Here is a 72,089-nt window from a genome sequence, read left to right on the forward strand (position 1 = left end):
GTGATCTTATGCTATGCTTAATTGGGTATGTCCATTACATCATTCATATAATGATATAACCTAGTTATTAATAATATCCAATGTTCATGATTATGAAACTAATCATCCATTAATCAACAAGCTAGTTAAGAGGCATACTAGGGACTCTTTGTTGTTTACATATCACACATGTATCAATGTTTCGGTTAATACAATTATAGCATGGTATATAAACATTTATCATAAACATAAAGATATATAATAACCACTTTTATTATTGCCTCTTGGGCATATCTCCAACAACATCACCTGAGGAAGAGGGTGCCTTCAACCCTTATGACGACGCAGGCTTCGTTAGCTCGTAAGTTTCTTTCCCATCATTATTTGTTCCCGTCCTCTCTTTTTTTATTTACGCACTCGCTTTTCTCTGTTGATAGCGGCGACGACGAAGAAAAAGAAGAAACCGAGGTTCTTCGTGCGGTTCTTACGAGTACCTCCCAGACCTTGGTTCTTTCCGAAGATCATCGTGCTGATGAGGAATCCTCGCCTCCCCCTCAACGGGGCATGGAAAACTCGCCTCCTACAGCCAGCCCCCGAGCCCCTTCACCAAAGAGGACAAGGATCGAGGCTGGTGATGGCCATGCGATTGTTGCGGGAGGTCCCTTGACTTCCATTTTGGAAGATGTAAGTTTGCCTGTTAGTCTCGATTTAGTATTTTGCTTTGACAATCTCTTTTTTGATCATCTGCCGAGTTTTTCCTCTTCTAACCTTTTACCCGACACTATATATAGCCTTTGATGAAGCGCCTCATCACAATTGTACCCAATTTATTGGGCTTCGCGATGCCGTCGAGGATCTGAGAGGTAATACCTTCTTTACTTTGCGTGCTCCACCTTTTCCTCGGCAGAGTTATTATGTATCTGAACTGATTTTTTCTTTTGGTTCCACTTTAGAGGACCTCGAGCGAGCCGAAAAACGTGTTGAAGATCTTGCTGCTAAGCTGGAGCGAAGCGAAAAAGCTCGCAAAAAGGCTGAGCGAGAAGCCGCTACTGTTGAAGATCTTTGACAAAGGCATCACAAGGCTAAAGAAGCTCTAAGTGATAAGGTCTCTCAGTAGATAGCGCGCGAAAATGCCATCACAACTCGTTTGGAGACTCAGAACCGGCGGTTTGTTAGTAAGTTTTCACCCTTATCTTCCAAGCTTCTGAAATTGGTTTTCCGTATATTTTGATGAACTCGATTTTTGCTCCAGCAGGAAGAATGGGTGAAGATTTCACCCTGCATGCAGCTGAGGAGGATCCCTTCTCGACAACCCCTCAATCCTCAAACTGCATAGGGATCTGGCGCGCACCAATATTTCCGATGCGCGGTCTGCGTTCACGCACCTCTTCCCCCATTACTTCCCCAAGAAGATGCAGCCACAAACTTTCTCCGAGCTTGCCAGGCGCTTCCTTCCTGAAGAAGACCTTGTGATGGCTTATCGACAAGAGAACCTGAAGGTCGGAGTTGAAGGAACCATTGCTCTGGTTGCCGATAGCCACCAAAATGTCGACTAGGCAAAGGTTGGCGACCCCAAGGGAATGAACACGCAAAAGTGGAAGACTTTGGTGAAAGCTACGAAGCCTCACTCGAAGAAGATCCTCACCTTCATGGGGCACAAACCTTCAACATCCACCAGCACTGCCAAGCCGGAGGTCAAGTAGACCATCCTACCTCTTTGTATTTCTTTTCCCTTTTGTAGTTATCTCTATCCTTACGATTTGCGACTACCTTAAGAACTAGCTTTTGTGAGGGGCCCAAATTATGTAATATCTCATATATCAATGAAAAAATGACGACGTTTGCTGAATGATTGATATCGATGTTTTTCCTTTTTCCAGTTTGTATTTGATAACTATTCCGTGGCCGGTGGACCATCCTCTGCTTATCCTGCCCCGTCTCGCTCTCAAAAAACTCCTGGCGATATTTTGCCAGACGATTCTTCGGGCGCTGACTCAGCTCAGCAAGAGATGGCTGAACTTCGACAACAACTTCAGGCCATGAAAAAACAAGCCATCATTATCATGGACCAATCCCGCAAATCCTCCGAATGCGAAAAAATTGCTTTTCGACAAGCTGCAGAAGCTCTAAAATTGAAAGAAACTGCAGTAGCTGAAGCTTTACAGGCTACTGCCCGAGAAAATTGCATGCTTGAGCTGATGACCGACGCAAGTGAAGATATGGCTGGTACATTACACTTCTCCTTACTTTTTCCTCGACATTACTTTTATATCTTTTCATATGTTGCCTCTTCTTTTTCGGTCCTAGGTTCCTTTGTTGATGCTTCTGCTGAAGATCAACGCGTTAACTCGCGAGTTCAAATCCTTCTCCAACTTTCCAGAGAAAACGGTGTTAATTTTTGGGCTAGCGAGGGTCGCTCCCGATAAATTGTCCGGTTTTCAAGATCGTGCTCCCAGGTTCGAGAATTTCTTGAGTTCTGCACAAAAACACTGGCTCTAGTTTATAATGCCATGTTTCCTCGGAATCCTCAACCTAAAACTCTTCCTGAATTGATGGACAAATTCAAGAGTATTCATCGAATCCACGGATTTGTGAAGGCCCAGTTAACGGCTGGTGCTAGGTTTTCTTTGATCATGTTGCAAATCTGTTACCCAAAATTGGATATGTCCAACATTGTTGACCGCTGTCACGCCAGTATAAGAAAAAGAAAAAAGAACGTCGACAAGATCAACGATGTGGTGGCACCCGTAGCTGAAGAAATGATTGAAGATCTTCTCCGGAAGGATGCTGATTTCTTCAAGGAGTATCATTATGCTGATACTATGAGTGCTTCTGCGGAAGATGAAAGAATAAACATAGATAAGCTTATTTTAGCCCTTTCTTTCTCTTGCTGCCGAACTTTATCTGAGAAAAGAGAAATTCGATATATTGCGAGAACCATGTATAGTAAAAATAAGTTTTTTTTTTCTTTTTCTCAAGCCCCCGAGTGTTTTTGGTGTATTATGTTTATTACTCGTGAGGTATTTAAACCAAAGCGAATAATTTTTGGAGTTATATATTGTAAGGATCAAGTATATATTGTTTAAATTTGCGGGTTGTAAGCTCCCGAGCCTTTACGAGTATATATCAACAATACTTTTACTATATTGCAGCATCGCGAGCCCGCCTCATTAAAAACCTTTCAGCCGCACTCGGTGCCCTGAAAGGAAAAGAGTGCGTCTGAAAACTCGCGAGCTTTTTAGTACATCGTATGTTTACATGTATAACTCTATTTTGACTTCTACGTGTAAAACGTTGCGCCATGTTCCAGGGATTTGGTTCTGCGACCCCTGTCTTCTTGTCGATCAATCTGTATGCTCCTCCTCCGATCACCTCGGTGACGATGTATGTTCCTACCCATGGTGACTCGAATTTTTCATGGCTCTCCTATGTAAGCCGAAGAACTAAATCGCCAACTTGGAAAGACCTCGGTCGCAAACGTCGACTATGATAATTTTTCAGGTCCTGCTGATACTTGGTAACTCTTGATAACACCTCGTCTCTGGCTTCATCGAGTGCATCAACATCATCCTCCAGCGCCTTTCGCGAGGTTTCTTCATCATATTCCGCCACTCTCGGAGAGTTGTGTTCTATTTCTATCGGGAGCACCGCCTCAGCTCCATGGACCAAGAAGAACAGAGTTTCCTGTGTTGCTTTATTGGGTGTTGTCTATATGCTCCATAACACGCTAGGCAACTCATCTGGCTAAGTATGTCGAGCTTTATCCAGTGATGTTAACAACCGTTTCTTGATACCGTTGCAGATGATGCCGTTTGCTTTTTTGACTTGGCCATTGGTTTGCGGGTGCGCCACCGACGCGAAGTGTAATTTGATGCCTACCTCTGCGCAATATGCCTTGAATTCCTTGGAGGTAAAATTGCTACCGTTGTCTGTAACAATGTTGTGAGGGACACCAAATCGAAAAGCTATGCCCTTGATGAAGCTTACCAACGATGCTGCATCTGCCAAAGGTTACTGGTAATTCTTCAATCCATTTAGTGAACTTGTCGATAGCCACGAGCATGTATACATATCCTCCTGGCCAAGCCTTATATAATTTCCCCACCATGTCGAGACCCCATTGTGCGAAAGGCCACGACAATGGTATTGGCATCAGCTCTGCTGCCGGAGAATGAGGTTTTGCCGCAAACCTTTGGCACGCATCGCAGGTGCGCACTATGTCTTTTGCGTCTTCTACTGTAGTTAGCCAGTAAAAACCTGCCCTGAAAACCTTGGCTGCTATTGCTCAGCTGCTTCCATGGTGACCACATATTCCCTCGTGTACATCCTTCAGTATGACTATTCCTTCTTCGGGTCTAACGCACCTCTGCAATACTCCCGATATACTCCGTTTGTATTGCTCTCCCTTGACCACGGTAAAAGCTTTAGATCGTCGAATAACTCGTCTTGCTTCTACCGGATCTTCGGGTATATTTTTCCTTACGATATATACTACGTAAATTTACATCCAAGAAACTTGCACCATCATAACCTCGTGTGGTTCTTCTTCATCTTCGGATGTGTTTGCTTCCAGTACTGCTGGAACCCTGCGTTTTTCTCAAGCTTCTCTTTCTTCTTTGACTGCTTCGGTGTTTTCTTCGCCTTAATTGATCTTTCACTTATCTCCTCCCAAAATACGCCAGGTGGTATTGCTAAACACTGTGACCCGATATTTGCCAAAACATCGGCTTCATCATTGCTGAGTCTGCTGATATGATTCACTTCACATCCATCAAAGAGTTTCTCGAGTTCATTGTATACCTCCTTGTATGCTATCATGATGTCATTGATTGCATCGCACTGGTTCATCACCTGTTGAGCTACCAATTGGGAGTCGCCAAAGATTTTCAGTCGAGTTGCTCCACACGCCTTCGCCATCTTCATCCCATGTATAAGTGCTTCATATTCCGCCTCATTATTGGATGCATTCGGGAACATCATCCGCAGTACATACTTCATCTTGTCTCCTTGGGGTGACACTAATATCACGCCAGTTCCAGCTCCTTCCACTCTCTTGGACCCGTCGAAGTTCATGGTCCAAGTACTCGACAAATCTGGGGGTCCTGTGTTTTGCAGCTCCATCCACTTTGCGACGAAGTCTGGCAGAATTTGCGACTTTATTGCTTTTCATTTTTCGTATGTGATGTCCCGAGGGAAAAGCTCTATTCCCCAAAGGGAGACACGGCCTGTAGCTTCTGGATTGTTTAAGATGTTTGATAAAGGCGCCTCATTGACCACTATTATCGGATGTGCCGAAAAATAGTGTCGCAATTTTCTTGCGGTCGTAAACACTCCATATGCCAACTTCTGATAATGTGGGTACCGCTGTTTTGAAGGCGATAAAACTTCACTGATGAAATATACCGGCCTCTGGACTCCATTGATTTTCCCTTCTTCTTCCCTTTGTACCACGAGAACTGTGCTGACTACCTGAGGTGTGGCCGCGATATACAACAGGAGAGGTTCTCTTTCCTTTGGCGCCACCAGTACAGGGGATGTCGAGATTGTGCGCTTGAGGTGCTTGAAAGCCCTATCTCCTTCTTCGTTCCACTCGAACTTTTCTCCTTCTTTGATGAGCACGTAAAAGGGCACCGCTTTTTCTCCTAGCCTGGCGACAAATCTGCTCAGAGCTGCGACACGTCCTGTCAGCTGATGTATTTCCTTAAGCTTTGTCGGCTTTCTCATTGTTACAATGGCTTGTATTTTCTGAGGGTTCGCCTCAATTCCTCTAGCTGACACCAAGTATCCAAGGAGCTCTCCCGCAGGAACGCCAAAGGAACACTTTGTCGGGTTTAGCTTGAGGCGAAACTTGTCGAGGTTGTCGAATGTTTACTTGAGATCATCGATCAGAGATAACCCCTTCTTTGTTGTAATTACGACATCATCGATATATACTTGAATGTTCTTGCCAATCTGCGTGGCGAGACACTTTTGCATCATCCTTTGATAAGTAGCTCCCGTGTTTTTAACCCGAAAGGCATCGTCTGTAGCAGAACACACCATAAGGTGTTATAAAATCTGTTTTGACCTCATCTTCTTCTTTTAGGCAGATCTAGTTGTAACCAGAATACGCATCTAGGAAGGAAAGATGTTCGCATCCCGCTGTGGAGTCGATCATTTGATCGATCCTCGGGAGGGGAAAGTGATCCTTTGGACAATGATTATTGAGACACGTGAAGTCGACGCACATGCGAAGGACGTCAGTGTTTTTCTTTGGGACCAGAACTGGGTTAGCGACCCATGTGGCCTCCGTGTGCAGCTCCTTGATGAAGTTTGCTTCTCAAAGTCGGTTAATATCTGAAAGCATAGCTTTGCGCTTTGGTTCCGAAAAACGCCGCAAAGGTTGTTTAATTGGCCTAGCCCTTGGATCCAGATTAAGAGGATGCTCGGCAAGTTCCCTGGGTACTCCTGGCATGTCAGCTGGACACCATGCGAAGATTTCCCAGCGCTCACGGAGGAACTCGACAAGCGCGCTTTCCTATGCGCTATCCATGTTTGTTGCGATAGCTATGGTCTTCTTATTATCTGTCGGGTGCACATGTACTTCCTTTGAATTCTTGGTGGTATCAAAGGTTTGCTCCTTCAGTGGCCTTCCTCCGTCAGGCAGCACATCATAATTAGTTGTTAACCTTGACGCCATATATTCTGCCTACATCTCGAAAGTTTCTGACAGCCGATGAAAATCCTTGTCACACTTATCTGCCAGAGCGAAACTAGCCTTTACTGTGATTGGGCCCTTGGGTCCAAGGATCCTCCACAACACGTATGTGTAATGTGGTACCGCCATAAATCTGGCATAAGCGGGTCGTCCTAGAGAGCATGATACTGCGACGGAAAATCCACAACTTCAAACTCCAGCTTCTCTCTTCTGTAATTCTCTCGGGTTCCAAACTGAATGTCGAGATTGATCTTTCCCAATGGATATCTTGGCTTCTCGGGAGTGATACCATGGAAGCGCGTGTCATTTCTTGAAGCTCGATCTCCCCCCCAGATGAACCATATAGCCAAGAGAAACCATGAACCAGAATAGAAGAGCTTGCCCCACCCATGAGTAAATATTTCATAGTAGCCTCAGTAGACCGTAGATCTCTCTTGGTATATCCAGACAATAGGTAGGAACATAAACTGAAACATTCTGGAGCTACAAAGATAGTTATTAAATCGTTAGCACCACATAAAAACATTCCCCCTAGAGATAGTAATAAGAATTCTCTTATCCCATTTGGAAGGATACCCGTCCTTATAACTATCCATGACTGTTTTTGTCTCTAGCATGACCACTTGATAAAATGTGGAGGAAAGTAGGGGAGTCTGCGCAGCATGCTACGAAACATAAGAATCATTTTGAATCCCATTTGCACCCGGATTCAGCTTCTTTCGAACTAGCAAATGAACTTTCAGAGCCAACAATGGATCGGCTTGGCCCATTCCCCATCTGGGGAAGAAAGAGTACCTAGATCTGCATCTACTAAGTATGCCCTGAAATTCATGTTATGATCCGGTCTTTCCCAAAGCTAGGGCTTCTGCTCCAACTCTTTCATATCCGACCGATGCTTCCTTCAAAAGGATTTCCGCTTGCTCGGTGAATGTTTTGCTAGAAGATAGAATTTCTTGGAATTGAGGTTTAGTACCCTTGCTTGAATCATAACGACTTACTTCAATTTTGACCCTATCCCCCATCAGTATTCGTATAGAACTAGAACGGATCTTTCCTGAAATATAGCCCAGGATGATGGTATCATTCTCTAGCCGAACGGGAAACATATTAGTACCAGTAGGCATCATAGGGGATAAAAGCACTACACCTAGAAATAGGAAAGGAATCAACAAGAGAAAAACTTTCTTAGAAATTAGCCCTTTCCTGATCGGTATCGGGGCTGGAAAGAATGGCTGGGATAACAAACAACCATCAGGTTTGTACTTTGGATACCCCTATAACCATCAAAGATCGTTGAAGTGGCTAATTCTTCTAAGTAGGGGGCGTTGAGAACAAAGAAATTCTGGTGTTAAATTCGCCAAGGATATGTTCATCTTCCTCAATGTATCTGCATACATAAGGTTTAAGTTGCTGCCTCCATCTATGAACACACGTGAAACATCGAATCCTGCAATCACCGTTGGTAAGATCAGAGCTGATTGCCCTGGTCGTGGAACTTGCTGCGGGTTGTCCGCTATGGTGAAACCGATGTCCTGCCCCGACCAATTCAAGTACTCAATCGTTGGTGGAGGCATCTTCTCTGCCATGTAAACTTGTCGCGAAATCACTTTTTGAGTCCTATTCGAGGGTCTGCCCTTCTGAATCATCGAAACTGCCCCGTTGGTGTCGATATAAGGACCGTTGGTTGGAGCTGCCGCCAATTGCAACTGATGTCGATTTTCGTTTGTAATTGCGGGTGGAGGTGGAAGGTGAATCTCACTCATTGGCCCCTGGGGGTTCCTGTTCGCTGCCTGTGCATTAGTATGCCCTGCGTACCTACGCAATGCTAGGAAAGTTCGGCAGTCCTTGTGCAGGTGACCCGACTGCCTTTTCCCATTATTATCGAGAAAGAAGTGCATTTGGCATGGTCCGTTCAGAAGATCCTCGGGTGATACGTATGGCCTTTGGAACCTCGGTCCATTATTTTGCCTGATGGAACGGGGAGCGTCCCTGTAATCGCTGCGCTGCTCATTACTCCTCGGATAATCATCTCGATTATTACCTCCACTATTAACTCGGAAACCAGACGATATTTGGCCAGGGCCATCGTAGTCTGAGAACTGTCGAGAAAAGCATCGTCTATTTTTATCGTTTCGGTTGCGGTTTTCATCAGGCGACCTATGTCGTTTGTTCTGAACAACATCCTCTCCATCTGCCCAGCGATTCACTACTTCCATGAGCGCTGCTATTGTTTTCGGATTAGTGCTTCCTAAATCCTCGATTAGGTCCTTTCTTTGGATCCCAGCAATGAACGCGGCTATTGCTCTTTCGTCGGATATGTTCTCTGCCGAATTTTTTATAATGTTCCACCTTTGGATGTATGTCCTCATTGGCTCAGCAAACTTCTGCATGCAGACCCTCAGCTGCTCTATTGACGCAGGTTTCTTGCATGTGGATAGGAAGTTTTTCACAAACATATCCTCGAAAGTTTCCCAGCTATCGATGGATCCTGCTGGTAGCTTTTTTATCCATGATCTTGCGGCTCTGATTAGGTGAAATTGGATGCTCTGCATGGTAGTTGCTTTAGTTCCACCTGTCAACTTCACTGTTTCCAAATAGTCGACTAACGAGTCCTCGGGATCTTGCAATCCATCGAACTTCTTGTAGTTGTCGGGTAATTTGAACCCAGACGGGACCCGAGTTATTCGAACTCGTCGAGTAAAGCAAGGGATCCCACACATATCTTCCTCTTCTACTTCTGGTGAATGCCAACGTTCTCTTCTTTCTTGGCGTGCTCTTTCGACTCGTTCCTGCGTCGTAGTATCTCTCGCACCACCTGTTCTTGGAGGATCTTGCACTACCATAGCGGGCCGTGGACTATTTTGCCTTGGAGCACCTTCGGGAGGTGCACTTGTACTTGCAAACGCTGTTCCCATGGCTCCAACTCCTGCCATAGCCATGTTGTACAATGCTTGTCTTGGATCTCCGGGAGGTGGCCTGGATGCCAGTGTATAAGCCTGAGTCGCCATGTATCCAGCTTCCGGTGTTTTGGGGATAATGTTTTCTCTTGTGTCTATCGACATAAAAGACATGTCGAGGTTTTGGACCAGATGCTCCCTCTCGCCCTCAGGTATGTGTTGCAGCCGAGATCTTCCTCTATCGCAAGCTGCTCTATGGTTATCCGAAGTTCCTAATTGTCGACTTTGCTCAGCTCTTCGCCGACTTGACGCGGAAGCTGCATCTTTCCTTTGCTGCAGTATCACCCTCTCCTTCTCCAGCTCTCGGCTAGCACGCGAAAGTCTATATTGGTATGCTTGCAACTCCTCCACCGTAGCCGTAGTGGTCATCGGATCTGTACCGTTCAAGGCTCTTGATGCTCTATCGCGGTGTAGGCCCGACATACTTGCTGCCTAAACCTCGCGTAAGATCAGCGACGTCAATGTATGGATTTCCCAAATCATCGAAACCCTCTAATGTTTCGTCCTCTTGATGACTTTTCTGACCAATCACCACACTTGATGGTATGTTGCCATTGTACATTCACCTTCGGGGACGGTGATACCGTCGTAATGATCGGCGAAGACCTCCCGAAAAAGGGTAGATTTATCGATGAAGCTGAAGCTGTCGACGATTTCCGAGTCGCTGTCCAGATCGGAGTCCGTAAACGACCCGAAAGACATCCCGCCGAACAGATTGGCGAGATTTCCGCCGGCGGCGGGCTTGATGCTACTTGTCAATGAAATTTCACCGTCGCTCTACTTGGTTGACGATGATGATCCCGAGAAATCGGAACCAACCGCTAACGGTCCCGAACAGATCGGTGCCGCTAAACGATGTGATCCTTCTCTCCCGACGCAAAAGTAGAAGCTCCCAAACTTCATCTCCATTGGCTTTTCCAGATAGGAATATGCATGCAAACGGGCGGGAGGGTGAGGAACAAAATCGACGACAGCATTTTTGATCTGTTTACCTCCGTCCATCGCATTACTTGCCACCGAAGATGTCGATGATGTTGAACATGCCATCGAGATCAGCTCCTTGTCGCCTCTAATTCCCACAGACGGCGCCAATTGACAAGGTATTAACTTGTCAATGCCTACAAGTTGTAGGCTAGGGTTTCGTGGAAAGTAGAGGGCAAGTAGATCTTGAAGGTTTCAGCTGGAAAGGTGCTCGACTGCTAGAAAACTAGGGATGTGTTGACAATGAAATCGATCCTTTCTTTCTCCCTCGACTCCCCCTTATATAGGAGGCGGAGCCGAGGGTTTCATGATGCACAAGTTACAAACATTGGGAGACTCTTTGAGTTCGTCCCGTATAGTTAGAACTCTTTATTCCTAATACAACTCTATATTCCATATTGACACCTTATTGGGCTTCCGGGCTTTGTATTCTTCGAGTCATGGGCCTTCAGTAAACCCCGGGTACCTTCTTCGGCAGGCCCATTGGGGATGCCTATGTCACCCGAGGCTACGGGCTTTATCGGTAGCTATGTGGTCTATCTCTCTCTCCCATCGTGTGATCTTTATGTGATCATGAGCTTTATAATCTAGTTGAATAAGTAGATGTTACTCTTCATCTATTATGCTACTCGAGTGGTTTTATTATGTGATCTCCGGATACACCTTGTCCCACGGTGTGAAGGTGACAGTGTGTGCACCGTGTGTGTCTCTTTGGCTAAAGTTTACATAAATACTTATCATGAGTTGGATGTCTCTATGAAATTGTGGTATTTGTTAGTTCTATCTTTGGATGCTCAAAGTGACAGAGTGGGGTACCCCTAGGTTTTGAATCCAAACTTTAAGGAGTGCTTTTGCAGCCCTTGATGGGATTCATTGCATAGAAAACAAAAAAATTCCTACTGCAAGAACGAATAACAAGCCAAGATCCAATCTAGAAGATGGTAGCAACGAGAAGATCATGAGACTAACCCTCGAAGATTTCCAAAGCCTACGAGATTAGATCTCGTTGTTGCTGTAGTCGATCACTTGCCGCATTCGAAAGCGCGTAGAAGATCTTGACGTTGCCACAGTTGGGTAGCACCTCCGTACTCGGTCACACGTTCGGTGTTGATGACGACGTCCTTCTCCCCGTTCCAGCGGGCAGCGGAAGTAGTAGATCCTCCTCGGAATCCCGACAGCACGATGGCGTGGTGTCGGTGGCGGTGGAGATCTCCGGCAGGGCTTCGCCTAAGCGTTGTGGGAGAAGATGGAGGAGGAGAGAGGCTAGGGTTTGGGAGAGGGTGCTGCTTGGGCACCGGCCTGGGGGGGCCTTGGTGGTGCGGCCAACTTGGTGTAGGCTGCCTCCTCCCTTATTCCTTATTATATAGGTGGAACACCCAAGGGTTTGCCCAAAGATCTGAATAAGACTCCAATTAAAAAACTGCCATATGGACGAAACCTAGGGGGACAGGGACTCTCCCTTTCCCCCCTTTCTTGGCCGGCCAAGGAGGTGGAGTCCTCCATGGACTCCACCCTCCCACTTGGTTGGCTGGTTGGGGTTGGTGGTGTCCAACCGGGACTCCACCTTCCATGGTGATTTCTTCCGGAAGGTTCTAGAACATTCTAGCGCCTTCCATAAATGCACCGGATCATTTCCAAACTTGCAAAGTGACTTCCTATATATGAATCTTATTCTCCGGACCATTCTGAACCTCCTCGTGATGTCCTGGATCCCATCCGAGACTCCGAACAAACATTCGAACTCCATTCCATATTCCATTTCTACTTAAAACAACATCAAACCTTAAGTGTGTCACCCTACGGTTCGTGAACTATACAGACATGGTCGAGACTCTTCTCCGACCAATAACCAATAGCGGGATCTGAAGATCCATAATGCCTCCCACACATTCAAAGATAACTTAGTGATCGATTGAACCATTTACATATATACGATACCGATTCCCTTTGTCACGCGATATTTTACTTGTCCGAGGTTTGATCATCGGTATCTCCATACCTTGTTAAACCTTGTCTCCGACAAGTACTCTTTACTCGTACCGTGGCATATCATCTCTTGTGAACTATTCACATGCTTGCAAGCTAATCAGATGACATTCCACCGAGAGGACCTAGAGTATATCTATCCTTCATCAGGATGGACAAATCCCACTCTTGATCCATATGCCTCAACTCATACTTTCTGAATACTTAATCCCACCTTTATGACCACCCATTTACGCAGCGTTTGATGTAATCAAAGTACCCTTCCAGTATAAGTGATTTACATGATCTCTTGGTCGAAGGATTAGGTAACTATGTATCGAAAGATTATAGCAAATTGAACTTAATGACGTGATCTTATGCTACGCTTATTTCGGTGGTTCCATTATATCATTCATCTAATGACATAACCTTGTTATTAATAACATCCAATGTTCATGATCATGAAACTATGATCATCTATTAATCAACAAGCTAGTTATACAAGAGGCCTACTAGGGACTCCTTGTTGTTTACATAACACACATGTATCAATGTTTCGGTTAATACAATTATAGCATGGTATGCAAACATTTATCATAAACACAAAGATATATAATAACCACTTTATTATTGCCTCTTGGGCATATCTCCAATAGTCTCCCACTTGCACTAGAGTCAATAATCTAGTTTACATTTGTAAAGATATAACACCTTGGCCTTCTGGTGCTTATCATGTTTTGCTCACGGGAGAGGTTTCAGTCAACGGATCTAACATGCTCAGAAACATATGTATTTTGCAATTCATTTGCGTCTTCACGCATCACTCATTTTCCAAATGAGTTGGCATTAAATATGTTTGGTCTTCTGGTGGAACCTTAATTCCGTGGTCTGAAATATGTCACTAATATTGTCACACACAATATAGCTTCAAAGTTCTGACACTATTGGAACTACACCAAGTTCTCAAAGAACTTATTGACTTAACATCCTCAGTCATTGTCAAAACAATGACATACTCTGCATTCGTTTGTAGAATCCGTCACAATATTTAGAACTCATCTAAATCTCGCATAGACTTATTCTAGCTCATTGTGCTACCTTTTAATCAACACTTAGCCTAATTGAGATTTTATATGTGACCAAACTAATATCGGTGTAGCACCTTACAGCGATTTGTTTGTCATTACAGCATATAAAACTATGTATATCCTTGGTTGTTCTAAAGCACTCAGGGATATTCTTAGTGTCATCCAATGATAATCACATGAATCATTCTAGTATATGCTCCTAACTTTTTAGAGCACAGGACATCTGATTTTGTACATATTATTCGTGATCTAAAGTCACTCATGTGTTTTTACTCATCGAGTGTCAAATACACTCAAGTCTTGTTAAACCTACACATGGAAAAGAACACCTTCTTAATATTTTTATATTGAACTACTTCAATATTCATTCTATGTATTTCAAACTTACTATATGTTTCAATCTATCTTCATAGATCTTGACACTAAATATGTTTCAGTTCATATCCTTTCATTGAAGTTAATTCTCAATGAAACCTTTTTAATCATGTATATAATTACATCATTTATAACCAACTATATGTCATCTACATAAATTATTATAAATATGTCTCAGCGCTCCCACTTAATTTCTTTCAAATGCAAGCTTCTTCATCATTTCTGATGAAATCAAAAACTCTTTGACTATTTCATCCGGTGAAGATTCCAACTCCTTTTTATGTAGTTGGTTTATCATTGTTCAAAATCAATCCTTTGTCAACAAATCATTTATTTGATCACAAAGTAAAACATGACTACAAGGTTCAATGGGTACTTCGATCTCCATGACTATAACTCTTTGTAGACATGGGAGCTATGATCGTCGTGGCCGCTTCCGGAACCATTTCCGATGCTACGCTACTCTGATCATTATGCTCATGTTCATAAACCTTACCAAGTTCCATTGTCCTCCCACTCAAATACTTCGCTAGAAACAATTTCTTGGAAATAAGTAACATTGACAAACACTTTTGTCTTTGTCTCCATAGTGGAAAGAATTCCCAATCAATTCTCTGGGATAACCAACAAAGACATTCATCCGATTTTGGTTGTAAACTTATTTACTTATGCTATGCATACCAAAATTTAAGAAAGGACTATTAGGGTTTATACCCATGCCATAATTCGTATGGTGTCATTTCAACGGATTATGATGATGCTCTATTTAGTGTAAAAGCGGTAGTCTCTAAAGCATAATCCACAAAATTATAATGGTGTCATATTATTTTATCTCATCATAAACCCAACAAGGTTTGGATACGTCTCTCGGATACTCCAAGAAATGTGAGTTGTAGAACAATTTCATAACTCTCTTAGATGTTCGCTAAACCTCGTAATTCAAATATTTCCACCATGATCCAATCATAGATATTTGACTTTTCTATTATGATGATTTCCACTTCATGCTGAAATTTATTTGAATCTATTCAAATGTTTCAAACTTCTTCCTTATCGAATATATCCACATATATATACTCAATTCATTGTTGGAAGTTTTCATGAAGTAGAAGAATCTCCCGCACACAACTATGCCTAGTGAACCAAATGCATCATCATGTATGTTTCTACTAAGTTAGTTGAGCGTTCAACTCTTGGCCTATGAATGGTATTTTAGTCATTCTCTTTAGAAAAGATTTGCAAGCGCCAAACGATTCAAAAATGAAATGACTCCAAAAATCCATTTGCATGGAGTTCCTTCATGCGTTCCTTTCTAACATGACCTAAATGGCGGTTCCACTAATAAGTGGAATTCAAATCATTTGCCTTATGGCATATTAGCGCCAGTGTTATGTATGTGTGTTTCACCATTAACTTATCCATCGTACATGGAGTAAGGTCATAATTTGAACAACTCATTGTTTTCATTTGACCAGAGAAAAATAACAATTATTAAGTTCTTTATTATAAATCCTAAGGGCTAGGTAGAATGCCAACGATAAACATAATAACACTTTATTATGTTCCAGACGTGCATTATTACCATATTCCTTATCAGTCACTTAGGCCATCGTATTCTTGTATTGCGTTGTATTGTATGACATCGCATACCAACCAATCTGGTACAAATACCCAAGAACTTCATTGTGTGACCAATCAAAGAATACATTCATAACATGTATATCATATATATACACCTGAGCTAGACTTTCTAGTCTTTTATGTCTTTCTGCCAAAATATTTTGTAGTTTCTCTTTTGGTTTTCCTCATTCTCAGAAAACACTTCATCTTCAATAACTTCTAGGTCCATTGGTCAGATACTAATAACCTTGAGGTTCTATCCTTGAAGCTGATCATCACATGACAAGTGTTCCAGATTTCACTATTAGTAACCTTTTAATGTGATGAACAATTTCACTCATAATTTTTATCCATCAAATCATGATGTCTTTCTGAGACCATGTTTGTACGTGCTAGGCTCGTAAAGTTTTAACCTTAGTATTCGCATGTGCAAATCTGGCTTGCACCCGTTGAATGCACACGTAGAATCTATAACACCCGATCATCACGTGATGCTTCGAAACAACGAGTCTTAGCAACGGTGCATCCTAACGACGATCACTTCATGGATATGCGAATATCGTTAGTGCCCAACTAATTGGAGGATTGGGACGCCTGGCATTTTCAACCTTCGTACATTCCCATAAACTTATGAGATTATGTAGTCTCACTAGATTATATTCTATCATCTTGCAATAAGGTCTTAGATATCACATATATCTCATACCTTGCTTATTTCTGAAAACCAAAATTTCCAGCTCCTTACTTTTCAAACGGATTTGAACTTCAAGTTTCACGGAGACAAGATGATTTTAGGTACTAATTGAAACCATTTCTCTTTGAATCAAAGTGAGGTTTACCAAAAATTTGCAGTAGGACTTAATCATTTTTTGATTCTTCAACAATACGGTACCAGTCCGTAAAGTTTCTTATCAGACTTAACAGTGTTTCTATCTCAATTACAAGACTAGCACTTCGTAGATAATGGATGCCAATTTTACAAATTAATTCAAAATACTATTCAGACTATGTTCATGATAATTAGTTCATGTTTTAATCCAATTACTAAAGAACTCCCACTTAATACAACATCCCTCATAGTTGTTAAGTGGTACATGATCCATATCCACTACAACAAAACCGATCATCACGTGAGATGATGTAGCTTCAATGGTGAACATCAACATGTTGATCATATCATCCATATGACTCGTGTTCAACCTTTCGGTTTCCTATGTTCCGAGGCCATGTCTGTACATGCTAGGCTCGTCAAGCAAACCCAAGTATTTCCGCGTGTGCAACATGGCTTACACCCATTGTATGTGAACGTATAATCTATCATATCCGATCATCACGAGATGCTTCAAAACAACGAACTGTAGCAATGGTGCATACGAGGGGAGAACACTTTATTATCTTGATATTAATGTGAGGGGTCATCTTATAATGCTACCGTCGCGGTCTAAGCAAGATAAGATGCATAAAGGATTAACATCACATGCAATTCATATGTGATATGATATGGCCATTTAGTCTTTTTGCGCCTTTGATCTTCATCTCCAAAGCACGGACATGATCTCCATCATCAAAGGGCATGTTCTTCATCATCGTCGGCGTAGCGTCAATGTCCATGGCGCCGTCTTCATGGTTGTTCACCACATGTAGAAACTATTACAACTACTTTGAAATAACACTACTACATGAAATATAAAGACAACCATAAGGCTCCTGCCGGTTGCCACAATACAATAATGATCATCTCATACATATTCATCATCACATCATGGCCATATCACATCACCAAACCCTGCAAAAACAAGTTAGACGACTCTAATTTGGTTTGCATATTTTACGTGGTTTAGGGTTTTCGAGTAAGATCGAATCTACCTACGAACATGAACCACAACGGTGATACTAGTGTTGTCAATAGAAAGAGTAGATTGAATCTTCACTATGGTGAGAGAGACAGACACCCGCAAAGCCACTTATGCAATACAAGTTGCATGTCGAGTGTGGAGCAAGTCTCATGAACGCGGTCATGTAAAGTTAGCCCGGGCCACTTCATCCCACCATCCCACAAGATGCAAAGTACACGAACTAAAGACAAAAAAAAGCATCAACGCCCTCAAAACCATTGCGTTCGACTCGTGTGTCGTGGTATCGTCACGGCATATGCCATAGGGTGGCTAAACGAAGTGGTTCCTGAGGGATCTCACGGCGGTATCCGGAAGCGGGTATGGGCACGAGCGACACGGCGACGTACCCAGGTTCGAGGCCCTCCGGTGGAGGTAAAACCTCTACTCCTGCTATGAGTGTATATGATGATCACACAGTACAGTGGTGCTCCTAGAGCTGTGTCCGGCTGGCCCTGAGAGGCTAAGGAAGACGATGGTCTCTCTCACAGGGCAGCTCTGTAGGTAGGTGAAAGCAATAAAATCGATCGATCCCCTGCATGAGAGGGGGTAGTGCGGCTTATATAGGCACCGGCACTTTACATATAAGACCCTATAGTTTACTGGCCGGCTGGGCCGGCTTCGGGTTCCGCTCCTTCCCGAGGTGGTGACGTCAGGAGTGGTTGAGGCATCGTGGCCTGTCCCATCCGGCTGCCACGGTCAGCGGTATGGAGGAGGTGTCCCTGTCGCCGTCAGCCACTGTAGCCAGTACGGATCGTCGTAAGCCCTGACGGCCTGTCCATCGCGCGGCACTATTGCTCCACAGTGCCCCGCGTTTTACGGAAGATGGAGTCAGCGTGGACTTTAGGAACCCGGATCACCAACCCGGTTCCTTCCAGTGCAAGACTCGCCAGCCTCGAGTCGGTCTGAGGTACAAACCCCAGTCGGATATGGCTTGTAGAAGCCGGCCCAGCTACAGCATTGGTGGCCGCAGCCAGGCCGACTAGGACCTAGAGCCAACCGGCTTCCGGACCAGCCGGCCACGGCGCCAGCCGGCTGCTCCTCAGCCGGCCTTTGCCGCGAGCCGGCCAGCGGCCAGCCGGCTGCTCCGCGTCCATTGCCCTATCCAGGGTCTTCCCCCCGACATTAGCCCCCGAAGCTGGCAAGGTCCTGCGTTTAGAAGGACCTAGGCAGGTTTTCCCGGCTTCTCGAATATATTTGACGGCACTTGGAGGGGCCGACTGAGAATTTCCATTCAGCCGGCTGCGCCCTCATCCGGCTCGTTCCTGCCGGCTGCTTCTAGCCGGCCGCTTTTTACACTTGTGCAGTTTTTTGCTTTCTCGCAAGATCTGATGGCGCCTCCGCCTTGCTGATGAATTTTGGCTTGAATGGAACTTTTGGTCCGGCTCCGGCTTGCGGCGCGCCGGAGTCTCCGCCGCCTCGGGTCCTGCGCCCGACTTGACGGGTCTGACGCCTGGCCCGGTGGTCGGTTCGTCTGGTCACATCAATGTTCCCCCGGATCCGGTGCGGTAGTGGGCGACGTGGTGTGGCCGTTTTCGGTAACCGTCATGGACGTGGGAGGAGTTACGGCGCAGTTACGGCGCAGTAAATCCGGCGACGTGGGAGGAGTTACGGCCCACGACCGCCACTTGGAGGCCAACCGCCCACGTCGGGTGGCTATAAATGCCGCGGGGGGGGCGCCTCGAGGCGGCCACTTGCCATTTCTTCTTCCTCGCACTCTTGCCCCCATCGCTATCCTCTGCGCGCTCGAGCTCGCTGCTGCTCCGGCGAACATCTTCCGCTGGCGAACTCCGGCGGGCGAATCTCCACCGATCCGCCGCCGCCACCCCGCCAATCCGGCGCCACGGGGCCGCGCGTCTCGACGGAGCGTCCTCAGCCGCCGCTGTCGCCGCCGCGATCGCAAGGTTCTTCCTCGCCGTTCAGCCTCTCCTGGTCATCTTCTTCCTCGACCTCGTCAATGGCGTCCCCCAGTGGATCGTGGAGGGGCTCCTACATGCGGGAGGACGACATCGAGCGCCTGGTGCGCCTCCGGCGAGTCCCGCAGTCGGTCATCACGCGGGTGCCCGGCGAGGAGGTGGAGCCCGAGCCGCGGCCCGGCGAGCGCGTCGTCTTCGGCGCGCACCTCGACCGCGGGCTGGGTCTGCCGGCTTCGCCGTTCTTCCGGCAATTCCTCGACCACTTCGGCCTTCAGCCGCACCACCTGCCGGCCAACGCGTGCGTCCTCCTGAGCTGCTTCGTAGCGTTCATGGAGGCTTACGCCGGCTTGTGGCCCGACATCGACTTCTGGAGCCGGCTCTTCTTCTTGAAGGCGCAGACCAACGACGGCCGCCTGCGAGCCTGCGGCGCCGCCTCGATCTACACCCGGCCTGGTACGCCTTTCCCCAAGATCCCCACCGTCGACTCGGTGAAGAAGGCAAATGTCATTCTTCTACGTGCGCAACGAGGGGGAGCTCGTCGACCGGATCAACCTGCCGGAGTTCAATCCGGCTCCTCCGCCGGCCAGATCAACCGGAGCCACAACGCCCGCTCGACGGATCCGGACGCGGAGGTGAACCTTCTCTGGGATCTCCTGGCGACAGCCACCGCTGGCGGGCTGACTGCCGAAGATCTTCTCTGCACCATCGCCGAGCGCCGGGTGCTGCCGCTCCAGATGCGCACCCACAAGATCGGGCACATGTCCGGCCGGTTCGATCCGAACCGGACGTCCAAGGTGCCGCTCACCAAGGCCCAGGTGGCCAGCCGGGTGAACCACATCACCAAGGCGAACCTGGCGGAGGACTGGAGCTACGGGCTGGTGCCCTGCGACAGGAACCATCCACCGGCGCGGGTAAGCTTCGTGTCTTTGCCATTTTCCGGCTTGCGGCTGCGAGGCCGACTTCCTTTTTCTTCTGCCGACTTCCGGCTATGTTCATGTTTTTCTGTCTTTCTAGGTTTTTGAGCGCCAGAACGCCGAGGACGGCGACCTGGCGACGAAGAGGTGGACGCCGGATCTCGTCGATCCGGCCGACCAAGCCGGCGACCATGCCGGCGACGACGACCTGCCGCAGGCGCCTGATCTAGGCGGCCAGGGGGAGCACAATCCGCCCCTTCACCAGAGCACCAGGAGGAGGAGGAGCCGGCGACGTCCGGCACGGGGCCAATCCCCGCCGTGCCTCTGCGCACGAGGCCGCCAAGCGCCACGGTGACTTCGGCGCCCAAGGGCACGAAGAGAGCCGGCTCCACCGCCGCCGCGGAGTCGAGGGCGAAGAAACAGCGCCGGCATCAGCCGAAGAAGGTCCCGGAGCAAGCCGGGTGAGTTCTCTCTCTCTTTCTTGTTTGATTCCTTTTCTTTCCTTACTTTTATGCTTATTATCTTTCTGTTTATCCGGCTAGGGCCCCTATCAAGTTTGCCCAGGGCGGCGGCTCCCGGCAAGCTCCGCGCGTTGTGTCGCCGCTTCCGCGCCAGAGGAGGGAGCAGACGCCGCAGCCTTCCTCGCGCGCACCTACGCCGCCGCCGCTGCGACAGGGGCTTCTTCCTTTGCCGTGCCGCTGGCCTCCGCGCCGATCGCGGCACGCGGGTCGAGCCAACGCGGCAGCCGACGCTGGACGACATGTTCCCGCGCCGGACGCCTCTTCTCGGACCCAGCCGCCGGGGCCGGGCGGGGCATGCCGCCTTCAGCCGGGGCCGGAGCCGGCGGGGCTGCTCCTAGGACTGGCGCCGGCAGGGCCGCGCCGCTGCGGCCGGAGCAGGCAGCAGGCCCACCGTGGTGGAGTTGGACGAGAGTCCGAGGGGCGCCCAGAGCGCCGGAGACAATCGGGCCGGCTGGGCCATCCGCTGCGCCCGGAGCGACGCCGCCGCCGCAGCCCGACGAGGGACGAGCCGACCAGGCAGGAGCCGGCGAGGGACGAGCCGGCGCGCACGGAGGGCGCCGACTCGCGCGCGCTGGTGAGGACGGAGGGCGCAGCGGGCCCGTCTGAGGGCCTTCATGTGGCCAAGGGTGCCCGGCTGGTGGCTGTGCCGTCCGCCTCCGACTCCAGCTTCGGCTCGGCAGGAACCATGGAGAGGGCATGGCATCAGGCGAACTCCTGCGAGGTACTCAGCCGGGAGGGGCAGCCTGGCACGGCGCCCATGAAGATGCTTTTCTCCGGCTATCGCGCCAGCCTCAAGACCAAGGCCGCCGAGACCCTTGCCCAGCTGGCGACGCTGGAGGATGCCGAGAAGGTGTGTTTTCTTTTCTTTTGCAATTTTCTTGTCCTGGTAGCCCTCCGAGACGTGGGCCGGCTGCCTGAAGCCAGTCCAGGTTTCGTCTAAGCAACTGATTCTTTCAGACGGTTGAGGAGCGGCGCACCTTCTTGTACAACCAGGTGGTGACCAGCTACCACAAGGCTAAGATCGAGCGAGCCGGCTTGGCTCGCGAGCTGGAGGCTGTCAAGGGTAAGCTCTATGCTTCTTTCGACTTGATGTCTTGTTTCTTTTTTAATCTTGGTTGGCTGACATTTCTTTCCGGCCGCCCCGCAGCTGAAGCCGCCAAAGTCCCGCAGCTGGAGTCGGATCTCCGAGCCGCTCGCGCGCAGTGCGCCGAGAGCGAGGAGGCGGGCCGATCCGCCGCCGGCAAGCTCAAGCTGGCTGAGCAGGAGCTGACACGGCTGCGCCTGCTGGAGAAGAACCACATCACCGAGCTCAACTCCCTCAGGACGGCGGAGAAGGAGAAGGTGGATGATCTGAGCCGGCGGCTGTCGGAGGTGGAGAAGCAGCGGCTTGCGCTGCAGGAGGAGGTCACTGCCAAGTCCACGGAGCTGACGGCTACCGCCAAGCGTTGGACCGACGATTTCAGCGCGCTTGATCGCGGCTTGGCGGGTGAGTACATCTCTATGTTCCTTCCCTTTGCCGGCTTTCGGCTGTCGACTGCCGGCTTTTGTTGGCAGCCGGCAGCAGAAACTTCTGATTCCTTCGTTATCCTCATCTTTGGGCTGGGGACAGTCGGTTCTTGCCGGCTGCCGCCAGGCTTTTCCTTTTGGCTTAGGACTTCGAAAATTTGCATTTTTCAGCTTATTTCGGCTTTGATGGTTTCTGACTTGCTTCTTCTTCTTGCAGCGGCCTTCCCGGAGACGCAGGACGCGGCTTTGGCAGCCGTTGGCGTTGCGTGCGACTCCAGGAGGCGGGAGACCGGCGAGGGCAGCTCGGAGTACTTCTCCATGGAGGACCACCTGGCGTCCATGGCTGCCCGCATCGAGCCCGTCACCAAGCTCGGCTGGGAGCTCCGGAAGGCGGCTGAAGAGCTGGTGCCCATGCTGTGGCCTGGGGAGGCGGCGCCGCAAGATATCTCCGGCCTCATCTCCGCGATGGAGCGGGCGCCGGACCGCTTCCTCGACTGGAAGGAGTCGGCCACGCGCGCCGGTGCCGACATGGCGCTGTCCTTCGTCCTCTCCTGGTACAACGAGGTGGACCTGGGGCAGCTTGAGTTCCGGCGAGCCGGCGTGGAGGACAAGCTCCCGGCTGAGCTCAAGGCCGCCCGCCTTGCTCGAGCCAGCACCATCGCCGGCTTCGTCGACAAGGCCCTCTTCGTCGCGGACCCGAACCCTCCTCCATCCGATGAAGAATACATGGATGATGAGGAGGCGGAAGACGTGCCTGAGGACGACCCGGCAGCCGGCTCCGCTGATGCCCCTCCGGCTTAGATTTCCTGCTTTTCAGTTGTTCTTTTGCCAAGACAGTTTATTAAATCCCCGGGATGCCGGGTGCAGGTGTAAGACAATATTATCGCCTTTTAATTATGCCACACTTTAATGTGTTTGTTAACCAATTATGTGCCGAGTTGCTTTCTTTCGACTCGTTCGCTTTTTCCCATCCGCCCCACTCTTTGGCTGTGCCCTTGCCGGTCGTACGTCCGACTTGCGGTCCGTCGCCGGATCAAGAGCGGGCCGCTGGGTGAGGCCGATAGTATTTCAGTCGAACGGGCTGAATTCGGCAATCCGGCACTTATAGGAAAAGTTGCAAGTCAACTCGCTTTTACTCTTTCCCTTAGTCGTTTTTCGCGTGCCGGCTCCCTAGGCCTTACTCCCGCCAGCCGGACAGCCGGGTTGCGGTCTGTAGCCGGTCGGAAGCCGGCTGTCGGAAACCGGATCACGTTACTGAGCCGACCGCGTGAGAGGGTTCAAGCCAATTGGCGAAACAGGGTAAAGTATGCGAAAAACTTGTCGGAAACGGCGCTCTTGGCGCAAGCTTTTTCATAACTCACAAAAGGGATACAAGGGATACATACATTCCTGCTCTCATGCGTAAAATGGGCGGAGTAACCTGACATTCCAGGGACGTTTAGTCTCCTCGTCAGCCTTGTCCGGCTTGTTTTTCTTAGCCTCTTGGGCATCTATGAGATAGTAGGAATCATTGCCTACTGCCTTGCTCACGATGAAGGGACCCTCCCATGGGGATGACAGTTTATGCTGTCCGGCTGTCCGCTGGATCAGCCGGAGCACTAGGTCTCCTTCTCGGAATGCTAAGGGCTGGATCTTCCGGCTGTGATAGCGTCGGAGGCTTTGCTGGTAGATGGTAGATCTAGACTCAGCCAGCAGCCGGGCCTCTTCGACCAGGTCGACTCCATCTTCGCGAGCTTCTTTGGCTTCGACTTCTGTGTAGAGCTTGATCCTTGGCGCGTCGTGCTCGATATCAGTCGGCAGGACGGCTTCGGCCCCGTATACGAGGAAAAATGGTGTGAAGCCGACTGAGCGATTTGTCGTTGTGCGCAGGCTCCACAAAGACACCGGGCAATTCTTCAATCCAGCAGCCGGCTGCTCGCTCGAGCGGCTCCACCAGCCGGGGCCGGATGCCGGCTAGGACTAAGCCGTTAGCCTTTTCCGCTTGTCCGTTGGACTCTGGGTGTGCCACAGAAGATAGGGCCATCCGGATTCCCATTTCCCCGCAAAAGCGAGAGAAGATGCCTTGGGAGAAGTTGGTGCCGTTGTCGGTGATGATGGTGTGGGGGTAGCCGAATCTCACAATGATTTCCTTGAGGAATGTGACGGCTGTGGACCCGTCCAGTTTCTTGATTGGCTTGGCTTCGATCCACTTGGTGAATTTATCAATCATCACCAAGAGATGTGTCATGCCGCCTCGCGCTGTTCTGAATGGGCCCACCATATCCAAGCCCCATACGGCAAATGGCCATGTGATGGGGATGGTTTTCAAGGCGGAAGCCGGCTGGTGTCTTTGCTTTGCGAAGCGCTGACAGCCGTTGCACTTCTTCACCAAATCTTCTGCGTCTCTGAGCGCAGTCGGCCAGTAAAAGCCGTGCCGGAAGGCTTTGGCCACTATGGCTCTGGATGAGGCGTGATGTCCGCACTCTCCTTGATGGATTTCCCGTAGGAGTTCAATCCCTTCAGCCGGCTCGACGCACCGCTGGAACACCCCACTTACGCTGCGTTTGTACAGCTGGTGGTTGATGATGGTGTAGGCCTTGGCCCTTCTCTCAATCTGCCTGGCCTGGACTCTATCATCAGGCAGCACACCGTCGGTGAGGTAGGAGAGGAATTCTTGTGCCCATGAAGGTACGCATCTTATCTCGAATACGCTGACCAACAGGGCCTCCTGCGTGGGAGCTTCCGGATTCGACTGCATGGTCGCCGGGTCCGGCTTGCTAGCCGGCGGGTTCGGCTTGCTAGCCCCCGAGTTTGGCGATGAAGCCCCCGGGTTGGACTGAGAAGTCCCCGGGTTCGGCATGCTAGCCGGCGGGTTCGGCTTGTTAGCCCCGCCTTGTGCGATGAAGCCTCCGGGTTGGACTGAGCAGCCCCCGGGTCAGCCGGCACGAATATTGAATCCGAGTCCGGTGACGGTATGATGGACGGCTTCTTGAGAACCGCCAAGGCGACACCCGGCGGGATGGCTTGCCGGGTTGAGCCAATCTTGGATAAGGCATCAGCCGCCTCGTTGTTTGCTCGTGGCACGTGGTGGAATTCGCAGCCGTCGAAGAAGCCGGATAGCTGCTGGACATGGAAGCGGTACGAGGCCATATTGGCGTCCTTCGCGTCCCGCCGCGGATGCTTGCTGTATGACCAAGTCGGAGTCGCCGAAGCAGTATGCGACGCACGCCAATCTCCTTGGCCAGCTTCAGCCCATGAATGAGCGCTTCATATTCCGCCACATTGTTGGATGCGGCGAAGTGGATCTGCAGGACGTAGTCCAGCCGGTCCCCCTTGGGAGAGGTGATGACGATGCCGGCTCCCAAGCCGTTGCGCATCTTCGAGCCGTCGAAGTGCATCTTCCAATGCGTGGAATCCGGCACAGGCGGCAAGTACTGCATCTCAGCCCAGTCGACGAAGAAGTCCGCGAGGATCTGCGACTTGATGGCTGTGCGTGGCTCGTAGAGGATAGTGTGGGCGGCTAGCTCCAGGGCCCACTTGGCAACCCGGCCGTTGGCATCCTTGCTGCCGATGATTTCCGCCAAAGGCGCTGTGGCAACCACCCTGATGGGATGTTCTTGAAAGTAATGCTTGAGCTTCTTGGCCGCCATGTAGACGCCGTAGGTGACCTTCTGGTAGTGGGGGTAATTTTGCTTCGACTGGGAGAGCACTTCGCTAAGGTAATAGACTGGGCGCTGAACCAGCTGCTCCCTGTTGCCGGCTTCTCTGCGCTCCACCACCAGGACAACGCTAACCACCCGGTTGGTGGCTGCGATGTACAACAGCATCGGCTCCATTGAAGCCGGCGTTGCAAGGATTGGCGCGGTTGATAGCACGCGCTTCAAGTCACGGAAGGCCTCATCCGCTCATGCGGTGACCAGACGAACTTGTCCGCCTTCTTCATTAGTTGATACAGTGGGCGGTGCCTTCTCCCCAGCCGGCCGACGAAGCGGCTCAAGGAGGCCAGGCAGCCAGCAAACTTCTCGGACGTCCTTGAGGCACCGCGGCAGTTCCATCTTCTCCAGGGCACCGATCTTGTCCGGGTTGGCTTCGATCCCTCGCTGAGAGACGAGGTAGCCAAGGAGCTGGCCAGACGGCACGCCGAATGTGCACTTGGCCGGGTTGAGCTTCATCCGGAATCTTCTCAGATTGGTGAAGGTTTCTCTCAGGTCATCAAGGAGGGTAGTCGTCTCCTTGGTCTTGACAACGACGTCATCCACGTACGCGTGAACGTTTCTGCCGATTTGATCCTGCAAGCATTTCTGCATGCATCTTTGGTAGGTGGCGCCTGCATTTTTCAAGCCGAACGGCATAGTCGTGTAGCAGTAAGCCCCGTACGGGGTAATGAACGAAGTCTTTATTTGATCAGCCGGATTCAAAGGAATCTGGTGGTAGCCTGAATAGGCGTCTAAGAAAGACAACAGTTCACAGCCGGCAGTCGAGTCTATGACTTGATCTATGCGCGGCAGGGGGAAGGGGTCCTTCGGGCACGCCTTGTTCAGGCTGGTGTAGTCGATACACATGCGCCAGGAGCCGTTCTTCTTCAAAACCAGGACCGGGTTCGCCAACCAGTCCGGGTGCAGCACTTCCATGATGAAGCCGGCAGCTAGGAGCCGGGCGATTTCTTCACCGATGGCCTTCCTTCGTTCTTCGGCGAAGCGCCTGAGAGGCTGCTTCACCGGCTTGGCTTCAGGCCGGACGTGGAGGTGGTGCTCAGCCAACTCCCTCGGCACACCCGGCATGTCTCTTGGAGTCCATGCGAAGATGTCCCGATTCTCACGGAGGAAGCTGGTGAGCTCGCTTTCCTATTTCTTGTTCAAGCCGGCACCGATGGTGACGAACTTGTCCGGCTGCGCCGGGTCCAGGAGGATCTTCTTGGTGTGGTCGGCCGGCTGGAAGTGAGTCGTCCCAGCCGGGCCTGCCCGCAGCCGGCATGTCTGCTCTGCGCGGCTTTGGCGAGGGCAACGGCGTCGTGGATGAGCTGCTTCTCGGTGGCGTAGACCAGCGTCTGGGCCATCTTGGAGCTCTGCGTGGCGCAGTCCATGGAGCGGCGATAGTCGCCGGCTACGGTGATGACCCCCTTGGGGCCAGGCAGCTTCATCTTCAGGTACCCATAGTGGGGCACCACCATGAACTTGGTCAGGGCCGGCCTGCCCAGGAGCGCGTGGTAGGGGCTCACGAGGTCCACCACCTCGAACTCGATTCTTTCGGTGCGGAAGTGATCCGGCTGCCCGAACATCACCTCCAGCGTGATCCGGCCGATCGGCTGGCAGCAATGGCCTGGCACGATGCCGTGGAAGACGGTGGGGGTGGGGCGCAACTCGGCCTCCTGGATGCCCAGCTTGCGGGCGGTGTCGCGGTAGAGGATGTTGATGCTGCTGCCGCCGTCGATGAGGACGCGCGAAAAACGCACGCTGCGCCGGGTTGTGCCGATGGTGGGGTCGAGGACCATGGCGTAGCTGCCCGGCTTCGGCAGGACAGCCGGTGTGTCACGGCGATCGAAAGTGATGGCCTGCTCTGACCAGTTTAGGTACTGGGGGACCGGCGGTATGACCGCGTTGACCTCGAGGGAACAGCGCTCTTGGCTCGTCCTGTCCTCGGGCTCGGAGGTGAAGATGATGTAGGTGGCGTCTTCGGCCAGATATCGGCCGCCATGGTGCACCTGGTTAGCCTCGTGGTGCTCGAGGTTGGCGTTCTCTGCGCCGGCTGGGCCACCCGGCCCGCCGGCTGGTGGAGGCGGGGGTGGAGGCGGTAGAGGTTCACCGCTTGTCAGCCGCTTCATGAAGTGGCAGTCGCGGGTGGTGTGGTTGGAGGGGTTCTTGCCGCTGTGGTACTTGCACGGCGAGTCGAGCATTTGCTCAAAGGTGTACTTCGGCTTCCACCGCCGGTCTTGCTTCGGCGGCGGCTGCCGCCTGCCGCGTTGTCTGCCACGGCGGCTACGTGGGCGGAGCCGTACCGGCGGTCCGGCTGGTCGCTGTGACGCTTGCCGCGGTAGTTGTCCCGCCGGCTGCCATGCGAACCGCCCTCGGCCGGCTTGTGCTCAGCCGGCCTGTTGTTGTCCCGCCTTGCTGGAGCTGGTGAAATATCAGCCGGCGCCTTGCCGGCTTCCTCTGCCAGCGCGTACTTGTCGGCGATGGCCATCAAGGCGGCCATCGACTTGGGGTCACTGCGGCGCAACTTGTGCCACAGCATGGTGTTGGGCCGACAGCCTCCCATGAAGAAGCTGATGGCCTGGATCTCGTGCACGCCCTCGCAGGAGTTGCGCATCTCGCACCAACGCGTCAGGTACGCGCGATCCGTCTCGTCGGGGCCCTGCTTGCACATCTCGAGCTGCTGGGGGCGACCCGGCCGGCGATAGGTGCCGGTGAAGTTGCTGATGAAGGCCGCTTCGAAGTCAAGCCAGCCGTTTATGCTGCCGGCTGGCAGGTTGTTGAGCCATGTGCGGGCGGAGCCGACCAGCATCAGGGGGGAGTAACGCACGGCCCAGCGCTTGTTGCCTTTGGCGATGCCGACTGCGGTGGAGTAGTCCTGCAGCCAGTCCTCCGGCTTGGCGGTGCCGTCATACTTGGGGGTGTCGCGGGGGAGCGTGAAGCCTTCGAGTGTGGGCTCGTTGGCGATGCGGGGCCCGAAGCACTTTGGGCCGGCTGGAGCTTCTTCTTCCGCAATGCGGGATTCGACCAGCCGGTCGAGGCGATCTCGGGCGTCGGCGGGCTCGATGCGCGGGCCCAGCCGGGAGTGTGCCGGCTGGCGCGCGCCGCTTGCTTCTGGAGCCGCTCGGTGATGTCGGCGGGGCCCGGAGTCTTGCTCCTGGTTCCGGCTTGGAGGGGGCCGGCTGCGGCTGCTGCCGCTCGGCTGCTGGCTTGGCCGGCCCGAGCTGTGCGTGGCCCGGGAGTCATGGCGCCGGCTTGGTCCTGGGGAGGCGGACTCGGCCGTGTCCCTGGCGCCTTCCCTGTCGTTGCCTGCAGCTCCACGAGCGTGAGAAGCTCTGGGGGCATTGACATACCTGGGGTCGGCGATCTGCCTGTTGGCTGCGTTAAGCAGCTCGCCACCCGCCGGTCTGACGGCGTAACTCTTCGCCTTCAAGGCGGTTCAGCTCTTCCGCGGCGGCTTCTGCCGCGCGCATGTTCTTGTCGGGCGTGTTGTAGGCGGGGAGCTCCATGGACGGAGCCGGCGAAGGAGCGCCGTCGCGGGCGATCTCAGCGCCAAGGTCGCGGCCCCTGCGGCGGATATGGCCGGCTCGGCTTGGCTCGTCGCCGCCTGGAGTGAGGCCGTGGGCGCGGTTGTACTCGCGCTGGGTGATCTCCATCTGGCGCTTAGCAGCAGCCAGTTCTTCGGTTTGCTTGAGGAGGAGCTGGCGGTGCGCCTCCAAGTCCGCCTCGACGGCGGTGGGATCTCCGCCAGGCGTGAGCGGGGTGCTCAGTTTTGCCCGGACTGCATCCAGCCGGGACGGTGGTGGTGGCGCTTTCGGGCCCGAGCCGGAGGCGTTGGGGTCGATGTTGCGCTCCAAGCCGGGGCCGCGGGTGCGCGGGTTCTTCTCGGGGAGCTCCTCGCCAGCCATCATGACTTGCACGACGGCGGGGCTGGCGGGAGCGCTGCTGCCGGCTCGCGGAGGAGGGCTAGCGCAGCGCAGCACCTGCCGCGGGTAGCGCGGCGGTGCGACGGTGGCGACGTAAACGTCGAAGCCGCCGAAGGAGATGACGCTGCCGCCGGCCGGGAAGGGCCGGTCAGCGAAGCAGCCAGCGTTGTCGCTGACGCAGTTGAGGGAGCCGAATCTCCAGATCAAGCACAGGCGACTCGCTCGCCGGTGGTGATGGTGAGGCCCGTCCGGATGAAGACACCGGCCGAGGATGCTGAAGGCCCCACGGTGGGCGCCAAATGTCGTGGTATCGTCACGGCATATGCCATAGGGTGGCTAAACGAAGTGGTTCCTGAGGGATCTCACGGCGGTATCCGGAAGCGGGTATGGGCACGAGCGACACGGCGACGTACCCAGGTTCGAGGCCCTCCGGTGGAGGTAAAACCTCTACTCCTGCTATGAGTGTATATGATGATCACACAGTACAGTGGTGCTCCTAGAGCTGTGTCCGGCTGGCCCTGAGAGGCTAAGGAAGACGATGGTCTCTCTCACAGGGCAGCTCTGTAGGTAGGTGAAAGCAATAAAATCGATCGATCCCCTGCATGAGAGGGGGTAGTGCGGCTTATATAGGCACCGGCACTTTACATATAAGACACTATAGTTTACTGGCCGGCTGGGCCGGCTTCGGCTTCCGCTCCTTCCCGAGGTGGTGACGTCAGGAGTGGTTGAGGCATCGTGGCCTGTCCCATCCGGCTGCCACGGTCAGCGGTATGGAGGAGGTGTCCCTGTCGCCGTCAGCCACTGTAGCCAGTACGGATCGTCGTAAGCCCTGACGGCCTGTCCATCGCGCGGCACTATTGCTCCACAGTGCCCCGCGTTTTACGGAAGATGGAGTCAGCGTGGACTTTAGGAACCCGGATCACCAACCCGGTTCCTTCCAGTGCAAGACTCGCCAGCCTCGAGTCGGTCTGAGGTACAAACCCCAGTCGGATATGGCTTGTAGAAGCCGGCCCAGCTACAGCATTGGTGGCCGCAGCCAGGCCGACTAGGACCTAGAGCCAACCGGCTTCCGGACCAGCCGGCCACGGCGCCAGCCGGCTGCTCCTCAGCCGGCCTTTGCCGCGAGCCGGCCAGCGGCCAGCCGGCTGCTCCGCGTCCATTGCCCTATCCGGGGTCTTCCCCCCGACATCGTGCAACCAATCTATGCATAGACACGGCTCTGATACCACTGATGGGATTCGTATCATAGAAAACAAAAAATTTCCTACCGCAAGAACGAATAACAAGCCAAGATCCAATCTAGAAGATGGTAGCAACGGGAAGATCATGAGACTAACCATCGAAGATTTCCAAAGCCTACGAGATTAGATCTCTTTGTTGTTGTAGTCGATCACTTGCCGCTTTCGATAGCGCGTAGAAGATCTTGACGGTGCCACAGTCGGCGGCAGCACATTCGTACTCGGTCACACGTTCGGTGTTGATGACGACGTCCTTCTCCCCGTACCAGCGGGCAGCGGAAGTAGTAGATCCTCCTCGGAATCCCGACATGTGGTGACCCTGCATACCACTGCATGTTGTAGTATGCCAGTCGTTGATATAACATTCACGAAGTACCAATCCGCAAATATTACATCCATCAGAGTAGTACAACAGAACATAGCAGGTCCATACTCATTCATTTATTATTACAAGCAACATGTACATATCATCTCGGAGCTCCTCTTGGGTCCTAAGAGGGATACTCCTGGGTTCGAGGCGAACCCGACTTAACTTACAATATAAGAGTCTTACTAAGTTATACATTTTACTCTCCTCGAGCAGCTAAGTACTAAGAGTTCGTACTGCTCGGTTACTACTACTACTCTGTCGGTCTAAGCTTGCTCTCCTCCGGAACCCTCCCCGGTTCCGTAGACTATGAGGTAGTCTACACCTCCAGAGAGGTATGGTTCTTCATAGCCGATGACTTCGGCTCCTTCAGGGTCGTCGTTGTCCTCCTCCAGTCGATTCAGACAATCTACGCAGGGGATTTAAGAGTGGTATGAGTACGAGCGTACTCAACAAGTTCATTATAGAAAAGAGGTGTTTAATGCACTAGCTACGATATCAGACCAGAAAGTCTAAAACCAATGTAGGTTTTGATAAACATTTCTTCAAGAGGTTGCTTTTATTCCAAAGAACTACGTCCGTCAGCCTTCACCGGTTTACTAGAACTTCATGGAGTTCCTTTCCGGCAGCGTTCGCAGTTCCAAATCCCAGAACAGGGAGTGATAGGTCACGATTCATTACACTCTGCAGTGGTGTGTTGCTTTACCCATAAGAGATCTTAACCTTGGTGCCAACCGGGCAGCTTTCCCGTCCACACTCCTTCGGTGTGAGGCCCGGTATAAGGTCTAGCCAATCATGTTCCTCCGCTACCTCGAACACCCACCCTTTGTGGCAATCTCCGACCCTGGGTCCTCGCCGGTCCTCTTACACCAATTAAGGATGGACCCCGACCACGACGTCAATGCAGGGCTCTACCATACATTCCTTCACCGGCAGTTGCAACCCATCATAGACCATGATACGTCTCCAACGTATCGATAATTTCTTATGTTCCATGCCACATTATTGATGTTATCTACATGTTTTATGCACACTTTATGTCATATTCGTGCATTTTCTGGAACTAACCTATTAACAAGATGCCGAAGTGCCAGTTGTTGTTTTCTGCTGTTTTTGGTTTCAGAAATCCTAGTAACGAAATATTCTCGGAATTGGACGAAATAAACGCCCAGGGTCCTATTTTGCCACGAAGCTTCCAGAAGACCGAAGAGGAGACGAAGTGGGGCCACGAGGCGCCCAAACCCTAGGGCGGCACGGCCCAGGCCTTGGCCACGCCGACCTGTGGTGTGGGAACCTCGTGCCCCATCCTGACCTGCCCTTCCGCCTACTTAAAGCCTCCGTCACGAAACCCCCAGTACCGAGAGCCACGATACGGAAAACCTTACTGAGACGCCGCCGCCGCCAATCCCATCTCGGGGGATTCAGGAGATCGCCTCCGGCACCCTGCCGGAGAGGGGATTCATCTCCCGGAGGACTCTACGCCGCCATGGTCGCCTCCGGAGTGATGTGTGAGTAGTCTACCCCTGGACTATGGGTCCATAGCAGTAGCTAGATGGTTGTCTTCTCCTCATTGTGCTTCATTGTCGGATCTTGTGAGCTGCATAACATGATCAAGATCATCTATCTGTAATTCTATATGTTGCGTTTGTTGGGATCCGATGAATAGAGAATACTTGTTATGTTGATTATCAAAGTTATGTCTATGTGTTGTTTATGATCTTGCATGCTCTCCGTTATTAGTAGATGCTCTGGCCAAGTTGATGCTAGTAACTCCAAGAGGGAGTATTTATGCTCGATAGTGGGTTCATGTCTCCGTGAATCTGGAGGGGTGACAAGAACCTCTAAGGTTATGGATGTGCTGTTGCCACTAGGGATAAAACATTGGTGCTATGTTCAAGGAAGTAGTCACTGATTACATTACGCGCAAAACTTAATGCAATTGTCTGTTGTTAGCAACTTAATACTAGAGGGGGTTCGGATGATAACCTGAAGGTCAACTTTTTAGGCATAGATGCATGCTGGATAGCGGTCTATGTACTTTGTCGTAATGCCCAATTAAATCTCACAATACTCATCATAATATGTATGTGCATAGTCATGCCCTCTCTATTTGTCAATTGCCCAACTGTAATTTGTTCACCCAACATGCTGTTTATCTTATGGGAGAGACACCTCTAGTGAACTGTGGACCCCGATCCAATTCTCTATACTGAAATACAATCTACTGCAATACTGTTCTACTATTTTTCTGCAAACAATCATCATCCAAACTATACATCTAATCCTTTGTTACAGCAAGCCGGTGAGATTGACAACCTCACTGTTTCGTTGGGGCAAAGTACTTTGGTTGTGTTGTGCAGGTTCCACGTTGGCGCCGGAATCTCTGGTGTTGCGCCGCACTACATCCCGCCGCCATCAACCTTCAACGTGCTTCTTGGCTCCTACTGGTTCGATAAACCTTGGTTTCATACTGAGGGAAAACTTGCCGCTGTACGCATCACACCTTCCTCTTGGGGTTCCCAACGGACGCGTGTTGTACGCGTATCAAGCTCTTTTTCTGGCGCCGTTGTCGGGGAGATCAAGACACGCTGCAAGGGGAGTCTCCACTTCCCAATCTCTTTACTTTGTTTTTGTCTTGCTTAGTTTTATTTACTACTTTGTTTGCTGCACTAAATCAAAATACAAAAAAATTAGTTGCTAGTTTTACTTTATTTGATATCTTGTTTGCTATATCAAAAATACAAAAAAATTAGTTACTTGCATTTACTTTATCTAGTTTGCTTTATTTACTGTTGCTAAAATGGGCACTCCTGAAAATACTAAGTTGTGTGACTTCACAACCACAAATAACAATGATTTCCTATGCACACGTATTGCTCCACCTGCTACTACAACAGAATTCTTTGAAATTAAACCTGCTTTACTAAATCTTGTTATGCGAGAGCAATTTTCTGGTGTTAGTTCTGATGATGCTGCTGCCCATCTCAATAATTTTGTTGAACTATGTGAAATGCAAAAGTATAAAGATGTAGATGGTGACATTATAAAATTAAAATTGTTCCCTTTCTCGTTAAGAGGAAGAGCTAAAGATTGGTTGCTATCTCTGCCTAAGAATAGTATTGATTCGTGGACTAAATGCAAGGATGCTTTTATTGGTAGATATTATCCCCCTGCTAAAATTATATCTTTGAGGAGTAGCATAATGAATTTTAAACAATTAGATACTAAACATGTTGCTCAAGCTTGGGAAAGAATGAAATCTTTGGTTAAAAATTGCCCAACACATGGACTGACTACTTGGATGATCATCCAAACCTTCTATGCAGGACTAAATTTTTCTTCGCGGAATTTATTGGATTCAGCTGCTGGAGGTACCTTTATGTCCATTACTCTTGGCGAAGCAACAAAGATTCTTGATAATATGATGATCAACTACTCTGAATGGCACACGGAAAGAGCTCCACAAGGTAAGAAGGTAAATTCTGTCGAAGAAACCTCTTCCTTGAGTGATAAGATTGATGCTATTATGTCTATGCTTGTGAATGGTAGGTCTAATGTTAATCCTAATAATGTTCCGTTAGCGTCATTGGTTGCTCAAAAAGAATATGTTGATGTGAATTTCATTAAAAATAACAATTACAATGATCCTAGGCCATATCCTGCTAATGGTAACTCTCATGATAGATATGTTTCACCTAATGAAGAAAAGATGCTAGAAATTGAAAGATCCACTAAAAGCTTTATGCAATCACAATATGAGCAAAATAAATTGTTTACTAAAACAACGAATGAGCAATCTACCTTGTTGAAGAATATAGGGAATCAACTTGAAAATCTAAATAGGGAGATCTCGGGGTTGCAAACTAAACTTGCTAATGCTGAAAATCGAATCTCATACATGTCTGCATCACAATCTTCTTTAATTAATAAAATGGCTGCTAAGCCCGAGGATTTAGATAACAAAATTACTACTACATCAAATGCCATCCAAGTTAGAATTAATGAGAATATAAGACTAATGGCTGAACTGCGTGCTAGGTGGGATAGAGAAGAAAATGAAAAACTAGCTAAAGAGAAGAATGTAGCTAAAGTTTGGACTATTACCACGACTAGTAATGTTGATGCTACACATGTTGCTGCACCTCCTACTATTAATAATAAAAGAATTGGTGTTAGTAATGTTTCCACTTCTAATGCAAAGCGCGAGAAACTACCTGAAACTGCTAAAACTGCTGAAACTGCCTGTGATAAAACTGCTGAAATTTTTTCCAACATCGGGGATGATGATCCCATTGCTTTAGATTATAATGGTTTGAATTTTGATGATTGCCACATCTCTGAAGTTATAAAGTTCTTGCAAAAACTTGCTAAAAGTCCTAATGCTAGTGCTATAAATTTGGCTTTCACACAACATATTACAAATGCTCTCATAAAAGCTAGAGAAGAGAAACAAGAGCACGAAGCCTCTATTCCTAGAAAGCTAGAGGATGGTTGGGAGCCCATCATTAAGATGAAGGTTAAAGATTTTGATTGTAATGCTTTATGTGATCTTGGTGCAAGTATTTCCGTTATGCCTAAGAAAATCTATAATATGCTTGACTTGCCACCGCTGAAAAATTGTTATTTGGATGTTAATCTTGCTGATCATTCTACAAAGAAACCTTTGGGAAAAGTTGATAATGTTCGCATTACCGTTAACAATAACCTTGTCCCCGTTGATTTTGTTGTCTTGGATATTGAATGCAATGCATCTTGTCCCATTATATTGGGAAGACCTTTTCTTCGAACTGTTGGTGCTACTATTGATATGAAGGAAGGTAATATAAAATATCAATTTCCTCTCAAGAAAGGTATGGAACACTTCCCTAGAAAGAAAATGAAGTTACCTTTTGATTCTATTATTAGAACAAATTATGATGTTGATGCTTCGTCTCTTGATAATACTTGATACACACTTTCTGCGCCTAGCTGAAAGGCGTTAAAGAAAAGCGCTTATGGGAGACAACCCATGGTTTTTACCTACAGTACTTTGTTTTTATTTTGTGTCTTGGAAGTTGTTTACTACTGTAGCAACCTCTCCTTATCTTAGTTTAGTGTTTTGTTGTGCCAAGTAAAGTCGTTGATAGTAAAGTTCATACTAGATTTGGATTACTGCGCAGTTTCAGATTTCTTTGCTGTCACGAATCTGGGCTAAATTCTCTGTAGGTAACTCAGAAAATTATGCCAATTTACGTGAGCGATCCTCAGATATGTACGCAACTTTCATTCAATTTTAGCATTTTCATTTGAGCAAGTCTGGTGCCATTTTAAAATTCGTCAATACGAACTGTTCTGTTTTGGCAGATTCTGCCTTTTATTTCGCATTGCCTCTTTTGCTATGTTGGATGAATTTCTTTGATCCATTAATGTCCAGTAGCTTTATGCAATGTCCAGAAGTGTTAAAAATGATTATGTCACCTCTGAACATGTTAATTTTTACTGTGCACTAACCCTCTAATGAGTTGTTCTAAGTTTGGTGTGGAGGAAGTTTTCAAGGATCAAGAGAGGAGTATGATGCAACATGATCAAGGAGAGTGAAAGCTCTAAGCTTGGGGATGCCCCGGTGGTTCACCCCTGCATATTCTAAGAATACTCAAGCGTCTAAGCTTGGGGATGCCCAAGGCATCCCCTTCTTCATCGACAACATTATCAGGTTCCTCCCCTGAAACTATATTTTTATTCCATCACATCTTATGTGCTTTTCTTGGAGCGTCGGTTTGTTTTTGTTTTTGTTTTGTTTGAATAAAATGGATCCTAGCATTCACTTTATGGGAGAGAGACATGCTTTGCTGTAGCATATGGACAAGTATGTCCTTAGTTTCTACTCATAGCAAGCAATTTACTTTGGAATGGTGGAGAAATACCATGTAGTAGGCAGGTATGGTGGACACAAATGGCATAGTGGTTGGCTCAAGTATTTTGGATGCATGAGAAGTATTCCCTCTCGATACAAGGTTTAGGCTAGCAAGGTTATTTGAAACAAACACAAGGATGAACCGGTGCAGCAAAACTCACATAAAAGACACATTGTAAACATTATAAGACTCTACACCGTCTTCCTTGTTGTTCAAACTCAATACTAGAAATTATCTAGACCTTAGAGAGACCAAATATGCAAACCAAATTTTAGCATGCTCTATGTATTTCTTCATTAATGGGTGCAAAGCATATGATGAAAGAGCTTAAACATGAGCACAACAATTGCCAAGTATCACATTACCCAAGACATTTATAGCAATTACTACATGTATCATTTTCCAATTCCAACCATATAACAATTTAATGAAGAAGAAACTTCGCCATACCTTTAAATTCCATCATTCACCTTTGCAATATATAGCTCATGGGACAAATAGCTTAAAAACTATTGTGGTATTGAATATGTACTTATGCACTTTATCTCTTATTAAGTTGCTTGTTGTGCGATAACCATGTTCACTGGGGACGCCATCAACTACTCTTTGTTGAATTTCATGTGAGTTGCTATGCATGTTCGTCTTGTCTGAAGTAAGAGAGATCTACCACCTTATGGTTAAGCATGCATATAGTTAGAGAAGAACATTGGGCCGCTAACTAAAGCCATGATTCATGGTGGAAGTTTCAGTTTTGGACATATATCCTCAATCTCATATGAGAAAATTACTAATTGTTGTTACATGCTTATGCATAAAAGAGGAGTCCATTATCTGTTGTCTATGTTGTCCCGGTATGGATGTCTAAGTTGAGAATAATCAATAGCGAGAAATCCAATGCGAGCTTTCTCCTTAGACCTTTGTACAGGCGGCATAGAGGTACCCCTTTGTGACACTTGGTTAAAACATGTGCATTGCGATGATCCGGTAGTCCAAGCTAATTAGGACAAGGTGTGGGCACTATTAGTATACTATGCATGAGGCTTGCAACTTGTAAGATATAATTTACATGATACATATGCTTTATTACTACCGTTGACAAAATTGTTTCATGTTTTCAAAATCAAAGCTCTAGCACAAATATAGCAATCGATGCTTTTCCTCTATGTAGGACCATTCTTTTACTTTCAATGTTGAGTCAGTTCACCTATTTATCTCCACCTCAAGAAGCAAACACTTGTGTGAACTGTGCATTGATTCCTACATACTTGCATACTGCACTTATTATATTACTCTATGTTGACAATATCCATGAGATATACATGTTACAAGTTGAAAGCAACCGCTGAAACTTAATCTTCCTTTGTGTTGCTTCAATGCCTTTACTTTGAATTATTGCTTTATGAGTTAACTCTTATGCAAGACTTATTGATGCTTGTCTTGAAGTACTATTCATGAAAAATCTTTGCTATATGATTCACTTGTTTACTCATGTCATATACATTGTTTTGATCGCTGCATTCGCTACATATGCTTTACAAATAGTATGATCAAGGTTATGATGGCATGTCACTCCAGAAATTATCTTTGTTATCGTTTTACCTGCCCGGGACGAGCAGAACTAAGCTTGGGGATGCTGATACGTCTCCAACGTATCGATAATTTCTTATGTTCCATGCCACATTATTGATGTTATCTACATGTTTTATGCACACTTTATGTCATATTCGTGCATTTTCTGGAACTAACCTATTAACAAGATGCCGAAGTGCCGCTGTCTTTTTCTGCTGTTTTTGGTTTCAGAAATCCTAGTAACGAAATATTCTCGGAATTGGACGAAATCAACGCCCAGGGTCCTATTTTGCCACGAAGCTTCCAGAAGACCGAAGAGGAGACGAAGTGGGGCCACGAGGCGCCCAAACCCTAGGGCGGCGCGGCCCAGGCCTTGGCCGCGCCGACCTGTGGTGTGGGGCCCTCGTGCCCCATCCTGACCTGCCCTTCTGCCTACTTAAAGCCTCCGTCGCGAAACCCCCAGTACCGAGAGCCACGATACGGAAAACCTTACTGAGACGCCACCGCCGCCAATCCCATCTCGGGGGATTCAGGAGATCGCCTCCGGCACCCTGCCGGAGAGGGGATTCATCTCCCGGTGGACTCTACGCCGCCATGGTCGCCTCCGGAGTGATGTGTGAGTAGTCTACCCCTGGACTATGGGTCCATAGCAGTAGCTAGATGGTTGTCTTCTCCTCATTGTGCTTCATTGTCGGATCTTGTGAGCTGCATAACATGATCAAGATCATCTATCTGTAATTCTATATGTTGCATTTGTTGGGATCCGATGAATAGAGAATACTTGTTATGTTGATTATCAAAGTTATGTCTATGTGTTGTTTATGATCTTGCATGCTCTCCGTTATTAGTAGATGCTCTGGCCAAGTTGATGCTATAACTCCAGGAGGGAGTATTTATGCTCGATAGTGGGTTCATGTCTCCGTGAATCTGGAGGGGTGACAAGAACCTCTAAGGTTATGGATGTGCTGTTGCCAGTAGGGATAAAACATTGGTGCTATGTTCAAGGATGTAGTCACTGATTACATTACGCGCAATACTTAATGCAATTGTCTGTTGTTAGCAACTTAATACTGGAGGGGGTTCGGATGATAACCTGAAGGTGGACTTTTTAGGCATAGATGCATGCTGGATAGCGGTCTATGTACTTTGTCGTAATGCCCAATTAAATCTCACAATACTCATCATGATATGTATGTGCATGGTCATGCCCTCTCTATTTGTCAATTGCCCAACTGTAATTTGTTCACCCAACATGCTGTTTATCTTATGGGAGAGACACCTCTAATGAACTGTGGACCCCGGTCCAATTCTCTATACTGAAATACAATCTACTGCAATACTGTTCTACTGTTTTTCTGCAAACAATCATCATCCACTCTATACATCTAATCCTTTGTTACAGCAAGCCGGTGAGATTGACAACCTCACTATTTCGTTGGGGCAAAGTACTTTGGTTGTGTTGTGCAGGTTCCACGTTGGCGCCGGAATCTCTGGTGTTGCGCCGCACTACATCCCGCCGCCATCAACCTTCAACGTGCTTCTTGGCTCCTACTGGTTCGATAAACCTTGGTTTCATACTGAGGGAAAACTTGCCGTTGTACGCATCACACCTTCCTCTTGGGGTTCCCAACGGACGCGTGTTGTACGCGTATCAGACCACATTACCGTGGGGACTTCTACGGGTTCCCCACCCTGCATCTTGTCTCTCGAGATCAAGTGCCTACAGTAATGCGCATCCGTTGATGAACGAGAGGTGGAAACACTTTTGACTACTCCGTCCTACTCCGGATCTTATGGTTAACACGGGTATTACGGCACAGGAATCACTGGACGACATTTGTTGTTTAATCCTAGATGGATATAACCCTTGCAATGGAACCTCCACCATATCAACACAATCCATGGTTCCATTTCCCACCACTTAGTCATATTCATAGTTATGAAAATAGTGGTTTTGCTTTTTTATGCAATAGTGGTAAACATAGTACTTTGCAAGTAATTTGGTAAAAATACTCGAATGACATGAGCAAGTGATGAACTTGCCTGAACACTGCAAAGTGTTGCAGTTGGATGGTGTGGACTGACCCTTGTCCTCTGTTGCTGAAATATAGCATCATTGTCCGATAATGGCAATGGTTAAAGAAGCATTTATGCATGATTCCATTTTTAGGGTTTGTTCCCCTCTTCCGATGTCTTATCATTTCATGTGAGAGGTTAATACTAAGAATAATTTAGGGATACTCTGTTTAGGGTAAAATACAACCTTGAAATGTTGTCAAGGTGTTTTTAAAGTCCAAAAGCATTTATGGACTTATTTTCATTATTGAAAATATAAGGTGTGATTTTAATGATTATTTTAATCATCAAATTTTGGGCTTAATCTTGTTTGTCTCCAAAAATTCCTTTTCATATTTTATTATGATAGAGAATTTTATCCGGAGTAGTTTTCATATTTTTAATTATTTTTTTAGAGATATTTATCATTTTCTATGTATTTTCAAAGTTTCTGTTTTAATTGGAAATGTGAAAAGTCTTAAATGCCCCTGGGCCCACTTGTCATGGTGGCCCAGCGGGTTAACCCTAACCTGAGACGCACGTCCGGCTCGGTCGGACGCATCCGTCCCCTTCCTCTCGCGCACGCGCTAACCCTAATCGCTCCCGTGCTCTGGCGACTCCCGCGTCGCCGCCACCTTCGCCGATTTACTCCGGCCATCACTGCCGGCCAGATGTGGTGCATCTGAACCGCCGTTCGACGGCGCTTCAAATCCACCGCGCCGATCTGTTCTTCTCCGCCTCCTCGTTTTGCCCCCAACACTTCTGCTCGCCTGGCCCTGGTGATCCACGGCGATCTCGTCGCCGCCGACGTTTCTGGTGCCGTGGCGCGTGCGTGTGCCTCGCCGTGGTTGCGCGGGCGTTGCGGCGAGATGGTGCCTGGCTTGGCTTGGCCTGGCGCCGCCGTTCGCCCGGCGTGTGCCGCCGTGCCGCCATGGCCGAGCTTCTCTCCGCTTCACCTGTAAGTTCTCACCTCCTCCTTCCTTCTCTACTACATGTTCTTCCTCTTCTACTTCCCTTCTTGTCTAGCTCTGGCCACTGGCCTGCTTCTCCTTGTGGAGATGCTGGTCATGCCGTGATGCTGTTGCTGCTACGCCTCTGTGTGCCTTGCGCCATGCCAGCTCTGGTGTTGTGCTAGCTTCTATGCCTACACTCGCCATGGCTGCTAGCTGTTGTGCTTGTGCTACGACTTTGCTTATGCTGCTGTGCTATGTTGCTGCCATGCGTATGCTGCTGCTGTGTATCTGCCATGGATCCTAGCTGTTGTGCTATGCTATTCTGCTCTATGGTTTGCTGTTGCAACTCCTGTGTGTGCAATTACTTGTCCCTGGCTTGATCATGATGCATGATCCTTGCCTTTGGCAAGTACCAGTGCTCCTGATGTGCTATTATCTATGGTTTAATTCATGGATATGCTCAATTGAGCCTAACTGTTCAATTAACAGCTCCATCCCTTGATGGAGTGCTTCTGGATACAATTGTAAGGCCTTATTCACTTATCTGTGATGCAATTGTTCAGTTATATTTTTGATTTCATTATCTGGTCCATGTATTGATACTAGAATTGGTTCTAGCATGATGTAGCATGCTCTAGCAAGCTTCTCATGATCTTGTGATCATCAGTTGCTTGTAAAAGCTGTTGTGTTGTCCTGTGCCTCACTACTGCTCACCCTGTGATGTGTGTGTCACACAGGCTTGTCCTGATGTGTGCTGTTGCTTGCTCAAGGATAAGGTGATGCTTGCAGTGATCCTCTGGATCATGTGCAAGTGTTCCAGTTACTTGTGATTTATGAATTTCATTTATCTGTATAGCTTGTCCTTGTTTACTAGATAAATGAGATGAACTACTTGCAGGGATGACTCTTACAATTAATTGGATTGAGCTAGAGGGATGCCAACAGCTGTTGGGGACCCTAGTGATACGTCTCCAACGTATCTATAATTTCTGATGTTACATGCTTGTTTTATGACAATACCTACATGTTTTGTTCACACTTTATATCGTTTTTATGCGTTTTCCGGAACTAACCTATTAACGAGATGCCGAAATGCCAGTTCCTGTTTTCTACTGTTTTTGGTTTCAGAAATCTTACACAGGAAATATTCTCGGAATTGGACGAAATCAACACCCAGAACCTTATTTTTCCCGGAAGCTTCCAGAGCACCGAAGAGGGGCCAAAGGAGAGCCAGGTGGGCCCCACACATGGTGGCGGTGCGGCCAGAGGGGGGGGCGCGCCCCCCTGGTGTGTGGAGCCCCCAGACCCCCTCCGACTCTGACTCTTCGCCTATATAAGTCTTCCTGACCTAAATCTTCGAGAGGAATAAGCCACGGTACGAGAAAACCTTCCAGAGCCGCCGCCATCGCGAAGCCAAGATTCGGGGGACAGAAGTCTCTGTTCCAGCACGCCGCCGGGACGGGGAATTGCCCCCGGAAGGCATCTCCATCGACACCACCGCCATCTTCATCGCCGCTGCTGTCTCCCATGATGAGGAGGGAGTAGTTCTCCCTCGAGGCTAAGGGCTGTACCGGTAGCTATGTGGTTAATCTCTCTCCCATGTACTTCAATACAATGATCTCATGAGCTGCCTTACATGATTGAGATTCATATGAGCTTTGTATCACTATCAATCTATGTGCTACTCTAGTGATGTTATTAAAGTAGTCTATTCCTCCTCCATGATGTAATGTTGACATTGTGTGCATCATGTAGTACTAGGTTATGATTGTGATCTCTTGTAGATTATGAAGTTAACTATTACTATGATAGTATTGATGTGATCTATTCCCCCTTTCATAGTCTGTCGGTGACGGTGTGCATGCTATGTTAGTACTCGGTATAATTGCGTTGGTCTATCATGCACTCTAAGGTTACTTAAATATGAACATCGAATGTTGTGGAGCTTGTTAACTCCGCCATTGAGGTGCTCTTGTAGCCCTACACAATTAATGGTGTTTGTCATCCAACAAGAGAGTGTAGAGTGGTTTTATTATGTGATCAATGTTGAGAGTGTCCACTAGTGAAAGTAGGATCCCTAGGCCTTGTTTCCAAACATCGAATCTCCGTTTATTTACTGTTCTGTTGCATGTTTACTCGCTGCCATATTTTATTCAGATTGCTATTACCACTCATATTCATCCATACTACTTGTATTTCACTATCTCATCGCCGAACTAGTGCACCTATACATCTGACAAGTGTATTAGGTGTGTTGGGTACACAAGAGACTTCTTGTATCGTGATCATAGGGTTGCTTGAGAGGGATATCTTTGACCTCTTCCTCCCTGAGTTCGATAAACCTTGGGTGATTCACTTAAGGGAAACTTGCTGCTGTTCTACAAACCTCTGCTCTTGGAGGCCCAACACTGTCTACAGGAAAAGAAGTGTGCGTAGACATCACCTAGCTATTCTTTGAACCCATCTAGGTGATGATACAAGTGTTTGGCTTGATGGTTTGGGCTGTTTCAGTGGTTGAGGTGGCCTCAACAGCAACTCTTTGCTGTTCAGGAAGCTCCCACCGATGTTGGCTTGTTGTAGCTTAGTGAATACCTCACTGGATGATTCCTTGTTGGATTTCCAGTGAGCTTTGCTGTTGACAATCAAGAATAGACACAAGTTGTCTATCTGTCTGATGGTTAGTAAACCATGTAGTGCTAGGTGAGTTGGGCTAGGCTAGCTGTGGATCAATCCTTGCTGGATTCTTTGGTTTGCCTCAGTGATAATACACTGGGCTTGACCATTTCTTCCCTAGGATGATTTTCTTCTGGCTTATTTCCCTTTTTGCCAGCATCAAATGGTTTTAACACCAAATGATGATGCACACAGGGTAATCATACCCTCTGGCTTGTGTATGTGTTATGCACATGCTTATTTATGAGAAAAACAGATGTTTGCCCATGATTTCTTGTTTATACCTCACTCCAGCTCCTAGATTAAGTTGCTGGTGTAGAGGATTGCTTCTGGTGGTTTGGTTTGCTTGCCCTGCTCCTCCTTGCAAGCTTGTGGTGCTTGATTAATTTCTGTGGCTGTTTGAATAGGTTGAACAACAGTGGTTGTTCTTCCTGTTCTTGTGTTCTTGCTGTTCTTGTGTTCTTACCCAGAGGCTCCTTGTTGATGGAATGGTTACGGTTTTGCAGTGAAAAGCTTAAGTATGCTCTGCCCTTCCTTCTCTGGTCGACAACAAGGCCTGGCACTTGTTGGTGACTCTCTCTGGCTGTGTGTGTGTTGTTGTGCATGCACACACATGGCTTGCTATTGCACATGCACTCAAGCTGTGTGAGCAGCTTGTGTGTGTGTGTGTGTGTGCGGCTTGTGCAGCTGGATGGATCAGCTCGGCTGGTTCTTGGTCATATCCTCTCTCATTTACCATTTTCTTGCTAACCTGCCAAGTGGCAATGCCACTTGGCATAACCCTGGTTTGGTCTTTGTGTGCATGCAGGGTACAATGTGGTGCTCCAAGTGAAGATCAAGATCATCTTGAGCAAGATTTCCATGATGATCATCTGATGTAGTTTAGGATAGATCATGCAATTGTAATTTTCTTTCCTTTTCTTTTTCCATTTAGTCAATTCTTGTAATGTGTTGTAATATTTCTTAATTCATTTCTGGATATTGTAAATAACAATGTATCTTGTGTGATTATCAATAAAGCTCCAATTTTCCTTAATGAGCTTTGTATAATAGTTGTACTATTTATATTCTTGATTATTTATAATTTGTTTAATGAATTACCTCAATTTTGGAATTATGAGATATTCATGTGATGTTTGAATTTGAAATTCAAACACAAGTTTGTTTGAATTCAATCAGGCAACTTAAGTTGTAATGCACAAACTCTCCTCTCTTCTCAAAACCCTAAATTAGCTAAGTGAGATGCAAGTTTGTCGCACTCTCGAAACCCTAACCCTGTAAGGTGTCGAGAGAGAAACTTGTCCCCCTTCGATGCAGTTTTGTTTTAAAAACGCGAAATTTCCCCAGAATTTATGATGCAATGCACATCCCTTTCTAAAATCTACCCCTCGATTATCTCTAAACCTGGGACATTACAGCCTTTCCCCCTTAAAGAAAACTTCGTCCCGAAGTTGTGGTTGTAATACCTGAACAGTTCTGGGTACGATTTCCTGAGGTCTTCTTCCTTTTCCCAGGTGGTTCCCTCTCGGTGTGATTCTTCCATTGAATCTTGCAGTACTTAATGGCTCTATTCCTGAGTTGTTTCTAGTTCTCCTCGAGAATCTTGGCTGGCTTCTTGATATAGGTCAAGTCTGTTTGTAACTAGAGCTCTGATACGCGTACAGCACGCATCCGTTGGGAACCCCAAGAGGAACGTGTGATGCGTACAGCGGCAAGTTTTCCCTCAGTATGAAACCAAGGTTTATCGAACCAGTAGGAGCCAAGAAGCACGTTGAAGGTTGATGGCGGCGAGATGTAGTGCGGCGCAACACCAGGGATTCCGACGCCAACGTGGAACCTGCACAACACAAACCAAGTACTTTGCCCCAACGAAACAGTGAGATTGTCAATCTCACCGGCTTGCTGTAACAAAGGATTAGATGTATAGTGTGGATGATGATTGTTTGCAGAAAACAGTAGAACAAGTATTGCAGTAGATTGTATTTCAGTATAGAGAATTGGACCGGGGTCCACAATTCACTAGAGGTGTCTCTCCCATAAGATAAACAGCATGTTGGGTGAACAAATTACAGTTGGGCAATTGACAAATAGAGAGGGCATGACCATGCACATACATATTATGATGAGTATAGTGAGATTTAATTGGGAATTACGACAAAGTACATAGACCGCTATCCAGCATGCATCTATGCCTAAAAAGTCCACCTTCAGGTTATCATCCGAACCCCTTCCAGTATTAAGTTGCTAACAACAGACAATTGCATTAAGTATTGTGCGTAATGTAATCAGTAACTATATCCTCGAACATAGCACCAATGTTTTACCCCTAGTGGCAACAACACATCCATAACCTTAGAGATTTCTGTCACTTCCCCAGATTCACGGAGACATGAACCCACTATCGAGCATAAATACCCCCTCTTGGAGTTACTAGCAAAAACTTGGCCAGAGCCTCTACTAATAACGGAGAGCATGCAAGATCATAAACAACACATAGATATAAATTGATAATCAACATAACATAGTATTCTCTATTCATCGGATCCCAACAAACACAACATATAGAATTACAGATAGATGATCTTGATCATGTTAGGCAGCTCACAAGACCCGACAATTAAGCACAATGAGGAGAAGACAACCATCTAGCTACTGCTATGGACCCATAGTCCAGGGGTAGACTACTCACACATCACTCCGGAGGCGACCATGGCGGCGTAGAGTCCTCCGGGAGATGATTCCCCTCTCCGGCAGGGTGCCGGAGGCGATCTCCTGAATCCCCCGAGATGGGATTGGCGGCGGCGGCGTCTCTGGAAGGTTTTTTGTATCGTGGCTCTCGGTACTGGGGGTTTCGCGACGAAGGCTTTAAGTAGGCGGAAGGGTAGGTCAGGGGGCGTCGCGAGGGGCCCAGGAGACAGGTCGGCGCGGCCAAGGGTGGGGCCGCGCCGCCTGCCCTCCTGGCCACCTCGTGGCCCCACTTCATTGACTCTTCGGTCTTCTGGAAGCTTCGTGGCAAAATAGGACCCTGGGCGTTGATTTCGTCCAATTCCGAGAATATTTCCTTACTAGGATTTCTGAAACCAAAAACAGCAGAAAACAGCAACTGGCACTTCGGCATCTTGTTAATAGGTTAGTTCCAGAAAATGCACAAATATGACATAAAGTGTGCATAAAACATGTAGATATCATCAATAATGTGGCATGGAACATAAGAAATTATCGATACGTCGGAGACGTATCAGCATCCCCAAGCTTAGTTCCTGCTCGTCCCGAGCAGGTAAACGATAATCAAAGATAATTTCTGGAGTGACATGCCATCATAACCTTGATCATACTATTTCTAAGCATATGTAGTGAATGCAGCGATCAAAACAATGTAAATGACATGAGTAAACAACTGAATCATAAAGCAAAGACTTTTCATGAATAGTACTTCAGGACAAGCATCAATAAGTCTTGCATAAGAGTTAACTCATAAAGCAATAATTCATAGTAGAGGTATTGAAGCAACACAAATGAAGATGAAGTTTCAGCAGTTGCTTTCAACTTATAACATGTATATCTCATGGATATTGTCAATGTAAAGTAATATAACAAGTGCAATATGCAAATATGTAGGAATCAATGCACAGTTCACAGAAGTGTTTGCTTCTTGAGGTGGAGAGAAATAGGTGAACTGACTCAACAATAAAAGTAAAAGAATGGCCCTTCAAAGAGGAAAGCATCGATTGCTATGTTTGTGCTAGAGCTTTGGTTTTGAAAACAAGAAACAATTTTGTCAACGGTAGTAATAAAGCATATGTATCATGTAAATTATATCTTACAAGTTGCAAGCCTCATGCATAGTATACTAATAGTGCCCACACCTTGTCCTAATTAGCTTGGATTACCGGGATTATCGCAATGCACATGTTTTAACCAAGTGTCACAAAGGGGTACCTCTATGCCGCCTGTACAAATGTCTAAGGAGAAAGCTCGCATTGGATTTCTCGCTTTTGATTATTCTCAACTTAGACATCCATACCGGGACAACATAGACAACAGATAATGGACTCCTCTTTAATGCATAAGCATGTAGCAACAATTAATTTTCTCATATGAGATTGAGGATGTATGTCCAAAACTGAAACTTCCACCATGATTCATGGCTTTAGTTAGCGGCCCAATGTTCTTCTCTAACAATATGCACGCTCTAACCATAAGGTGGTAAATCACCCTTACTTCAGACAAGACGAACATGCATAGCAACTCACATGATATTCAACAAAGAGTAGTTGATGGCGTCCCCAGGAACATGGTTATCGCACAACAAGCAACTTAATAAGAGATAAAGTGCATAAGTACATATTCAATACCACAATAGTTTTTAAGCTATTTGTCCCATGAGCTATATATTGTAAAGGTGAAGAATGGAAATTTAAAGGTAGCACTCAAGCAATTTACTTTGGAATGGCGGAGAAATACCATGTAGTAGGTAGGCATGGTGGACACAAATGGCATAGTGGTTGGCTCAAGTATTTTGGATGCATGAGAAGTATTCCCTCTCGATACAAGGTTTAGGCTAGCAAGGCTATTTGAAACAAACACAAGGATGAAGCGGTGCAGCAAAACTCACATAAAAGACATATTGTAAACATTATAAGACTCTACACCGTCTTCCTTGTTGTTCAAACTCAATACTAGAAATTATCTAGACTTTAGAGAGACCAAATATGCAAACCAAATTTTAGCATTTTCTATGTATTTCTTCATTAATGGGTGCAAAGCATATGATGCAAGAGCTTAAACATGAGCACAACAATTGCCAAGTATCACATTATCCAAGACATTTTAGCAATTACTACATGTATCATTTTCCAATTCCAACCATATAACAATCTAACGAAGAAGAAACTTCGCCATGAATATTATGAGTAGAGCCTAAGGACATACTTGTCCATATGCAACAGCGGAGCGTGTATCTCTCCCACACAAAGAATGCTAGGATCCATTTTATTCAAACAAAACAAAAACAAAAACAAACCGACGCTCCAAGCAAAGCACATAAGATGTGACGGAATAAAAATATAGTTTCAGGGGAGGAACCTGATAATGTTGTCGATGAAGAAGGGGATGCCTTGGGCATCCCCAAGCTTAGACGCTTGAGTCTTCTTGATATATGCAGGGGTGAACCACCGGGGCATCCCCAAGCTTAGAGCTTTCACTCTCCTTGATCATGTTGTATCATCTCCCTCTCTTGATCCTTGAAAACTTCCTCCACACCAAACTCAAAACAACTCATTAGAGAGTTAGTGCACAATCAAAATATACATGTTCAGAGGTGACATAATCATTCTTAACACTTCTGGACATTGCAAAAAGCTACTGAAAGTCAATGGAATCGAAATATCCATCAAGCATAGCAAAATAGGCAATGCAAAATAAAAGGCAGAATCTGTCAAAAACAGAACAGTTCGTATTGACGAATTTTACTGAGGCACCAGACTTGCTCAAATAAAAATTCTCATATTGAATGAAAGTTGCGTACATATCTGTGGATCACTCACGTAAATTGGCATAATTTTCTGAGTTACCTACAGAGAATTTTGCCCAGATTCGTGACAGCAAAGAAATCTGTTTCTGCGCAGTAATCCAAATCTAGTATCAACCTTTCTATCAAAGACTTTACTTGGCACAACAATGCAACAAAACTAAGATAAGGAGAGGTTGCTACAGTAGTAACAACTTCCAAGACACAAATATAAAACAAAGGTACTGTAGAAAAATAAACACATGGGTTATCTCCCAAGAAGTTCTTTCTTTATAGCCATTAAGATGGGCTCAGCAGTTTTAATGATGCACTCGCAAGAAATGGTATTTGAAGCAAAACAGAGCATCAAGAGGCAAATTCAAAACACATTTAAGTCTAACATGCTTCCTATGCATAGGAATCTTGTGAATAAACAAGTTCATGAAGAGCAAAGTGACAAGCATAGGAAGATAAAACAAGTGTAGCTTCAAAAATTTCAGCATATAGAGAGGCATTTTAGTAACATGAAAATTTCTACAACCATATTTTCCTCTCTCATAATAACTTTCAGTAGTATCATGAGAAAACTCAACAATATAACTATCACATAAAGCATTCTTATCATGAGTCTCATGCACAAAATTATTACTCTCCACATAAGCATAATCAATTTTATTAGTTGTAGTGGGAGCAAATTCAACAAAGTGGCTATCATCAAATATAGGAGGCATATTGTAATCATAAAAGGAAATTTTCTCCTCAATGCTTGGGGGACTAAAAAGATCATGCTCATCAAAGCCAGCTTCCCCAAGCTTAGAATTTTCCATAGCATTAGCAACAATGGTGTTCAAAGCATTCACAGTAATAACATTCCCATTAGCATGCATATAAAGTTCCATGGGTTTTTTAATTCTCTCTTCAAACACATCATGTCCTAATTCAAGATAAAGTTCATAAAGATCTCTCATATTTTTGTTGTTTTCCATTATGCTTAACTAGTGAAATAAAAACATGCATGATATTAAGTAAAGTAAAACAAGTAACTAATTTTTTTGTGTTTTTGATATAGCAAACAAGATAGCAAATAAAGTAAAACTAGCAACTAATTTTTTTGTATTTTGATTTAGTGCAGCAAACAAAGTAGTAAATAAAACTAAGCAAGACAAAAACAAAGTAAAGAGATTGCGATGTGGAGACTCCCCTTGCAGCGTGTCTTGATCTCCCGAGCAACGAGCGCCGAGAAAAAGTGCTTGATACGCGTACAGCACGCGTCCGTTGGGAACCCCAAGAGGAAGGTGTGATGCGTACAGCGGCAAGTTTTCCCTCAGTATGAAACCAAGGTTTATCGAACCAGTAGGAGCCAAGAAGCACGTTGAAGGTTGATGGCGGCGAGATGTAGTGCGGCGCAACACCAGGGATTCCGGCGCCAACGTGGAACCTGCACAACACAAACCAAGTACTTTGCCCCAACGAAACAGTGAGGTTGTCAATCTCACCGGCTTGCTGTAACAAAGGATTAGATGTATAGTGTGGATGATGATTGTTTGCAGAAAACAGTAGAACAAGTATTGCAGTAGATTGTATTTCAGTATAGAAAATTGGACCGGGGTCCACAGTTCACTAGAGGTGTCTCTCCCATAAGATAAACAGCATGTTGGGTGAACAAATTACAGTTGGGCAATTGACAAATAGAGAGGGCATGACCATGCACATACATATTATGATGAGTATAGTGAGATTTAATTGGGCATTACGACAAAGTACATAGACCGCTATCCAGCATGCATCTATGCCTAAAAAGTCCACCTTCAGGTTATCATCCGAACCCCTTCCAGTATTAAGTTGCTAAAAACAGACAATTGCATTAAGTATTGCGCGTAATGTAATCAGTAACTACATCCTCGAACATAGCACCAATGTTTTACCCCTAGTGGCAACAGCACATCCATAACCTTAGAGATTTATGTCACTTCCCCAGATTCACGGAGACATGAACCCACTATCGAGCATAAATACCCCCTCTTGGAGTTACTAGCAAAAACTTGGCCAGAGCCTCTACTAATAACGGAGAGCATGCAAGATCATAAACAACACATAGATATAAATTGATAATCAACATAACATAGTATTCTCTATTCATCGGATCCCAACAAACACAACATATAAAATTACAGATAGATGATCTTGATCATGTTAGGCAGCTCACAAGACCCGACAATTAAGCACAATGAGGAGAAGACAACCATCTAGCTACTGATATGGACCCATAGTCCAGGGGTAGACTACTCACACATCACTCCGGAGGCGACCATGGCGGCGTAGAGTCCTCCGGGAGATGATTCCCCTCTCCGGCAGGGTGCCGGAGGCGATCTCCTGAATCCCCCGAGATGGGATTGGAGGCAGCGTCTCTGGAAGGTTTTCCATATCGTGGCTCTCGGTACTGGGGGTTTCGCGACGAAGGCTTTAAGTAGGCGGAAGGGTAGGTCAGGGGGCGTCGCGAGGGGCCCAGGAGACAGGTCGGCGCGGCCAAGGGTGGGGCCGCGCCGCCTGCCCTCCTGGCCACCTCGTGGCCCCACTTCGTTGACTCTTCGGTCTTCTGGAAGCTTCGTGGCAAAATAGGACCCTGGGCGTTGATTTCGTCCAATTCCGAGAATATTTCCTTACTAGGATTTCTGAAACCAAAAACAGCAGAAAACAGCAACTGGCACTTCGGCATCTTGTTAATAGGTTAGTTCCAGAAAATGCACAAATATGACATAAAGTGTGCATAGAACATGTAGATATCATCAATAATGTGGCATGGAACATAAGAAATTATCGATACGTCGGAGACGTATCAAGCTCATCATGTGATACTAGCTCATCTGGGGTCTTCAAACACTTCCTGAGTTGAGACACATGGAATACATTGTGTACTTGAGCTAACCTTCCCGGTAGATCCAATTCAAAGGCTAACCCTCGGTTTTGACTCAGTGTCTTGAAAGGTCCGATGTATCTAGGGCTTAGCTTTCCCTTTACTCTGAATCTCTGAAGACCTTTCATCGGGCTTACCTTAAGGTATACCATGTCTCCAACTTGTGGCTCACATGTCCTTCTCTTTTGGTCTGCATAGCTCTTCTGTCAACTTTGAGCTATCTTTAGCCTATCTCTTATGATGTCAATGATCTGTTGCTTTTCCTTGACATAATCTGGGTTGAACTCCTTGCTTGATCCTGCCTCACACCAACATATCGGTGATCTACACTTCCTTCCATACAGAGCTTCAAATGGTGCCATCTTGATGCTGCTTTGATAGCTATTATTGTATGAAAACTCTGCTAGTGGTAAGTGCTCCTCCCATGATCCTCCGAAGTCTAGGGCACAAGCCCTAAGCATATCTTCCAATATCTGGTTTGTTCTCTCTGTTTGTCCACCTGTCTGAGGAAGATAGGCGGTGCTATAGTCTAACTTGGATCCTAAGGCTTCATGTAGTTGTTTCCAAAATGCTGATGTGAACACGGATCCTCGATCTGACACTATCTTCTTGGGTACTCCGTGTTTACTCACAATCTCTTTGATGTAAAGATCGATGAGTTTCTCTCCTTTGTCCTGCTGGTTTACTACAAAGAAGTGTGCACTCTTCGTCAACCGGTCCACGATTACCCATATCATGTCCTTCTTTTTATTAGTCATGGGTAGTCCGGTGATGAAATCCATTCCTATCTCCTCCCATTTCCATTCTGGGATTGGTAAAGGTTGCAACTTTCCTGCCGGACTTTGATGTTCAGCTTTCACTCTTCGGCAGGTATGGCATTCCGCCACATATTGTGCTATCTCTCTTTTCATGTTATTTCACCAGAACAATTCCTTGAGATCCATGTACATCTTTGTACTTCCCGGATGTATAGAGTATGGTGTTTGATGTGCTTCCCGGAGTATAACTTCCTTGATCTCATCAATATCCGGAATGCAAATCCTTTTCTGGAACCATAATGATCCAGACTCTCCTCGGTGAAATTCTGATGGTCTTCCCTCATCAATCCTTCTCATCTCCTCCACGATGAATGGATCGTCCAATTGACCCATGATTATCTCATTCTTCAGATTAACACTTAATTCATCGGCTACTTGTAAAGCCGATAGTCCTTCATGAGCTTCTTTCTCCCAAAGTTGTATCTGAGCTTGGCTTATTTCCTTCTTAAACTCCGGTGATATTTCTTGTTCAACTCCTCCAGTACTCTTCCTACTCAAGGCATCTACTACAACATTAGCCTTTCCTGGAGTATAATTGATGGTCAAATCATAATCCTTGATTAGCTCCAGCCATCTTTTCTGCCTCATATTGAGTTCCTTCTGAGTGAAGAAGTACTTGAGACTCTTATGATCCGTATAGAGCTCACACTTGGCTCCATAGAGAAAATGTCTCCAAGTTTTAAGTGCAAATACTACTGCTGCTAATTCTAAGTCATGTGTTGGATAGTTCACTTCATGAGGTCTGAGTTTCCTCGATCCATAGGATATTACTTTCCGATCTTGCATGAGTACGCAACCCAATCCATGTTTGGATGCGTCACAGTACACGGTGTAATCCTTTCCAACTTCCGGAACTGCTAACACCGGTGTTGTGGTGAGTTTCTCCTTCAGAGTCTGAAAACTCTTCTCACACTCATCATACCACACGAATGGTGTGTTCTTCCTTAACAGCTTAGTCATTGGTCCTACTATCTTAGAGAATCCTTCAATGAATCTCCGATAGTATCCTGCCATTCCTAAGAATCCTCGGATTTCCTTGACAGTCTTTGGTGCTTCCCAATCTAAAACTGCTGCTACCTTGCTCGGGTTAACAGCTATTCCATCCTTGCTAATAACATGACCAAGAAATTCTACTTGATCTAGCCAAAATTCACACTTGCTGAATTTGGCATAGAGTTGATGTTCTCTTAGTGTTTGCAACACTATCCTCAGATGTTCAGCATGTTCAGCTTTATCTTTGGAATATATCAAGATATCATCGATGAATACGATGACAAACTTGTCTAGACATGGCATGAAGATCTTATTCATAAGATTCATGAAGATTGCTGGGGCATTGGTTAATCCAAAAGGTACTACTAGGTATTCATGATGTCCGTACCTTGAGACAAAGGCTGTTTTCGGAACGTCTTCCTTCTTGATCTTTATCTGATAATAACCGGATCTTAGATCAATCTTGGAAAAGACTCCCGCGCCTCTAACTTGATCAAATAGATCTTGTATTCTAGGAAGTGGGTACTTGTTCTTGATAGTAACATTATTCAGATTCCTATAGTCTCCGCACATCCTTCGGCCTCCATCTCTTTTATCCACGAAGATAACAGGTGATCCCCATGGTGAGATACTTTCTTGAATAAATCCTTTTTGTTCCAAGTCATCCAATTGCTCCTTGAGTTCTTTCAACTCCTTAGGCCCCATCTTGTATGGTGCTTTAGCAATCGGAGCTGTTCCTAGAATTAGGTCGATAGTAAACTCTATCTCCCTATCTGGTGGCATTCCAGGTAATTCCTTAGGAAAAACATCCTGGAACCCATTCACTACAGGTATATCCTCCAGCTTTACTTCCTTCATACTATTCAACTGTAGCTCTACTTCAATCTGTGTATGTTTGTCTCCTTGGTAGATCATTCTACTTCCATCGGGACTTTTCAAAGACACTGTTTTGTTCACACAGTCTATCAATGCTCCATTTGCCTCTAACCAGTTCATACCAAGAATGACATCAATGTCCTTCGTCGGTAAAATGAACAGGTCTGCGTCAAACGTGCACTTATTGATCATAATGACTTGTCCTTGTTTGGTGTGGGTTACTACTATCGTTCCCCCTGCGGAAAGTATGGTTATAGGTGTATCTAACTTAGTGCAACTAATCCCATGTTTGATGATGAATTGCTGAGAAATGAATGATGTAGTTGCACCAGTATCAAAAAGTACTTTGCCTGGATGAGTAAGTATCTGAAGCGTACCTATCACTGCCTGTTCGGAGTTCACCACCTCCTCCAAGCTGGTGCAGTTCAACTTGCCGAAGGGTTTCTTGTTCTTCCAATTCCCTCCGTTGTTCCCGCCTCGGTTTCCTCCTCCTCCTGACTGACCTCCTCCATTCTTTTTATTAGGGCAATCCTTCATCATGTGCCCCTCCTGCCGACACCCAAAGCATATTATCTTGGGTTTCCTGCAATCTTGTGAGAGATGCCCTTTCATTCCACAGCTACGGCAAACAATCTAGTTTACAGCCTGGAATCCTTGGTTCCTCCTCTGGTTGTTGTTGTTGTTGTACCTTGGTTTGAAACTCAAGCCAAAATTAGGCTTGTTGCTGACATATCTCTTAGGCTCAAACTTGGCCTTCTTTCTCTTCTCCTCCTGCAGCTGCTTGAAATCATCTTCAAGAGTGATGGCTGCATCCACCAACTCCTGGAACTCGGTCGCTCTCATTATCCTGAGATGTACCTTGAACTGGGGATTTAATCCCCGCATGAACCTCTTCTTCTTCTTGTCCTCGGTGTTGACCTCCTCAACAGCATACCGAGACAGTTTGGAAAACTCCCTGACATAAGTCAGGATCGCCTTATCTTTCTGCTTGAGACTTTCAAATTCTCGACGCTTCAACTCCACTATACTCTCAGGGACATTGGATTCCCTGAACTTCCTCTTAAACTCCTTCCAGGTGAATACTTTCTCAGCCGGATAAACGGCTACTATGTTATCCCACCATGATGCGGCGGGTCCACACAACAAGTGTGTTGCATACCTAACCTTCTCCATGTCGTTGCATCCAACAGTATTGAGCTTTCACTCAGTGTCCATCAACCAATCCTCCGCGTCCATAGGTTCGGGCGCGTATGCGAAGGATATTGGCTTAGAATTCTGGAAGTCTGACAAAGTGACTCCCTGATTGTCTGGCCTCTCCACCCTGTTTTGTTGAAGCAGCTCCTGGAAGAACTTGTTTTGCTGCTCCATAGTCGTACGTTGCCTTTCCTCCAACATTTCCATGTATTGGAGGAAGTTCTGCTGCGTCATAGGTGGTGGTGGTGGTGGAAACTGGTTTCTGGCTGCTTCAACAGCCTCCTCCTTCTGCTTGGCCTCGCGCTCGATGCGTTGTGCTTCACTCTCCTCACCCGTCGCTTCCGACATATTCCCCTAGTTCTGCAACACAAAGTGGTACTCATAATTACTCCATGCGCAAGTTTTCTGAGCTCAACTTTGTGCACAGAACTAGTCACGCAATGGAAATCAAGAAGCAAATCCAAATCATACCAAACATATACCATGTATATACATACTTAAGTGGTTTTATTACAATACTCAGTGACGATGTGAGTATGCAAACTCACTTATTGAAGTATATGTACAAATTTATACAAATATTACACACTACAATACATGTGGTACAACTGTATTGTAGTCTCGCCTCCCATGGTGGTCTCTAGTCGTGCTTTACTCCCGGTACATCCCAGGCTTCCATCCGGTCGAACGTGTAGTCCTCCTGACAGAATCTGGAACATAGGGCCTTCCCGTCGGCTGGTAGTCGGAATCATAGGATGATCCCAGGGAGAAATCTGTGTTCATGAACTGATTATTCAATACATCATAATCCACCCATCGGGTGTACTCCCCTGTGACTCCGCCATAGGTATTTCCACCATCAGTATCTGACTCAATTAGTATAGGATCTCCTCATAGTCTCCCGTATTATACTGATTGTTCTGGAACTGGGTTGTGGCGTCCTCATTCATCTCAGAATTACCTCTGACTGGATCGCCAGAGGTTCCCATGTCTGACCCCCAACGCCAACCTGTGGAGTTCTCTATAGGAGTCTCGAAACGTTGATGGTTTCCGGATTCCTCTCCACCCTCATATCCTCCGTGGGAACTACTAGGATAATACCTAGGTGTAATGGGTGTGGTTTGTTGCTCGGGATGGTCAATACTAATGTAATCACCAGCTGAATAAACTGGTGTGTGAACCTCACCCTCCATTGGTTCTTTTCCCTTCGCCTCCTCCTTGTGCTCAGTGAACTCTTCTAACATTGTATCAATTGCCCCCGACAGATGTCGGTTCAACTGAAAGAACAATGACAGTAAGCTGCGGCTGTTATCCGTGTACTTAGCGGCTTCTGCTGGTTTGCGTTTTGCAAGCTTGAAGTGGTTAAGCATAGGATCATCTTCCTCCTCCATATGAGGAATGTGTGCGAATTCGGAACCCATAAGCTCCTTCGTCTTATGCTCCCGAATATCAGTGATGGCTCTCATTATGGCTATGTGGTAGGCTGTTCGGATACTTCTAGCCTCACCTGCTGGCATCACTATACTCATTCCTAGGGATTCTGGAAGTCTTAGTCCTACCCTACACTTGGCCAATACTGTACTGTCATAGTACATGTATTTCATTACTTGGATCTGGGGATTGCACCCAAATTCAAGTAACATGGCTCGAAGAATATCCGCGAGTCCTCCGTCATAGTCACTCAATGTTGACTCCATCACTTTCACGTTACGCCCCGCACGTGAACTTGCCATAGTTGGCTGTAGAATAGAAAGGATATAATATTAGTAATGATGCATCATAATAGAGATAATAAAGAATTATCGCACTAAAAGATATGATTGCTTTATTCTCAAGTGAATATACACCATATTTTTAGAGAATTCTTTACTAATCCTATTTGACTCCTAACGTTCTAACCCATTTACTAGGTTCCAACCTAAGGTCAAAGCTTTTGCTCTGATACCAACTATGGTGACCCTGCATGTTGGATAACGTTGCATAGAAAAAAAAATTCCTACCGCGAACACGCAATCCAAGCCAAGATGCAATCTAGAAGACGGTAGCAACGACGGGTTTATCGAGTCTCACCCTTGAAGAGATTCCAAAGCCTACAAGAGGAGGCTCTTGTTGCTGCGGTAGACGTTCACTTGCCGCTTGCAAAAGCGCGTAGAAGATCTTGATCACGATCCCTCCGGCGCCACGAACGGGCAGCACCTCCGTACTCGGTCACACGTTCGGTTGTTGATGAAGACGACGTCCACCTCCCCGTTCCAGCGGGCAGCGGAAGTAGTAGCTCCTCTTAAATCCGACAGCACGACGGCGTGGTGTCGGTGGTGGTGGAGAAGTCCGGCGGAGCTTCGCTAAGCGTGCGGGATATAGTGGAGGAGAGAGGCCGCTAGGGTTTGGGGAGAGGGGGCGCCGGCCACTATAGGGGTGCGGCCACCTTGTGGTTCTTGGGTGGCCGTCCCCCTCCCCTTGGCCCCTCATTATATAGGTGGAACCCCAAGTGTTGGTCTCCAAGTCTTCGAATAAGACCCGAACCCAAAACCTTCCATATGGTGGGGAAACCTACCCAAGCTAGGACTCCCACTAGGGGGTGGCCGGCTTGGTGGTTTCTTCCGGAATTTTCTAGAACCTTCTAGAACCTTCCATAGAACCTTCCGAATCATTTTAATTCACATAAAATGACATCCTATATATGAATCTTATTCTCCGGACCATTCCGGAACTCCTCGTGATGTCCGGGATCTCATCCGGGACTCCGAACAAATATTCGAACTCCATTCCATATTCAAGTTCTACCATTTCAACATCCAACTTTAAGTGTGTCACCCTACGGTTCGTGAACTATGCGGACATGGTTGAGTACTCACTCCGACCAATAACCAATAGCGGGATCTGGAGATCCATAATGGCTCCCACATATTCAACGATGACTTTAGTGATCGAATGAACCATTCACATACGATACCAATTCCCTTTGTCACGCGATATTTTACTTGTCCGAGGTTTGATCTTCGGTATCACTCTATACCTTGTTCAACCTCGTCTCCTGACAAGTACTCTTTACTCGTACCGTGGTATGTGGTCTCTTATGAACTCATTCATATGCTTGCAAGATATTAGACGACATTCCACCGAGAGGGCCCAGAGTATATCTATCCGTCATCGGGATGGACAAATCCCACTGTTTATCCATATGCCTCAACTCATACTTTCCGGATACTTAATCCCACCTTTATAACCACCCATTTACGCAGTGGCGTTTGGTGTAATCAAAGTACCTTTCCGGTATAAGTGATTTACATGATCTCATGGTCATAAGGACTAGGTAACTATGTATCGAAAGCTTATAGCAAATAACTTAATGACGAGATCTAATGCTACGCTTAATTGGGTGTGTCCATTACATCATTCATATAATGATATAACCTTGTTATTAATAACATCCAATGTTCATGATTATGAAACTAATCATCCATTAATCAACAAGCTAGTTTAAGAGGCATACTAGGGACTTCTTTGTTGTCTACATATCACACATGTACTAATGTTTCGGTTAATACAATTATAGCATGATATATAAACATTTATCATAAACATAAAGATATAAATAATAACCACTTTATTATTGCCTCTAGGGCATATCTCCTTCAGTCTCCCACTTGCACTAGAGTCAATAATCTAGATTACATTGTAATATACCTAACACCCATGGCATTCTGGTGTTGGTCATGCTTTGCCCTAGGGAGAGCTTTAGTCAACGGATCTGCTACATTCAGATCAGTGTGTACTTTGCAAATCTTTACTTCTCCATCTTCGATGTACTCGCGAATCGAGTGGTAACGCAGCTTGATATGCTTCAGCCTCTTGTGTGACCTTGGTTCTTGTGCATTGGCGATGGCACCCATGTTATCACAGTAAATGATTAATGGGTCCAATGCACTAGGAACCACACCGAGCTCTACAATGAACCTCTTCATCCATACCGCTTCTGATGAAGCCTCTGAAGCCGCTATGTACTCTGATTCTGTTGAAGACTTCGCCACCGTGCACTGCTTCGAGCTTGCCCAGCTTACTGCAGCACCATTCAATATAAACACGTACCCAGATTGTGACTTAGAGTCATCAGGATCAGTGTTCCAACTTGCATCGGTGTAACCGTTTACAACGAGCTCTTGGTCACCTCCATAACAAAGAAACATATCCTTAGTTCTTTTCAAATACTTCAGGATATTCTTGACCGCTGTCCAGTGTTCTATTCCTGGATCACTTTGATATCTGCTAGTCAAACTAACAGCATGTGCTATATCCGGTCTAGTACATAGCATGGCATACATGATAGATCCTACTGCCGAGGCATAGGGGATATTACTCATCCTTTCTCTTTCTTCTGCCATAGCCGGTCCTTGAGTTTTACTCAAGACCTTGCCTGGTAACATAGGTAAGAACCCTTTCTTACTTTCGTCCATTCTAAACTTCTTTAGAATCTTGTCCAGATATGTACTCTGTGATAGCCCTATTAGGCGTCTTGATCTATCTCTATAAATCTTGATGCCTAATATATACGATGCTTCACCAAGGTCTTTCATTGAAAAACTATTATTCAAATAACCTTTAACACTGCTTAATAGTTCTATATCATTCCCGATAAATAATATGTCATCTACATATAATATCAGGAATGCTACAGAGCTCCCACTCACTTTCTTGTAAATACAGGCCTCTCCATGACACTGTATAAATCCAAAGTCTTTGATCACCTTATCAAAACGTCGGTTCCAACTTCTTGATGCTTGCTTCAGTCCATAGATTGAACGCTGAAGTTTGCATACTTTGTCAGCATTTTTAGGATCGACAAAACCTTTGGGTTGTACCATATACAACTCTTCCTCAATGTCTCCATTAAGGAACGCCGTTTTGACATCCATCTGCCAAATCTCATAATCGAAAAATGCAGCTATTGCTAACAAAATCCTCACAGATTTTAGCTTCGCTACAGGTGAGAAAGTCTCATCATAGTCAACTCCTTGAATTTGTCGGAAACCCTTTGCGACAAGTCGAGCTTTATAGACAGTAATATTACCATCAGCATCTGTTTTTCTCTTGAAGATCCATTTATTCTCGACAGCCTTTCGGCTATCAGGTAAGTCTACCAAAGTCCATACTTTGTTATCATACATGGATCCCATTTTGGATTTCATGGCTTCTTGCCATTAGTTGGAATCTGGGCTCATCATCGCTTCTTCATACGTCACAGGGTCCTCATCATTGTTATCCACAATCATGACATTTAGACAAGGATCATACCAATCAGGAGTGGCACGTTCCCTTGTCGATCTGCGAGGTTCAGTAGTTTCCTCGTTCGAAGTTTCATGATCATTATCATTAGCTTCCTCTGTTGCCGGTGTAGGCGGTACAGGTACAACTTCCGGTACTGCGCTACTCTGATCAACGAGTATAGATTCATCAATCTCATCGAGTTCTACTTTTCTTCCAGTCACTTCTTTAGTGAGAAATTCTTTCTCAAGAAAGGTTCCGTTCTTAGCAACAAAGATTTTGCCTTCGGATCTGTGATAGAAAGTGTACCCTATAGTTTCCTTAGGGTATCCTATGAGGACGCATTTCTCCGCTTTGGGTTCTAGCTTGTCCGGTTGTAACTTCTTTACATAGGCTTCGCAACCCCAAACTTTCAGGAACGACAGCTTAGGTTTCTTATTAAACCATAATTCATACGGTGTCGTTTCTACGGATTTTGATGGTGCTCTATTTAAAGTGAATGCGGCTGTCTCTAATGCATAACTCCAAAATGATAACGGCAAATCATAGAACGAACCATATCTAAGAGAGTTCGATTACGACGTTCGGACACACCGTTTCGTTGTGGTGTTCCCGGCGGTGTCAATTGTGAAAGTATTCCGCATTTCTTTAAATGCATGCCAAACTCATAACTCAGATATTCATCTCCACGATCAGATCGTAGAAATTTAATCTTCTTGTTACGTTGATTTTCTACTTCACTTTGGAATTCCTTAAACTTCTCGAAAGTTTCGGATTTATGTTTCATGAAATAGATATACCCATATCTACTCAGATCATCTGTGAAGGTTAGAACATAACGATAACCACCGCGCAATGCTACGCTCATTGGTCCGCACACATCGGTATGTATGATTTCCAATAAGTTAGTAGCTCGCTCCATCATACCAGAAAATGGAGTCTTAGTCATTTTACCCATTAGACATGCTTTGCATCTATCAAGTGACTCAAAGTCAAGTGATTCAAGTAATCCATCAGTATGGAGTTTCTTCATGCGTTTCACTCGAATATGACCAAGGCAGCGATGCCACATATAAGTAGAATTATCATTCAATTTAATTTGCTTAGCATCAATGTTATGTATATGCGTATCACTACTATCGAGATCTAACAGAAATAAGCCATTCTTTTGTGGTGCTCGACCATAAAAGATATTATTCATAAAAATAGAACAACCATTATTCTCAGACTTGAATGAATAACCGTCTTGCATTAAACAAGATCCAGATATAATGTTCATGCTTAACGCAGGTACATAATAACAATTATTTAGGCTTAAAACTAATCCCGAAGGTAGATGTAGAGGAAGTGTGCCGACTGCGATCACTTTGACCTTGGATCTGTTTCCAACGCGCATCGTCACTTCATCTTTCAGCAGTTGTCGTTTATTCTTTAGTTCCTGTTTCGAGTTACAAATATGAGCAACCGAACCAGTATCAAATACCCAGGTACTAGAACGAGAACCAGTGAGATGAACATCTATAACATGTATATCAGATATACCTTCTTTCTTCTTCTTGACAAGGCCGCTCTTCAGATCAGCCAGATACTTGGAGCAATTACGCTTCCAGTGTCCCTTCTCCTTGCAGTAATAGCACTCAGCATCAGGTTTAGGGCCGTTCTTAGGTTTCACAGGAGGCGTGGCAGCTTTCTTGCCACCCTTCTTGAATTTTCCCTTAGACTTGCCCTGTTTCTTGAAACTGGTGGTCTTGTTGACCATCAACACTTGGTGCTCTTTCTTGATCTCAATCTCAGCAGCTTTTAGCATGCCAAAAGAGTTCAGGTAACTCCTTGTTCATGTTCTGCATATTGTAGTTCATCACAAAGTTCTTGTAACTTGGTGGCAGTGATTGAAGGACACGATTAATCCCCAGTCTATTAGGAATCACTATTCCCAAGTCACTGAGTTTCTTCGCATGCCCGGTCATGGCGAGCATGTGCTCACTAATGGAGCTGCCTTCTTCCATCATACAGCTGAAGAAATGTTTCGATGCTTCATAGCATTCCACGGCCGCATGAGTCTCGAATATAGCTTTCAGCTCATTCATCAACTCATGAGGATCGTGGTGCTCAAAACGTTTTTGAAGATCGGATTCCAGACTGCACAGGATGGCACACTGAACTTGAGAGTACCGAGTTTTCCGAGTCTCGTAAACAACTTTTACTTCATCGGTTTCAGTTTCTGCAGGAGGGTCACCTAGCGGTGCATCAAGCACATATTGCAGATTTCCGCTAGAGAGGAAGATCCTCACATGACGGAACCAGTCGGTGAAGTTGCTACCGTTGCTCTTAAGTTTTTCTTTCTCTAGGAACTTGTTAAAATTGATTGGGGATGCCATCTCTACAACATATATTTGCAAAAGTTTAGACTAAGTTTATGACAAATTGAGTTCAAATTTTAATTCAACATAATTAAAAATCTAGGTGAACTCCCACTCAAAACAATATCCCCCGCATTGTCTTAGTGATCACACGAACCAAATCCACCACACCTATGTCCGATCATCACGAGACAAGGTGTGATTTCGATGGCAAACACTCAAAGTGTTTATCATATCAACCATATGATTCATGCTCTACCTTTCGGTATCACGTGTTCCGAGACCATGTCTGTACATGCTAGGCTCGTCAAGGCCACCTTAGTATCCGCATGTGCAAAATTGTCTTGCACCCGTTGTATGTACTTGATGATTCTATCACACCCGATCATCACGAGATGCTTCGAACTGACAAGACTTGGTAACGGTGCTACCAAGGATGAACACTTTATTATCTTGAGATTTTAGTGAGGGATCATCTTATAATGCTACCGTCGCGATCTAAGCAAAATAAGATGCATAAAAGGATTAACATCACATGCAGTTCATATGCGATATGATATGGCCCTTTTGTCTTTGCGCCTTTGATCTTCATCTCCAAAGCACGGACATGATCTCCATCATCTTCGAGCATGATCTCCATCATCGTCGGCGTAGCGTCAAGGTCAATGGCGCCGTCTCCATGATTGTCCTCCATGTAGCAACTATTACAACTACTTTGAAATACTACTCAACATGAAATTTAAAGACAACCATAAGGCTCCTGCTGGTTGCCACAATACAATAATTATCATCTCATACATATTCATCATCACATTATGGCCATATCACATCACCAAACCCTGTAAAAACAAGTTAGACGTCTCTAATTTGGTTTGCATATTTTACGTGGTTTAGGGTTTTCGAGAGAGATCTAATCTACCTACGAACATGAACCACAACGTTGATACTAATGTTTTCAATAGAAGAGTAAATTGAATCTTCACTATAGTAGGAGAGACAAACACCCGCAAAGCCTCTTATGCAATACAAGTTGCATGTCGAATGAGGAACAAGTCTCATGAACGCGGTCATGTAAAGTTAGTCCGAGCCGCTTCATCCTACTATGCCACAAAGATGCAAAGTACTCAAACTAAAGATAACAAGAGCATCAACGCCCACAAAACCATTGTGTTCTACTCGTGCAACCATATATGCATAGACACGGCTCTGATACCACTGTTGGATAACGTTGCATAGAAAAAAAAATTCCTACCGTGAACACGCAATCCAAGCCAAGATGCAATCTAGAAGACGGTAGCAACGAGGGGTTTATCGAGTCTGACCCTTGAAGAGATTCCAAAGCCTACAAGAGGAGGCTCTTGTTGCTGCGGTAGACGTTCACTTGCCGCTTGCAAAAGCGCGTAGAAGATCTTGATCACGATCCCTCCGGCGCCACGAACGGGCAGCACCTCCGTACTCGGTCACACGTTCGGTTGTTGATGAAGACGACGTCCACCTCCCCGTTCCAGCGGGCAGCGGAAGTAGTAGCTCCTCTTGAATCCGACAGTACGACGGTGTGGTGTCGGTGGTGGTGGAGAAGTCCGGCAGAGCTTCGCTAAGCGTGCGGGATATAGTGGAGGAGAGAGGCCGCTAGGGTTTGGGGAGAGGGGGCGCCGGCCACTATAGGGGTGCGGCCACCTTGTGGTTCTTGGGTGGCCGGCCCCCTCCCCTTGGCCCCTCATTATATAGGTGGAACCCCAAGTGTTGGTCTCCAAGTCTTCGAATAAGACCCGAACCTAAAACCTTCCATATGGTGGGGAAACCCTACCCAAGCTAGGACTCCCACTAGAGGTGGGAGTTCCACCTTCCATATGGGGGGGTGGCCGGCCCCCATAGGGGGAGTGCACTTGGGACTCCTCCCCCCTTAGGGTTGGCCGGCCATGGAGGTGGAGTCCCTCCGGGACTCCACCTTCCTTGGTGGTTTCTTCCGCACTTTTCTAGAACCTTCTAGAACCTTCCATAGAACCTTCCGAATCATTTTAATTCACATAAAATGACATCCTATATATGAATCTTATTCTCCGGACCATTCCGGAACTCCTCGTGATGTCCGGGATCTCATCCGGGACTCCGAACAAATATTCGAACTCCATTCCATATTCAAGTTCTACCATTTCAACATCCAACTTTAAGTGTGTCACCCTACGGTTCGTGAACTATGCGGACATGGTTGAGTACTCACTCCGACCAATAACCAATAGCGGGATCTGGAGATCCATAATGGCTCCCACATATTCAACGATGACTTTAGTGATCGAATGAACCATTCACATACGATACCAATTCCCTTTGTCACGCGATATTTTACTTGTCCGAGGTTTGATCTTCGGTATCACTCTATACCTTGTTCAACCTCGTCTCCTGACAAGTACTCTTTACTCGTACCATGGTATGTGGTCTCTTATGAACTCATTCATATGCTTGCAAGACATTAGACGACATTCCACCGAGAGGGCCCAGAGTATATCTATCCGTCATCGGGATGGACAAATCCCACTGTTGATCCATATGACTCAACTCATAGTTTCCGGATACTTAATCCCACCTTTATAACCACCCATTTACGCAGTGGCGTTTGGTGTAATCAAAGTACCTTTCCGGTATAAGTGATTTACATGATCTCATGGTCATAAGGACTAGGTAACTATGTATCGAAAGCTTATAGCAAATAACTTAATGACGAGATCTTATGCTACGCTTAATTGGGTGTGTCCATTACATCATTCATATAATGATATAACCTTGTTATTAATAACATCCAATGTTCATGATTATGAAACTAATCATCCATTAATCAACAAGCTAGTTTAAGAGGCATACTAGGGACTTCTTTGTTGTCTACATATCACACATGTACTAATGTTTCGGTTAATACAATTATAGCATGATATATAAACATTTATCATAAACATGAAGATATAAATAATAACCACTTTATTATTGCCTCTAGGGCATATCTCCTTCACTGCATACCACTGCATGTTGTAGTATGCCAGTCGTTGATATAATATTCACGAAGTACCAATCCGCAAATATTACATCCCTCAGAGTAGTACAACAGAACATAGCAGGTCCATAACTCATTCATTTATTATTACAAGCAACATGTACATATCATCTCGGAGCTCCTCTTGGGTCCTAAGAGGGATACTCCTGGGTTCGAGGCGAACCCGACTTAACTTACAATATAACAGTCTTACTAAGTTATACATTTTATTCTCCTCGAGCAGTTAAGTACTAAGAGTTCGTACTGCTCGGTTACTACTACTACTCGGTCGGTCTAAGCTTGCTCTCCTCCGGAACCCTCCCCGGTTCTGTAGACTATGTGGTAATCTACACCTACAACACCTCCAGAGAGGTCTGGTTCTTCATAGCCGATGACTTCGGCTCCTTCAGGGTCGTCGTTGTCCTCCTCCAGTCGATTCAGACAATCTAAGCAGGGGATTTAAGAGTGGTATGAGTACGAGCGTACTCAACAAGTTCATTATAGAAAAAGAGGTGTTTAATGCACTGGCTGCGATATCAGACCAGAAAGTCTAATACCAATTCAGGTTTTGATAAACATTTCTTCAAGAGGTTGCTTTTATTCCAAAGAACTATGTCCGTCAGCCTTCACCGGTTTACTAGAACTTCATGGAGTTCCTTTCCGGCAGCGTTCGCAGTTCCAAATCCCGGAACAGGGAGTGACAGGTCATGATTCATTACACTTTGCAGAGGTGTGTTGCTTTACCCATAAGAGATCTTAACCTTGGTGCCAACCGGGCAGCTTTCCCGTCCACACCTCCTACGGTGTGAGGCCCGGTATAAGGTCTAGCCAATAATGTTCCTCCGCTACCTCGAACACCCACCCTTTGTTGAAATCTCCGACCCTGGGTCCTCGCCGGTCCTCTTACACCAATTAAGGATGGACCCCGACCACGACGTCAATGCAGGGCTCTACCATACATTCCTTCGCCGGCAGTTGCAACCCATCATAGACCACATTACCGTGGGGACTTCTACGGGTTCCCCACCCTACATCTTGTCTCTCGAGATCAAGTGCCTACAGTAATGCGCATTCGTTGATGAACGAGAGGTGGAAACACTTTTGACTACTCCGTCCCACTCCGGATCTTATGGTTAACACGGGTATTACGGAACAAGAATCACTGGACGACATTTTTTGTTTTATCCTAGATGGATATAACCCTTGCAATGGAACCTCCACCATATCAACACAATCCATGGTTCCATTGCCAACCACTTAGTCATATTCATAGTTATGAAAATAGTGGTTTTGCTTTTTTATGCAATAGTGGTTAACATAGTACTTTGCAAGTAATTTGGTAAAAATACTCGAATGACATGAGCAAGTGATGAACTTGCCTGAACACTGCAAAGTGTTGCAGTTGGATGGTTGATACGTCTCCGACGTATCGATAATTTCTTATGTTCCATGCCACATTATTGATGATATCTACATGTTTTATGCATACTTTATGTCATATTTATACATTTTCTGGAACTAACCTATTAACGAGATGCCGAAGAGCCAGTTGTTGTTTTCTGGTGTTTTTGGTTTCAGAAATCCTAGTAAGGAAATATTCTCGGAATTGGACAAAATCAACGCCCAGGGGCCTATTTTGCCACGAAGCTTCCAGAAGACCGAAGAGGAGACGAAGTGGGGCCACGAGGTGGCCACACACCAGGGCGGCGCGGCCTGGGCCTGGGCCGCGCCGGCCTGTCATCTGGGCTTCTCGTGCGGCCCCCTGACCTGCCCTTCCGCCTACAAATAGTCTTCGTCGCGAAACCCCCAGTACCGAGAGCCACGATACGGAAAACCTTCCAGAGATGCCGCCGCCGCCAATCCCATCTCGGGGGATTCAGGAGATCGCCTCCGGCACCCTGCCGGAGAGGGGAATCATCTCCCGGAGGACTCTTCACCGCCATGGTCGCCTCCGGAGTGATGAGTGAGTAGTCTACCCCTGGACTATGGGTCCATAGCAGTAGCTAGATGGTTGTCTTCTCCTTATGTGCTTCATTGTCGGGTCTTATGAGCTGCCTAACATGATCAAGATCATCATATCATGTATGTGCATGGTCATGCCCTCTCTATTTGTCAATTGCCCAACTGTAATTTGTTCACCCAACATGCTATTTATCTTATGGGAGAGACACCACTAGTGAACTGTGGACCCCGGTCCATTCTTTTACATTGAATACAATCTACTGCAATACTTGTTCTACTGTTTTCTGCAAACAATCATCATCCACACTATACATCTAATCCTTTGTTACAGCAAGCTGGTGAGATTGACAACCTTGTTGTTTCGTTGGGGCAAAGTACTTTGGTTGTGTTGTGCAGGTTCCATGTTGGCGCCGGAATCCCTGGTGTTGCACCGCACTACATCTCGCCGCCATCAACCTTCAACGTGCTTCTTGGCTCCTACTGGTTCGATAAACCTTGGTTTCTTACTGAGGGAAAACTTGCTGTTGTACGCATCACACCTTCCTCTTGGGGTTCCCAACGGACGCGTGATGTACGCGTATCAAGCTCTTTTTCTGGCGCCGTTGCCGGGGAGATCAAGACACGCTGCAAGGGGAGTCTCCACATCCCAATCTCTTTACTTTGTTTTTGTCTTGCTTTATTTTATTTACTACTTTGTTTGCTGCATTAAATCAAAATACAAAAAAATTAGTTGCTAGCTTTACTTTATTTACTATCTTGTTTGCACTCTATATCAAAAACACAAAAAATTAGTTACTTGCATTTGCTTTACTTATTTCAACATGTTTCCTTTTAATTTTACTGTAAAAGCTATACCTGTGGGACAAGGGTGTCTATAATTGGAAGAGATAATATAGAAGAATTTTTCACCCACGTTAGTATGCATGAAGATCTTAAAGATATACCCCTTGCAAAAGCTGTCCCTACCTACGAAGATGCCTCTGTTTGTTTGGTACGCATGATGGAAGCTAGATTTATTAGTCTCAACCCCATGATACAACACATGTTTCTTACACTTTCTGATATGGAGAGGGGAGAGAAGAGAGATTTTGTTCTAAAAGTCTTAGTGCGAGAATTTGCGGATATAGCTAAAGAAGCTAGAAAAGTTTTTAGTAAGCATGATAGGCTTGGTATGATCACCGATTTTAAAAGAACACTTGAAAAGATGGATATGGATAGAATTAAGTACACTAATAATGTTAATGATGGTGGGGAGATTAAAGCACCAATACCATGTAAGCTCCTAGCGATGCATGAAGCTCTAGATGATAATTATGCTTGGCTTGTTCCTGAAAATTTGTTTGATGAGAGTAGCAAGCCCAAGACTAATGAAAAGGGAGCCGCTGAAACCTATGTATCCAAAATACTATGCATGGTTGAGAAAACTCCAAACCCCGCTGTAGACACTTCGTCTCTTGATAATACTTGATACACACTTTCTGCGCCTAGCTGAAAGGCGTTAAAGAAAAGCGCTTATGGGAGACAACCCATGTTTTTACTACAATACCTTTATTTTATATTTGAGTCTTGGAAGTTGTTTACTACTGTAGCAACCTCTCCTTATCTTAGTTTTGTTGCATAGTTGTGCCAAGTAAAGTCGTTGATAGTAAGGTTCATACTAGATTTGGATTACTGCGCAGAAACAGATTTCTTTGCTGTCACGAATCTGAGCCTAATTCTCTGTAGGTAACTCAGAAAATTATGCCAATTTACGTGAGAAATCCTCAGATATGTACGCAACTTTCATTCAATTTTAGCATTTTCATTTGAGCAAGTCTGGTGCCTCAATAAAATTCGTCTTTTACGAACTGTTCTGTTTTGACAGATTCTGCCTTTTATTTCGCATTGCCTGTTTTGCTATGCTTGATGGATTTTTCGATTCCATTGACTTTCAGTAGCTTTGTGCAATGTCCAGAAGTGTTAAGAATGATTATGTCACCTCTGAACATGTAAATTTTGATTGTGCACTAACTCTCTAATGAGTGGTTTTGAGTTTGGTGTGGAGGAAGTTTTCAAGGATCAAGAGAGGGAGATGATACAATATGATCAAGGAGAGTGAAAGCTCTAAGCTTGGGGATGCCCCGGTGGTTCACCCCTGCATATTTCAAGAAGACTCAAGCGTCTAAGCTTGGGGATGCCCAAGGCATCCCCTTCTTCATCGACAACATTATCAGGTTCCTCCCCTGAAACTATATTTTTATTCCATCACATCTTATGTACTTTGCTTGGAGCGTCGGTTTGTTTTTGTTTTTGTTTGAATAAAATGGATCCTAGCATTCTTTGTGTGGGAGAGAGACACGCTCCGCTTTTGCATATGGACAAATATGTCCTTAGGCTTTACTCATAGTATTCATGGCGAAAGTTTCTTCTTCGTTAAATTGTT

At 46.4% G+C, this 72,089-nt stretch overlaps 1 protein-coding gene across 1 annotated transcript; it reads left to right on the forward strand.

Annotated features, from left to right (window-relative positions):
• The first annotated feature begins 21,411 nt into the window (after positions 1-21,411).
• Positions 21,412-45,630, forward strand: LOC139834003 (uncharacterized). Its single transcript, XM_071824382.1, has 4 exons — positions 21,412-21,755; positions 21,863-22,391; positions 22,629-22,709; positions 45,563-45,630. Exons 1-4 carry the CDS (start codon positions 21,591-21,593, stop codon positions 45,628-45,630), a joined length of 843 nt encoding a protein of 280 aa, XP_071680483.1. The 5' UTR covers positions 21,412-21,590.
• Positions 45,631-72,089: the final 26,459 nt, after the last annotated feature.

Source organism: Lolium perenne, chromosome 7, assembly GCF_019359855.2.
Source record: "Lolium perenne isolate Kyuss_39 chromosome 7, Kyuss_2.0, whole genome shotgun sequence".
NCBI lineage: Eukaryota > Viridiplantae > Streptophyta > Magnoliopsida > Poales > Poaceae > Lolium > Lolium perenne.

What these genes read in the sequence shown, in the direction of transcription:
- LOC139834003 (XM_071824382.1), top strand. Translation starts at nt 21,591, where the DNA reads ATGGAGAGGGCATGGCATCAGGCGAACTCCTGCGAGGTACTCAGCCGG. An exon ending in GCTTGATCGCGGCTTGGCGG is followed by an intron (nt 22,392 to 22,628) that starts GTGAGTACATCT and finishes TTCTTCTTGCAG; the next exon opens with CGGCCTTCCCGGAGACGCAG. An exon ending in GAGGCGGGAGACCGGCGAGG is followed by an intron (nt 22,710 to 45,562) that starts GCAGCTCGGAGT and finishes GTGTGCATGCAG; the next exon opens with GGTACAATGTGGTGCTCCAA.